This window comes from Benincasa hispida, chromosome 6 (assembly GCF_027475165.1).
Source record: "Benincasa hispida cultivar pf3 chromosome 6, pf3_genome.v1.1, whole genome shotgun sequence".
NCBI classification, from domain to species: Eukaryota; Viridiplantae; Streptophyta; class Magnoliopsida; order Cucurbitales; family Cucurbitaceae; genus Benincasa; species Benincasa hispida.
This window is the reverse complement of record NC_143483.1, coordinates 10588427-10660515: the sequence shown is the minus strand read 5'-3', so window position 1 is coordinate 10660515 and position 72089 is coordinate 10588427. Positions and strand designations below refer to the sequence as shown.

Genomic DNA, 72089 nt, shown 5'->3' with positions numbered 1-72089 from the left:
TTAACTGTCAGGCATTCCACTAAAGACTAACACCTGAACTCTTTTTACCACAACTACTAAATATGTTTTAGCTATGCACTTTAAGGATCAAGAGTATGCATCAATAAGAGATCCTTAAGAGAGCTAAGTCTTAGTAAAAAGGAGAATATTTCCTTAGGAAGAAGGAATAACTCAGTACTGAAGGACTAGAGTTGAAGGTACTAATGCTAGGTTCTAGATATGAGCCTTGACGCAATGTTCCCTTAGAATGTATGGGTAGCTCTGTACTGAAGGACTAGAAGTGAAGGTACAGAAGCTGAGTCTAGATATAGGTCTTGATGATAGGATCCAATCTACATGCACGTAGGACAAGAAAGATTAGGCGAGGTGTTGGATAAAGGTGACACACCTTAACCTAGGTTAGCATGAGGTAAGGTGATGGACAAAGGTGACGCACCTTAACCTGGGTTAGCATGAGGAAGACTAGGTGGAGGGTAATGGACAAAAAGTGACATATCTTAACCTAGAGTAGTATGAAGAGTTGGACAAAAGGGCTCATTCTCTCAGCTAAGTAGTTATGCAGTTAAGTAAGGTAGAGAGCGGACAAAAGGATTCACTCTCAGATAGGAGGCTAAGTATAAGTATTGGGAGTTGAGCAAGAGGGCCACTCTCACTTGTGGAATAGTCCAGCTAAGTACATATATGATTTGTTATGATGTTGCCTAAGTTTATGTTTTCAGTTAAAGCTTTTAGTTCTATTATCAGTTTTATATAATACTTATGTTTTAAAAGTTAGTCACTCACTGGGTTTCGTGAAGCTCATTCTTTTCTTTGATGTTTTCTTCCGAGGTAGCGAAAGAGAGGAGTTCTAGGGTGCTGCTAAAGTCAAGGTTTTCCACGCCATAGCCATACTTTCAGATTTAAGTTGTTTATGTAAACAGTTATAGCTAAAAGTTTTGAATTGTTACATTATGGTTGGAGATTGTATAAGCATTATACTGCTTGTAATAAAATAATTTTAGCCAAACAGTTGTTTTTATTTACTTGGCTTAAAGTTTAGTAAGTGAAAAAGTTTCAGATGGGCAGTAGGTATCACAAAAGGGTGGTATCTATCGTCCTCACGCTTCCTTTCTGGTTATAGAAGTGTACTTGGGAGGGGGTGTGACAAGAATAATGTGGAGTACCTATATATTATCTGTACTGTCTCAAATGAAAAAACGTATATTGAAAAAGTTGTCTACTTTATCTTCTAGATTGTATTATACTCATATACGAGTAATTGAAACATATGCAACAATGAACCTGAAGTTCATGAATCCATATATATTTTTCTATTTGGCATGATAGATTGGGTCACTTAGGGTCTTTAATGATGAGAAGAATTATTGAGAATTCAAATGGACACCCATTGCCAGAAGATTCTTCAATCTAATGAATTATTATGTGATACTTGCTCTCAAGGTGAATTAATTATTAGACCATCACCAACTAAAGTGAGAACTGAATCATCTGTATTTTTAGAATAAATTCATGATGATGTTGTTGGGATTGGTGTCCTAAATCTCCTTGTAATCTCGTAGTTTGTAAACTTTGTATAAACATATTGTTGTTAATAAAATAAGTATTATTTTATAAGCATATACTCAATCCAATAAACTAAGATCCTAGGTTATTTTATGTAATTTAAACAAGTATGTAGAGACATACATATGGATCTTGTTTAAATAATAACCTAAACAATCTGTAGTAGATGGATAAGGCTGTGTATCTTATCCTAGTCTATCCTGATGATAGTACGAATATGACCCGCTTTGTAGGTGTTACAAGTTTGTAAAGTGTTATAAATGACCTGAACCTGATCATTTATGTAAAGACATGTGAGTTGGGGTATCCTAAACGTTTGTATAAGACCTGACCACGAAATAATTAGTCTCTTTATTTAACGCCGTTAATAATAGAGACTTACATTTCACTAGGATGACCATAGTGTTGGGGTTGATGCCCTAAAATCTCGTGTCCTATAGTTTGTAAACAGTTTGTACGAACGCTTGTGTTGTATAATATATGATATTTACTTCAAATCTTTTTTTTGCTCAGTTGTATGTTTGATTTGCTTTACCATAAACCAATAAACATAAAATCCCTGGTTATCTGTATGTAACTCAAGCATGTATATGGTGACATTTAAGTGGATCATGTCTTGAGTGATAACCAAAATGGTCTGTAGTATATGGATATAGGAGGGAACCTTATCCTAGTAACGTTACGGATGCGGGCCGCTTTGTGGAATGGTCACAAGTGTTGCGACTTGTCACAGATAATCTGATCCTGATCATTCGTGTAGGGGACATGCGTGCGGGGGCGTCCTATACAAAGAGTTTGTATAAGACCTGACCATGAAGTGTTAACATCTCGTTATTTAACACCATTCATGACAGAGACTTCACTTCACTAGGATGACCATAGGTAACATGATCTCAATTCTGAGTGAGTTGAGAACTCCTGCCATTAAAGACGGTCCTTTGATTTGTATGGGTTCGAGTGGCCAGCTCGCCGACTCAAACCTACCATTTTGGGGATTCGTCTAATTTTGGAGCTGGGAACTCAGCTACACAACATGGAATTCACTTCTTCCCTGAAGTAGGGGTAAGTAGATAGATAGCTCCCTTAAGGGCTGATTCCGGGGCTTAAACGATGTGGCGCCACACACCTTCTCTTGGCCCGAGAGGTGTTCACACATAGTTGGACTATGTTATATTTTTTATTAGAGGAATCAGTGGTACATAGGGAGTGAGATGTAACTATAGGGGCAAAACGGTAAATTGGCATAGCTGTACTTACGAGCATCTGTGAAGGGTCATTGTACTCATGATTGGTTATATCCGATGGACAAAAAAATATATCTGTGGTAAGAAGAGTTCAGCTGTTGGTCTTTAGTGGAATGCCTGATAGTTAGCGGATGGTGGATCTCGTGGCTAAAGAGTTTAGTCATCTATTCACGTACCATTGGAGCTTCGAGCCACAGGTCCATTAGGTCCCCTGAGTAGCTTGGATAAAATCGAGAATCAGTGTTTGGGCCAGTTTGAAATGTTCAAATTGACAAGAGGGAGTTCTATTATATATGATATAGTTGAACTGGTTAATTATAGTATGATATAATTGGCTAAATGTATAAGATACACCATTTTGGAGGAAATTAGATATAAATATGATTTATATCAAGTGGAGGAGAAATTACAATAGTAGATATATAAGATCAAACTATAGGGTAAGAATATAATATGATTATATTCATTAATTATTAAATTGGTTAATTATGAGATAATTGGTCGTATTATTCTCCTCAATCGTGCGTTAGTGGGAGCAGCTGCATTTGGTTATTGTAACAGAAGAATAAAATGAAAATTGATTTCATTTGGCAAAAAGTTCGAAATTTCGCAATCGGTGTGAAAAGATAATGATCACCTAGCTTGAGAGCCTATACGATAGTAGCTCATTGTCTAAACGATCGAACACCAATGCCTAAACGATCGCACGCCTGTCCTTAAACATCACTTAGCTTTCCTAAACGATCGCATGGCGTGCCGCATTTTGCTAAACGATGACATGACCTGAATTCTAAGTGAGTTATGAACTCGTGCTCATGAAAGCGGTCCTTTGATTTGTGTGGATGAGAGTGGCCAGATTGCCAACTCAATAAGTCTCCCATTTAGGGGATTCGTCTGACTGAGGAGTTGGGAACTGTCACACCCCACCGCAGACCACTCTCTTAGCCTAGGAAAGGGCATGATTGCAGCAGTTATCAATCCGGTGGCTGACACTTACTGCCTACTAACTATTGCAGAATAACTCTGATACCAATATAAAACTCATATACAACGGAATATCTTTAGGCCAAAATTTATTAATTTAGAAACATAACATATTTAGAGTCATTACAACACTAGATTCACAGGTCCCAAAACCCAAAAAATCTAGTCCCTATATGAACAACAGTAACATGTGTACAATATTAACAGTAACCACCTAAACAGACGGGTTATAAATCTCTTTATCCTTTAGTGGCAGAGCTATCTTCAGAGGATTTGACCGCTACCTGTTGGGGTGGGGGGGAGAAAACATTTGAAAACAGGGTGAGCTTGCGCCCAGTGAGTGACTTAATAAAGGTAATTGATTCTCATGCAAAATCTCAATAAAGAGTTTAACTGAAATATAAGCTTCTACAGTACTTGTATTCCAGTATAAACATTTTTCAAGCATAAAACATATAAAGTTGTTTTAATCATAAAACAGTAAAACTATTTTCAGTTGAGAATAACTCTTACTATGGATAAAACAATCCCAACACCAACTGCTAGTCAATAGAGAACCCTTTTGCTCAATCTCTGACTCTAACTACCTACGTGCACGTGGCCATACTAAGTACCGTCATACCTTAGGTACTTCTACTCAGATACCTTCTCAAACATCCTTCAGTATCTGGTTGGTTTGGTACCTTCTCAAACGTCCTTCAGTACCAATAGATACCTTCTCAAAGTCCTTCGGTATCTAGTTGGGCAGATACCTTCTCAAACGTCCTTCGGTATCACGTTTTAAATAAAACTAGTCATAAACAAATTTCTCTCTTTAAAGCATATAAAGTATAACACATATAAAAACACGGCTTTAAAGGTACTAACGCATGCTAAGTATATTTAACACATATAAGTCTCTTTTCAAAAATTTCTCACACATGCATGCGTTTAAAACATAACTCATGGTTTGCTTGGAAATTACTTCATAAAACTAGCTGGCATGAGAATAATCTTCTTTAAAACATGCTTTCTATAACACGTTGTAATCAAACATTTTAAGCAAATGTTTTAGTCAAAATGTTTTAGCCACTCACCTTGATTGCTTAGGAGCTTTTCACTCTAGTAGCTCCCTTTTCTACCTCGGGCTCCTTTTTCACCCCTAGAATCCAGATTCAATTTACAGCTTAGATTCCTCATAGTTCTGAATCTTATTTTGAGATACTTTCTTCTACAAAAATATTCTAAAATGTCTCAGAAAGCTTACCCTAAAATTTGAACTCAGAAATCCTCGTGGTTTGACTGGAATCACAGAATCTTCAAGACTGGCCCAAGCCTATCCGACAGTCTGACCCTTCTGTCTTCTTCTCAGTTTCCAGCCCGATCCCTTCAAGCTTTTCCTCTGGCAGCCATACCCTGAAAACTAGACTCTTAGAGCTTTCAGGTGGCTTTAGAATCACTCCAAACAAACGAGTAAATTGGGAGAACTTCTCGTCCCAAGTTGATGCGTCCTTTTTAGACCTCACTGTCCAATGCGTCCTCTATGACTAACGCATGGATTTGGCTCCAACGCAAGGTTTGTTCAACTCTCCCACTCTTTTTACGATATTTCTGAATTGTAATCTAAAAATGAAGTCTTTTGGCTTTATTTATAGGCGTCCAAACCTTCTCCAAAATTGACACCACCTACTTGGCTGCATGGCCAAGTGTCTCCTTCTCACCCCATTAACACAATGCTGTGATCATCGCAAGGTAAGTGTCTTCCTCCCATGTTGCCAATGCACGAGCCTCCAATCTAATGCCACCACCTCAAATTCTTAAGGCTTAAGGCTTTCTTCCCAAGAAGACACATGGTTTTGATGATGTTCTCCTGCTGATCTCATCCTTTGTATGCGTCCAACTCTTGGATGTTCAACACATAATCCATACTCAATGCATAGCCTATCATCAACGCATAGCAAGCCAATTCACTCTCATTACAATTCAACTTAGCCATCGCAAGAAGCTAACCATCACCAACGCATAGGGTGACCGTCCATCCTTGAAGCATGGCTCACTAGGTAGCATCGCACGGCTTGCTTGGCATGGGCGCATGGTGTTGACCACCAACGCATAGACGCGCTGCATAGGCTGGTTGCTGGGCGCGCTGGCCGCTCGATGCATTGGGCATGCTTGGCCGCATGGGCTGCGCGCGACGCCTTGATGCTTGGTCAAGTGCTTCAGCGCATAGGCATGCTGCTTCGACACATGGGCGTGCGGCGTATGCTGGCCATCGCTCGCTCGCCCGGCCGCATGGGCATGCTTGGCAGCATGGGCTGCGCCTTGGCTACATGGCAGGGCACCTCGATACTCGAAGTGGATTAAGTAATCCTGCTGGCCTCTGTCTTTCTAGTTTAACTTGTTGACATATTTGACACCTGTCAACATACTCCGCTATCTCTCTTTTCATACTAGGCCACCAGTATGATCTCTTTAATGTTCTGTACATCTTCGTACTGCCCGGATGCATAGCATAGGTCGAACTATGTGTTTCTTCTAGAATAGCTTGTTTAAGTGATAAGTCCTTAGGTACGCATATCCTACCTTCTTTCAATAGCACTTTGTCAGCTCTTAATTGGTAGTCCATCCTCAATCCTTTATCCACTTCTTCAACTAACTTCTGAAGATCAGAATCCTTTAATTGTTCACGTAGAATATCTTCTAAGAGCGTAGGACACACTTGAAATGAAGCTAGTAACCCTCCTTTTTGACCGATTGATAATGCTGCCCTAGCATTATACAACTCATGAATCAGTGTACCCTTCACTGAATTGATACTAGCTCTAGCTGATCTAGTTTTTCGACTTAAAGCATCAACTACTATATTTACTTTACCTGGGTGATATTCAATGGTACAGTCATAGTCTTTGATCAACTTGAGCCATCTTCTCTGCCTCAAGTTTAGTTCCTTCTGATCAAAGATATTCTTTAGACTTTTATGATCCGTAAATATATGACACCGCTCACCAAACAGGTAATGTCTCCATAACTTTAGAGCTAACACAACTGCTGCTAACTCCAAATCATGTGTAGGGTAGTTACATTCATGCTTCTTTAACTATCGAGATGCATAAGCTGCTACCTTTCCCTCCTGCATCAGCACACATCCTAATCCTTGTCGGGATGCATCACAATAAACCTCAAACTTTTCACCTGGTGTAGGTAGAGTTACTGGTGCTGATACTAACATCTGTTTCAATACTTGAAAACTGTGCTCGCATTCTGGCGATCACTCAAACTTCACATCTTTTCTGGTTAGGTTTGTCAATGGTAGAGTTATCTTAGAAAAACCCTCCACGAATCTCCTATAATAACCTGCTAAGCCCAGAAAACTGCGTACTTCAGTTACATTCAGGGGTCGTTCCCAATTAACTATTGCTTCTATCTTTTGGGAATCAACGCTAACTCCGTCAGCTGGAACGCCAAGATTTAGAGATCTCAGGTGATGTTTCCATAAGGAGGAGCGAATATATTATATTCTTTTATAATTATTAAATTATATGAAATATGTGCTCTTTTTTCTTCATTAGGATTTTTTTTTCTCATTGAATTTTTTCCTAGTAAGGTTTTAACAAGACATATTATATATATATATATATATATATATATATATATATATATATATAAATGGGCATCTAAGCGGGAGTAAAATAAATATTATAAATAGGTGTTAGATGCCCATGCTTAGTATCCAATGCCAAATGTCATTTTTTCATTACCACACATGTTACCCATGTATCAATCAACCACCTATGCATAGTGTCCAAGTATACCACATCCTATTTGCCACTTTGCCTATAAATAGTGACATTTGGTGGATCTTAAAAATACACACATTGGTGAGAAAATCCACTTAAAAAATTTAGTCAATTTTTCATAATTTTAGTTATTTTATTTTGTTTTATATTTTACTTATTTATTTATTAATATATTTATGTATTATTATATTATATATTTTTTCCATAACCGTGTTCCCGTTGTGCTCCTCAATTTTACAATAAAGATGGGTTTCTTTAAAATAAAACTCAATCCCAATACCATTTTGCAAAAAATAAAATAATAAATAATAAATCATAAAAACATAAAAAAATTAAATTAAATTCTACCTGGGTTGGGTCCTTTAGGATCTTGTTTAAAAGGTGATTGGAGAAAAAGAAAATAAATTATTCCCAGAAATTTCGTCATCTAAAGTTGAACTGTTGAAAGATAATTTTCCGATATAGTTTCTATTTTTTATATATATATATATAAAACAAAGTGGTGAATTATAATTTTAACTCAAAAGGGATGAAAATCTGAGAATACTCACCATACAGATCACAAATGTCTAATGCGATGTACTAGCACTTATTGTAACAATAAAATAATAATTAGCAGTAAGATTAGAATGAACACACGAAGATTGGTAGTCTAGTTCGGTGATGAACCACCTATGTAGAGGGGCAAAGTGACAGGAAAGATAATCCACTAATATTAAAAAACAAGTGTTTATAACGTAGTACTTATCTGTAAGTAATGGTTTTTACAATGACACACATAGAGTTTAGCTTATCAATCACCCAGACTCCCCTAGATGTGAGACACTTTTTCAAATAGACTTAGGCTCCTCTTAAGTGCATGAATATTAGTGTATATACACCACATTCTCTTTAGTGTAAAAGACTCCCACTCTTATAGCTTTATCTTTCCTTCTATGAATAAATTATTGGGAATGCGACCAAAATCCTACATTGTTTAAATAAGGGAATGATCAGGGGTATATAAGTGAGGATAACTATCTCAATTGGTATGAGACATTTTGGATGGTTCCAAAAGTAAAGCCATGAGGGTTTATACTCAAAGTACAATATCGTACCATTGTGGAGCTATTTGGAGGTTGTTGTCTTATCAATTAGTATCAGAGTCTTAGTCTAAACCTAGCCGTGTGGGTGAAATTCCCACATTGGTTAAATAAAGGGATGATCATGGGTAGAAAAGTGAAGATAACTATCTCCATTGGTATGAGGCCTTTTGGGTGGTTCCAAAAGCAAAACCATGAGGGTTTATACCTTCTCTCGATTTAGAGAAATCGACAAATTTAACCTCCTGTCTCTCACATTGTAAAAAAAAAAAAGAGGGAATATATTATGTATCATAAAAAGAATATAATTATAATAAAAATGTAGTCAATACGAACTTAGTTTAATGGATGAGACATCAATTATCATTTAAAAGATCAATAATTCATTTCACTTCTACCATTTTTTACTTGAATTAAAAAAAAAATGAAATATACAAATTATGAGAAACCAATTAACCTGAACTAGACCCAAAACCCTAAGGATTAAAATTAAAAAGCTATTTTCCCTAAAATTTTATTTTTAGGAAGTAATCTTCTCATAACTAAACATCACACTTCTAAATTATTTTTCCGAAAATTTTCTTGACACTAGACCCAAAACCCTAAGGATCAAAATTAAACTATTTTTATTTTCATCTTTTCTAACTAAACACTTGAATTCTTAATCAAATTTCATTAGTATTTAAAACTTGACTTGGCTTATTAAAACACTCATAAAAAGTAGATAACAAAATAATAATAATAATAATAATAAATGGAGTAGAGTTTATAAAGTTTAATTTCCAAAATCTAAAAACCAAAAAGTTATTAATCGATAGTTAAGGTCTCCTTTTGTAACCATTTCATTTTTTGTTTTTGGTTTTTGAAAATTAAATCTATTTTTTCTCTATTTATTACAATGATTTGCATATTTATCAAGTACAATGGTTGAATTCTTAACCAAATTCTAAAATATAAATAAGTTTTTAAAATCTACTTTTTTTAATTTTTAAATTTTGATTTGATTTTTAAACCCCTAGTAAAAAGTAGATAGTTAATAAAAAAAATTAGAGATGAAAGTAATGTCTGTAGGTTTAATTTTTTAAAAATAAAAACAAAAAATCAAATAGTTATCAAATGAGACTTAAACAATCTCAATTTGAAAAGTTGTTTTTGTTTTTATTTTTTTTAACTTAAAAATCCAACTTTGCAATTAGCTCAATTAAATATAAAGCAAAATCAGAAGTTTCCTTCAATTCTAAATAATATTGATATAGGTAGATTGAATCCTTTTTCTTCTTGTTTATAAAGATTTATTATAAAAATAAGTGAAAAAAATGAACTTGTAAAGAAGAGAAATGAACTTGTAAAGAAGAGAAAAGTCGATGAAAACTAGATATAACTAAAGAAAGAGAATAATATATGAAATTAGGTATATATAATGAACATGAAAGAAAAGAATGACAACATTGAGAATAAAAATTTCAATATTAACCAGAAATAAGAAACAAGATGAAGAAAATCAATAGAAGAGATCACTTAAAAAAATCGAATAGGTAGTGAGAGGATAGAATCACCCAACAATATCTATTGTTGAATGTTATTGAACTTAGAAAGAAAACAAATTGTATAATAGGAACAAAGTATAACAAGTATGGAGATTTGAGAAAATTGTTATAATTATAGTTTTTAAAAATTTTTGTTATACACTTAATTATTAGTTTAAAAGTGTTACTGTAAATATCTTTAATTATTTATTAAAACATTAATCTCGAGAACATAGTAAAAATTGATTAAATCACAATGGTTGGAACTTTTGATAATGACCTATTTAGTTTATAAATCTTTAATCGTTTCATTTATATCTTTTACTTTGAATTATGATTATTCCATATTCTTATTTTTTGTACTAATTATAATTCTTATTGTATTTGACGTTTTTAGACCAAAATTATCATGGAATGCCACACACAACAAACCTTTGTGTTTCTTTTTTCTCTTCAAGTTCAATTAAACATTTGATACAGTGGATTCCAATAATCATTTAATGTCTTAAGTGCATTTGATTTAACTTTTCAAGTATTTAATTTTTAAAATAAGTCATTTTGAAAAAAAAATGAAAGTATTTAACAACCACTCAAAATAGGTTTTGAAACGTTTTCAAAGTGCATTTTAAATAGTTTTTAGAGAAAATTACAAAAACTACTCTCGAACTATGAGGTTGGTTACACTCATACCCATGAACTTTCAATTTGATTAATGTCCTTCTGGTTTCTTAATAGTTTCAATTAGCTCATTTTATTAAATTAATTTTTATTTATGGATATTTGTGGTTTCCCTCTCTTTATTATTCCCTCTCTTCCCTCTTCATTCTCTATCATTCATCTTTTTCTATCCAATTGAATCCCTCTTTCCTCCGATTCCTTGTAATCATCAACTTCCTCTGTTTCCAATAACTAGCCTCTTGTCTTTACAAAGGCCTCCACAAAATGAAAAATAGTAATTTCCCAACCACTTCAAAATTTGAAGGAAGTTAAGTGGGGAGAGGTTGGTGAGTACAAGGTAGATTAAATCGATATGGGGAAGTTAGGGATTGATTGTGGCGAAGAGTCAGTTCATCTGGATGGGTCAATAGTAGAGGTGTCAGAGCTATTTGATGGGAGGGTTACGAGTGCGGTGGAGGTGAAGGATGAAGGGATTGAACCCAATATGGAAACAAATTATCGTTTTGTCTTTGAATTGGAATTGGGCAAAATTGATTTTGCAGAAACCTAATTTAGGCTAAACATAGAAGAAACCATGCTGCAAAAAAGAGATTAAGAGATAAATACCTTTGATGACCAAATAAATTCCAAGCTTTTCCCTCCAAAGTCATGTACAAATTCATTGAAGAAATCCAAGAAATCAATGTAGACACCACCAATATGGAGCCCTTGTTATTCTCCAGACACAAGGATGAAGGTGTGACCTTCTTGAATTTTTGGCAGAAGGAAGATTTTTTAGGGAGAGTGAGAGCAAAAGTCCAGAGCAATAAAAAAGTGTCTCATCTCTCCGTCTTTCATGCAGAGATCGGGGGGGGGGGGGGGGGGGGGGAGAGGGGGAGTTTCGTTAACTCCTTTCCCACATTATGAGAAAAAAACCCTCTTAGGGGTTGTTTGGGGGTTCAACATGAATTGAGTTGAGATGAAATCCAATATCATCTTAGTGTTTGGGGGCTCATTTTTGTATGTCACCCATTTCATATGTCTAGTCCACTGATTTGTAAACAATGATTTCAATTTGGAGGGGGTGTTTCATATCTCACCCTTTCTCGCATATCTCTCTTTTCTCCCTTTTTCCTCATGCGGTTTTCATCCTTAGATCTCATCCCTCAGATATGAAACCCTAACATCAAATCATTCTCAGATTTCTCATCTGAAACACTCATATTCGAAACTCTATCATCAAATCTTCAGATCTCTTATCTTAAACCCTTAGATCTAAAACTCTATCGTTACCCCTCAGATCTCTCATTTCAAACCCTATTGTCTAGTTCTTAGATCTTTCGTTTCCTCGATTCCTTCCCTGCATGTAGATCTCAACTTTTTTTCATAGTTTCTCAACTGATCTGTTGATTTTTGGATTAGTCCCGTTCCCTCTCGCCACTTCAATGAAAAGCTCAACAAGCCCCTTGCTGCTTCGTAGGTCCTCCTTTCATCTATAACCTATTCTACATTTGGATTTCGGTCGTCGGTTCTCTTTTGGGTTGTTGATTGTCGAGTGCATGGTAAGGGATGTTTGAAGCATTAAAGCTCGGTGGGGGAGAATACATCCACATTAGGTTTGTTCTCTAAATCCTAAGAGGCCAATGATGAGTTATTCTATATGAATATTTCTTCATAAAATCTCAATTTCATGGTGTTATTCTCTAATATATTTCATTTTTCATGTTCTAAATTGTATTTTTTTTTTAAATTTTCAATTTCATTCATATGAATTCCAATTAGTATCAGTTGGTAGTTTATTTTTTCTATGTTATATTTGAACTCTCTGTTGTGTTTAATTATGTGTTCCAACTCAGTGTTATGTTTGAACCCTCTGTTGAATACGATCAAGCCATCTATTGTGTTTCATTGTTTTTTTTTTAATTGTTTGTATTGTTTTTTTTTTTTTTGTTGTTCTAAAAGTGCAAATCAGATCTATCGAGTTAAGAGTTTGGAGGAAGATGATCGATTGGCCCTTATGGATATCTTGGTGACAGATATTCAGAAAACATATTGTTTTCTAGTCGTTCTCCCTGAGTCGAGATGTAGATATTGTACATGTTTGTTGCTCAAGGCTAACCGATTTGAAGCTGTGTTATGGATGTCTTGAATTATATTTTCTTTTTGTGTATGTAACTTGGCCATAAGTTATTCCATAGTATATATATATATATATTATGCACCTTGTAAACGGGCCAAAAAATATGGCCCCTGTATAAACTAGTATCAACTTTTTGTACAACAAGTATAATGGCCATCAGTAGAGGCATCATAGTAGAAACCAAACTTGTAAAATAATTGCTTTTGTTTAAAAGGAATTTTGGAAGGAAAGATCCAAAACTAAAAGCTAGACCATAATTCACAATTATAAGAAATATGTCTACTTAATAAAAATTTGATCAAAATTTTATTCAAACAAACCATGGTAGAGTTATGGTATAAAAAAGTTAAAAAAAAAAAAACAAGTACATCAGTTGAACAAATTTTTTTAGAGTTAGAAAAACTGCACCAGATACCCCTGACATCCTATATCAACTCTGCACCCCCATACATAGACAAATGAGCTCAGACAAAACAACTCTGCACCCCAATCACAAGCATAAGAACTCTACAAGCATATGAACTCTAGACATCCTATATCAACTTTCACCCCAATTTGTTACAAATAATATTAAATAATATTAATAATATGGTTAATCTAACTATTTGTAGTCATTTTATATGCATTTATAATCACATTATAATGCAACCTCCTCTTTTAACATATAGTTTTAATATGAATCAGATTCATATTAAATATTAAACTATAGTATAAAATCCATTTCAAATATTTGAATCACATTCAAAGTATTTCTCTCTCACATATTATATAGTTTTAATAATAAATTATATTTATAATTAACTATATATATAATAATGCATCGATATACATCATCCATTAGGTTAATCATATTAATATAATTAATTACTCAGATTTTCATAAATAATGTGAGTAATTCAAATTATTCCAAAAAACAAAAAACATATATATTAATTATATGATAATTAATTTCTTTTTCTCTAATAACCGATTGAGTAGGAGGTTATTGGAAGTTTATGGTAACCATGAGATAAAAAAGAAAATTATTTTCCTAAATTTAGTAGTTGCTTCATTGAAAAGTACTCACGGAAAAGGGCTATCAAGTAAAAGAGTTTTACTAAGTGATAGCGTTGATAGAGACTAAATGATTGTGTAGAGTTGACTATACGATAGTCATCCAGCTGATTGATGCTACATGATCAAGTAGCAAAGTCTATGCGATAGGCTGCTGTTTACTAAATGATCGAGTACATCGTTTATGCGATAGACAGTGTTTCATCTCCCACTTACTCGACCGTTTACTCGATCGTAGACCTCCTGTCTTCCTCAAGCCAAGATCATACAGAGCCCACAACTCTTGGATTCTCACACCGAGAATACCAATGTAACCATTGTGGTGGTGTCTTTACTCTATTCGTGAATAGAGTTGGACTCGATTGGGTTCGAGGAGCATCCAGACGATTGTTGTGTTCGTGTTCGTTACATTCGAGACTTTTGTGGACGCATTGTAGATTGTTCGAGAGATACTTGAAGAATGATTCTTCAGAGGTACGTATACTCTATCCCTTGATTCTCTTATAGCATGCTGTAATTTCTGATTATGCATGACCTGTTAGTTTCCGTTTTAGACTGTAATTGTTTGTGTTCAATTTGAATGGAATTTGGAACGATCTCTTTTGCTGCTCATGGAAATCCTCGTATTGATTTCCATCAATTGGTATCAGATCTAAGTTTTTCTGATATTCCAAATACCATTTATGTTTTCAACTTTGTTTACAGTCGTGGTGGGTTTTAAGTTGTTCTACAATGTGTTTAAGAGTTAAATGGTTGTGGATGTGTTGATTAATATTTACGGGATGGTTGTCTCTGTTTAAAGCTTTCTTTAAGTTTATAAAGTGTTAATTTGTAAGGTCCCCTGTATTTTTGGGCATAATTAACAAGCAATCGAGTCTGTATTCAAAATGTTTGAAGTTGTTTGAGTCGTTTGTGATGAAGTTTCGAAGCATGGAGATGTAGTTCTCATCGAGGAAGAAGACCAAAGGTTGGTTGTATCGTGTAGCCCTAGCTAAACGATCATTGAGATTTGGCTAAACGATCGTGTAGAAAAGTTTTGCCCGATTGTGTAGTATTTACTAAACAATCGTTTAGTTAATGTTAAACGATGGGGTAAAGCGTTTACTCTATCGCATAGCGTTGGTTGCTCTATCGTGTAGAAGTTAGAGGTAAACGATCACATAAATTATTTGATGCTCATTGTTTAATAAAAGGTGCGTGCACTAAATGATTGTGTAGTTCAGCATGCTTTATCGCATAGTCACTGACTACACGATCACCCGATATATGATACCTTATGCTTGCTTAGCGATCGTTTAGATGATTATGCTTCACTGCATCATTGTTGTTTACTTGATCACTTAAGGCTTGCGTTGCACGATGCGCACTGCACGATCGCTTGGCCTTCATGCTTCATCGCATAGTCAAAGGTACACGATCGTTGCTACACGATCGTTTATGCTCATACAGCATTGCAAAACGATTGAGTAAAGAGTTTACTCTCTTGTATAGGTGATCACAAGGATTTGTTACACGATCAAGGAGACACGTTTCTTTGCCCGGATGGTTCAAGACCCGGTTCACCTGTTTGAACCAGAGACTCATTGTTCTTTGTAATAGTTAGCTTTGTTTTTTTTAAGGACTTGTGGCTAATTATCCCGGTTCATCAACTTTTATTTAATGTACATGAGATGTATGTTGGTTTATATGCCATAGTGTATGACATATAGATTTAAAACCCACCTTAGGTTATGTATTTTATTCATGCATCATATATTATAAATGTTATAATATAGTTATTGGCATGATGAAATTATAAGAAAGCATGCGCATGCATCATGAAATATAAGAGTTATATTTATGCATGCATTAAGCATATCCATGCATCATCTTTATATTATAAGAGTTATAGTATAAGAGTGTATGGAAGCATGTATACTTGGATCATTGCTTTACTAAGTAAGTGTTGTATACCAGTAGTAATGAATGAACAATGCATGGAGCATGACACTTAGGCTTGTTTGTAAGAGTTATGGATGCCTTGTATGTGTTGCTTCGTGTTGTGGATGGTTTTGGTTGTTTCCGATATAAGCTTTATAATGGAAATTAGAACTGAAATCAATAAGAAAGAATTGCATGCGAACTTAGATGAACTCATGTTTTAAAAGGGTTTTAAAATTGGATTTAGATAGACCTAAGTTCAAGTTTCTAATGAGATTAGATACCTAAGTTTAATCTTTTGAATCGGTTTAATAGGATTAAATTGATTTTTATAAAAGATTAAATTTGCATTAAATCTATCTATAAGGGACCTTTTGTCTAAGGCTGGTTCTGGCTAGGCTGGGGTATTTAAGCTGACGGAAACAGAACACCTCTACCTAGGAACCTACTTGGAAAGGTGAATTAGATAGATTTTCTGCAAGCATGCAACACTTGAACAAAGACTTCGTTAAAGAGTTTAATGAATGATGATCAAAAGTTGTTCAACTTTCCAAAGTAAGAGTTACTTTTGGAAAAACCTAAAAAGTCACTTAGTTAAAATCGTCAGCCGTGTTTTTTCTAAGTAAACTAAACCCTAGGTTATAAAATACTCAGTGGGAGGAAAAGATATATATGATATGTCGATTCCATTCACGTTTCTCCCTGAATGTTCACGCCGTGAGATTCATGCTTGGCCTCGTAGTGCTTGGGAGCATCCCCCTTCGAATGGTGTTTGCATGAGTCAATATCAAGGTGGACAGAGAGAGTGTTTATAGTAAGTGGGTGAAGGATGCGTGTCAACATATCTTGTGGTCTCTTTCATTGGTTTGCATTGTGAGATTTACTTGCACTGCCTCGTGGCGCCCTGGGAGCGTCCCCCTTCGGATGGTTTTTGTGTGGTTGGTCAATATTAAAGTGAACTCCAGAAATGGATAGGGTCACTTTAGTTTTTGCCCCAATCAGATTTTTCCCTTTGGATTAACTGCTTGGGGCGGAACTCTGGGATCTAAAATAAAGGGTCGCACTTACGGAAAATTGTTAAGCAAGTTAATGATTTCTTGACCAAATCAATGATGGCTAGTCGTTATAGGAATAAGAGTTATTTTGGTATTAATGACTGGTTGAGAGTGTCTCAATTCAGAGGAGGGATAAATTGACTACCCTTCAGTGGCTTTTGTCCTAAACCACTGAAGCATCATTGTGAAACTTGATGTCACATGGGGTTCATTTATGTTTTGCTAAACCATATTGGATTTTATTTTTAAAGCATATTTGCTAAAATCTAATGTAGATCAATGTGTTTCTTTTTCAGCAACATGTATGATTTTTCGTTAGTTGCCTCTTTTACTTTGACCGATTACACACATTGAAAAGAGTCTTTTAAAACATATTTCCTGGTAAACGACCTCGAGTTTGTCATGGTTGAGGAGTGTCCTCAAGTCCCGACCCTTGATGCACTGTGAAATGTTCGTAATGCATATGAGGTGTGGATGATGGCTAATTCGATGGCCTGACTTCACATTTTGGCTAGCATACCCGATGCATTGGCTAAAAGGGTTAAAAACATGGTCATTGCACGTAAGATCATGGACTCACCGCAAGAATTGTTTGAATGTCAGTTCTCACTTTTTGAGCATAAAAGGGATGGATGGCAGAGAAATCGATAGTGTCAGTTCCAAAGATAATCTCTAGTCTTTCTTGAATGTCAAGGAACTACAAGAGAAAACACTTGTTCCTGACTCTGGAAAATTTCGAGAATTGTTCTCTGAAATGGAACTTGGAGCTTATATAAGTTATGATACTGATCCCACTACTCTTAAGAAGAGGAAGAAGTCTAAAAATAGTAAATATGATTTATTAGTCTTGGAGACGTGTTTGGTAGAAAATGACGATTCTACCTGGATACTTGATTCAGGTGCTACTAATCATGTTAGTTCCTCCTACCAAGGATTTAGTTCTTGGAAAACATTGGAAGATGGAGAGTTGACTCTTCGAGTCGATATTGGTGAGGTTGTTCAGCTGTTGCTGTAGGAAGGCTGAAGTTATTTTTGGATAAGAAACGTTATCTGTTACTGGATAATGTTTTTGTAGTTTCTCATATCAAGAGGAACTTAATCTCAGTTTCTTGTCTCATTGAACAAGGTCATACCGTCTCCTTTTTTAGAGTAAAATGTTTATTTTCAAGAATGTTATGGAGATTGGTTTTGGTTCAATGGAAAATAACTTGTACGTACTAAGGCCATTAGTCATAAAAGTCTTGCTTAATACTGAAATATTCAGAATGGTGACAACTGCAAAAAGACCAAAGGTTTCTCCTAAGAAAAATGCCCATCTTTGACATCTAAGGTTAGGTCACATTAACCTCAATAGGATTGAAAAGTTGGTGAAATGCGGACTTCTAAAGAGTTTAGAAGAAAACTCCTTGCCGGTATTAGAATCATGCCTTGAAGGCAAGATGACCAAATGACCTTTTACTGGAAAAGGTTATAGAGCCAAGGAAACCTTGGAGCTTATACATTCAGACCTCTGTGGTTCAATGCGTGATAGAGCTTGAGGTAAGTATGAATATTTCATCTCTTTCATAGATGATTATTCAAGATATGGGTATCTATACCTAATGCAACGTAAGGCTGATGTCCTTGACAAATTCAAGGAGTATAAGGCTGAAGTTGAAAACTTGTTAGGTAAGAAGATAAAAACACTACGATCTGATCGTGGTGGAGAGTATATGGACCTCAAATTATAGAACTGTATGATAGAACATGCAATCACATCCCAACTCTCGGCCTCAGGTACAGTCAGCAGAATGATGTATCAGAAAGGAGAAACAGAACCCTGTTGGATATGGTCTGGTCTATGATGAGTTATGTTCATCTTCTAGACTCGTTTTGGGGATTTGTAGTGGAGACTGCATGTTACATTTTGAAGGTTCCCTTGAAAAGTGTTTCTAAAACAACTTTTGAGTAGTGGAGAGGCCGTAAAGGTAGTTTACGCTACTTCAGAATTTGGGGATGTCTGACCCACGTGCTTGTGGTTGACCCTAAGAAGTTGGAACCGTGTTCGAAAGTTTGCCTCTTTGTAGGCTACCCCAAGGAAACTAAGGGTGGATACTTCTATTATCTGAGTGAGAATAAGGTGTTTGTGTCGATAAATTCCATCTTCTTGGAAGATGACCACATCAAGGATCATAAACCACGAAGTAAGCTTATTTTACATGAGATTTCTAGTGAGACTATTGAGAGTTCAATAAGAGTTGTTGAACAGACTGCTAGATCAACAAGAGTTGTTGATGTCGGTTCATCTAGTCAACCATCTACAGAGTTGAGACTGCCTCGATGTAGTGGGAGAGTTGCGTACCCACTGGAACGCTACATGGGTTTGGCTGAAGCCCAAAACATCATGTTTGATGATGAGGTCGAGGATCCATTGTCTTATAAGCAAGCAATGGAGAATGTTGACAAAGATGATGGGATTAAAGCTATAAACTAGAAAATGGAGTCTATGTACTTCAATTCTATCTGGAAACTTGTGGATCAGTCTGATGGGGTAAAACCTATAGGGTGTAAGTGGATTTACAAGAGAAAACGAGGTATAGATGGAAATGTGCAGACTGTTAAGGCTAGACTCGTGGCAAAGGTTATACCCAGGTTGAGGAAGTGGACTATGAGGAAACTTTCTCACATATTGTCATGTTGAAGTCTATCAGGATTCTCCTGTCCATAGCCACATTTTATGATTATGAGATATGGCAAATGGACGTTAAAACTGCCTTTCTGAATGGTAATCTTGAGAAGACCATCTGTCGGCTCAATCAGAGGGGTTCATTGTTCCAGATCAAGAGTAAAGAGTTTGCGAGCTTAATAGGTCCATTTATGGGCTAAAACAGGCATCTAGATCATGGAACATTAGATTTGATAGGGCGATCAAATCATTTGGATTTGATCAAAACGTTGATGAACCTTGTGTTTACAAGAAAATCATCAACACCTCAGTAGCTTTCTTGGTACTATATGTGGATGATATCCTACTCATTGGGAATGATGTAGGCTTTTTGACTGACATTAAAAAGTGGCTAGCCACCTATATCCAAATGAAAGATTTGGGAGAGCCGCAATATATTTTAGGGATCCAGATCATTCGACATCGTAAGAACAAGAGGTTAGCCTTGTCTCAGGCATCGTACATTGACCAAATGTTGATCAGGTATAGAATGCAAGATTTCAAGAAGGGTTTATTACCCTTCAGGCATGGAATTGTATTGTCTAAGGAACAGTGTCCTAAGATACCTCAAGAGGTTAAAGAAAGGAGACAGATTCTCTATGCTTCGGCTGTTGGAAGCCTCATGTATGCAATGTTCTGTACTAGACCTGACATTTGCTATGCAGTAGGGATTATCAGTCGTTATCAGTCCAATCCAAGATTAGATCACTGGATGATGGTCAAAATGATTCTCAAGTATCTTCAAAGAACAAGAGACTATATGCTCGTGTATGGAGATAAGGATTTGATCCTTATAGAATGCACATACTTTGACTTTCAGACTGATAAAGATTTTCAGAAATCAAAATCAGGGTCAGTATTCACTTTGAATGGAGGGGTTGTAGTTTGGCGAAGCATAAAGTAAGGATGCATCAGGGACTCTACTATAGAAGCCGAATACGTAGCCGCTTGTGAAGCTACTAAAGAGATTGTTTGGCTTAGGAAGTTCCTTACAAATTTGGAAGTTGTTCCAAATATATCTTTGCCGATCACTCTCTATTGTGATAACAGTGGGGCTGTGACAAATTCAAAGGAACCTTGGAGTCATCGTAGAGACAAGCATATCGAATGAAAATATCATTTGATCAGGGAGATTGTGCATCACGGTGATGTGATAGTCACGAAGATCGCGTCAGAGCACAACGTTGCTAATCCGTTTACAAAGGCCCTCATGGCTAAAGTGTTCGAGGGACATTTTCGAGGGACATTTGGAGAGTCTGGGTCTATGGGACATGCGATACCTTGTCTAGGGCAAGTGGGAGATGATACTAGGGTGTAGAGTATGCCCTAGTTTATTATATATTGTACTGTTTTTCATGTAATGTACATTAGTCTCCCGAGGCATTACGATAATTAGGAGATTGTTGGGATTGGTGTCCTAATTCTTCTAGAGTCTCATAGTTTGCAAACAATTTGTAAACACTTTGTTATTAATAAAATAAGAGTTATTTTCTTTGCATTTACTCATATCCAATAAACTAAGATATGTGGTTATTTCATATAAACTTAAGCATGTATGTGAGACATACAAGTGGATCATGCCTTAAGTAATAACCTAAATGGTTTGTAGATAAGGATATAGGAGGGATACCTTATCTTGGTGACACTACGGATACGAACCGCTTTATAGATAGTTATAAGTGTTGTAACGTGTTACAAATGGTCTGATCCTTACAATTCATGTGGAGACATGCGAGCGGGGGTGTCCTATAAAAAGAGTTTGTATAAGACCGTACCACGAGATGATTAGTCTCTTTATATAACGCCATTGATAATTGAGACTTAAATTTAACTAAAATGACCATAGGTGACATGACCTTAATCTTGAGTATTTTGGGAACTTCTGCCTATGAGGGTGGTCCTTTAATTAGTATGGGTGAGAGTGGCAAGATTGCTAACTCAACAAGCCTACTTTTTTTAGGATTTATCTGATTAGGGAGTTAGAAACTCAGTTACACAAGACGGAATTCACTCCTTCGTTGAAGCAGGGGTAAGTAGATAAATTTCTCCCTTAAGGGCTCATTCCGGGTCTTGAATATAGTGGCCATACCCTCTCTTTGGAAGAGAGGACTCAATCGTAGTAGGACTATGACTTATTGTTCATTAAAGGAATCAGTGGTACTTAAAGAGTTAAATGTAACTACAACGCAAAACGGTAAATTGGCCTAGCTGTACTTACGAGCGATCTGTGAAGGGTTATCACACTGTTGATTTGTTATATGGACACAAAAATATATCTGTAGTGAGAAGAGTGCAGTTGTCAGTCTTTAATGGAGTGTCCGACAGTTAATGGATGGTAGATCTCGTGATTAAAGAGTTCAGAAAATTATTCAATTACTGTTGGAGCTTCAAGCTACAGGTCTATAAGATCCCTTTGGTAACTCAATGGGTTCAAGTTGAGAATCAGATTTTGAGATTGACTTGAAGTGTTCAAATTAACAAGAGAAAATTCAATTATATGTGATATAATTGGTGTGATGTATGAGATACATTAGATGGAAGAATTAATATAAATATTATTTATATTAAGTACCAAAAAATAAAAAAAAGACTATGGTTTATATGTTTCATATGATGAAATATTAAAACTATAGGTTATAAATATAATATAATAAGTTTGTTAACATATTTATTTATAATATATTAATTATATGATAATTAATTCTTTTTCTCTAATAACCGATTGAGTGGGTGGTTATTAGAAGTTTATGGTAACCGTGAGATAAAAAAGAAAATTGTTTTTCTAAATTTAGTAGTTGTAACGCTAAAATTTACTTCCTTATTGATGATGCATGCGTTAATGGACTCAATTCATGCAATACTACTTCTAGATATGCGTTATTAATGGATGCTCTTGTAATATGCTGTTCGTTGTCACAAGTTTTCTTGCATTAGAACCAATTATAATTCCACCGCAAGTTTCTCGTTGTGATCTGAGGTCAAACACAGGAATTGTTTGAGGTTATTGTGTTACGTTTATGATACATGCGACCAGTTTTTTTCAATTTAATAAAAGTATTTGTGTTCAAGAATATAAAGTTGCGATAAAGTAAAGGAAAGCAGTAAAAATGCGATATTAAAATAAAATTCAGTAAACCTAAGCTAAGATGATACAAGATATAGGCTGCATGATACAAAATACTGAGGGTAAGGCTGGCTGTGAAGATTATACACAGATCATGTGATGCGATGACAAGTCTTATGTATGAAGTAGGAAGAGGAAGATAACTAATATAAACATTGCAAGTTCCTTAATTGCGTTAAAGTTATAAGTACGGTTCCATTTTTCCCTTAGCGTACTCCTTTTAGTGATCAGCCGCGTTCCCACGTGTCTGTGGTGAAATAGAGACGAATGTAATGAAGCAAAGTTGCTTCCATCTCTAGAAGTACTACTCGCTCTAGTTAACGCATTCTTCTGACCTTCTCTTGATAAATCAGAATGACATCTTCTCTTCTGCTCTCACAGGTGAAGATGCCATTTAGCATGCCTTAGCTAAACATAATTATCTCTCTAACACAGATTAAGTACTCGTTTAATTCTTGTAGCTACTCTTTTTTTTTTTAATCTCGCGAAATTTCACAACATCTCGCAAACATATTGTATCTTCTAAATTTCAAATATCCAATCCTGAATCAATTATATATTTATTTTAGGTGATTTAAGGTGGTTTTATACATGTCTTATGGAGTTCTTGTAGCTGCTTTTTTTTATCTTGCAATATCTCGCAAACATATTGTATCTTTTAAACCTTAAATATCCAATCCCAAATCAATTATATACTTGTTTTAGGTGACTTAAGATGGTTTTATACATGTTTTAGAGAGTTCTTGTAGCTACTTTTTTTTTTTTTTTTTTTTTTTAAATCTTGCAACATCTCTCAAACATATCGTATCTTTTAAACTTCAAATGTTTAATTCCAAATAAATTATATACTTGTTTTAGGTGATTTAAGGTGGTTTCACACTACAAGGATTGAATCCCAAGAAGAGGCATGTGAATGCTTTGCATTTCACCTTTTCAGTTTAAATTAAAATAAAACAGCTACTAAACAAAATGAAATAGAGGATAAACTTGTACATCAACATACTTAGAAGAGAGAAGAGAAAAGGGGAAGACGAATATCACATACCTACGTCGAATCCCAACCTCTTCACAATTTTTTCATCGTCTTCTCTGGAACGATTCTTCAACGAACAATAGGCACCACTGTAAGTGAGACCTTGTTATTCTCTAGGAACCAAGGGGAGAAGAGTGGTCTCTCACACCTTGATTGAGGAAGAAGAATGAAGAATATGGAGAAGAGAAATTTTGAAAGGAGATTAATTTGGAGGCTAGGGTTTTATCAAATGAAAATCACCCTCTTTTTATAATTTAGGAAAAATGATGAATTTATATGGAGACTTTCTCTATAGCTTTCCAAAATTACCCTTAGGGCTAATTTAACTAAATAACTTTTATTTAATTAATTAGCCCATCAATCATATTAAATCTAATTTAATTAATTAATAAACATCATGATGATTTCTATAAACGTGCAGCAGAAGAAAACAGAATCATTAAGCACTCTAATTAATCAATTTTTGCTCTAAAGGCAACATGCTCATCAAATGATAAAAGGGTTTTAAACATACCTTTGAAGATCTTCTTCAAACTCGATAATCAGCTGCAATCCTCTCGAAATCTGGTTGTGGAAACACCACTAAAGCTTCCCTATTAGGAGCCTTAGATTAAGTTGTGGGACTCAAAACAAATTAGAATTTAGGGAATAAGAAGAGAAAGATCACTGGTTCAACAGTCTTGAAGAACCTTTCTTCAACCTTGAGATTTTAGCAAAAATCCAGTATTTTACATACCTTTTTCCACTCAAATCTGAGTGTTTTATACTAAGACTTCATGCAATAACTGATTGCCTAAAGTAATTCCAGCTCCTCCTTAAAAAATGAGTTGGAATTGAGAGTGGAAAAGTGATTAACTTGGTAGCTTGAAAGTGGAAAAATCCCACTTTTGGGACTTTCCAGATTTTCTTTTTAATTTTGAAATTGATTTTTAAAATAAAAAATTATTTTAATTAAAACTGAAATTTTATTAATTTTACAAAAATTAATTTAATAATGATTTTTTCTAATAAAATTAGTAATAATTAATTAATTAATTAATTAAATTAATTTTATTAATTTAATATCAAATATTTAATTAATTTGTCACTAATTCTATCTCCCTGAATCTCCATTTATGAAATTAATATTTAAATCATATTTAAATATTAATCAATTCTCCGATTTCGTTTAATTCCGTAATTAAACATGTAATTATATAAGATATAATTATTAATTCTCTTAATTCAAATTTGAACAATTCAAATTAACTTATCATGTTATTCTAAGGTTTGTTCCGTTTGTGAGTTAGTAGGGGGACCTAATGGACCTACAAATCATGGACTTCAACAATCCGAGATTAATTGGCTAAACTCTTTACACCGAATTAACCCCCATTCATTAACTACCAAGTCACTCTACTAAAGCCCAATAGTTGTATTACTGTAGATATATTGTGTCCACTCGATATAGTCATGATTAGTAAGTTAACCTTTCATAAGTTGTTTGTAATAATGGCTGGGTCAATAGTTATTTTATCCCCGAGATTACCTCTTGTTCCTTAAGTTCCACTGATCCTCTAATGAATCATTTGTTTGTGATCTAATCAACAAACCATATCCCTCTCAGGCCAATGAGAGGGTGGGGTCCTTCGTTCAAGACCTAGAGTCAGCACTTAAGGGGACAACCTCTCTACTATCCCTGAATGCAGGTAGGAGTGAATTCCATCTTGCATCCTATGTGGAGCTATCTACCCAGTCTTACCCTTAAAATAGGAGGCTTATTGAGCCGGCACTGTTGAGCTAGCCTTCACCTATGAAAATCTAAGGATAATCCCGAATAAACAGGAGTTCATAGTTAGCTCAGGATTAAGGTCAAGTTACCTAGATCATCACTATGAAATAGTCAGTCTTAAATAGTAAACAACGTTATAAAGTAAGAGTGACTAATTTCTTAGTCCGATCTTATGTGAACTCATTGCACAAGACGCTCTCACTCCTCATGTCACCATATAAATGAATCAAGATCACTTTCTTTGTAGCACTTTACAACTCATTGTAACAACTATAGAGTGGGTTGCATCCATAGTGTTACCAGAATAAGGCACCCAACCTTATTCGTATACTATAGATCATTTTCACTATTTACCTGATCCACTTTTATGTCCTCACATAAAGTTCAAGTACTCATGTAATAGTTATGGATCTTTTAGTTTATTAAATTTATCTATAAAATGAAATAAGCAATTCATATATCCAATAACAACATTATTTAATCAAAACTTCAATAACAATTTTATCGATTTACATAATAAGTTTATTGTTTACAAACCGCGAGTTTTAGGATATAAAACTCAATACATCATATGTTTATTTTCCTCCACCTCTCAAAGTTAATTAATTAATTTTTTATGAATCTAATTCATAAGAATTCAATATTTGAATCCTATTAAAATATTTTTCTCTTAATTAAAGATCAGATCTGTAATTAACCATATCATATTATTCTCATCAATATGTTATTCCATCAGTTGATTTGAACAATTCAAATCATTCCTCTTTTTCTTTAGTGAGCTAACAAGGAGACCTTATGGACCTACAGATTAAAAGTTCCAATGATATGAGATTAATTAATTAAACTCTTTAATTAAATTAATCGATATTCATTAACTATCGAGCACTCCACTAAAGATCGATAGTTGCACTCTTCACACCGTAGATATATTTCTGTGTCCATAGATATAACCAATCAGTAGTGAGTCAACCCTTCACAAATCGCTCATAACTACAACTGGGTCAAATTACTTTTTATCCTTGTAGTTATATCTAATTCCTTAAGTACGACTGATCCCTCTAATGAACAAACTGTTTATAGTCCAACTATAAACTAACACCTCTCGAGCTAGTGAGAGGTTGATGCCTCAATGCTTAAGACCTAAAATCAGCTATTAAAGGAGCAATTTATCTACTTCCTCTAAAGACGAGAATGAGTGAATTTCATATTGTGTAGCTATGTTTCCAGCTCCCTACTTGGACATATCTCTAAAATGGTAGACTTTTGAGTCAGCTAATTTGACCACTCTCACCTATACAAATCAAAAGATCGCCCTCATAGACAGGAGTTCACAACTCACTCAGGATTAAGGTCAAGTCACCTATGGTCATCCTAGTGAAATGTAAGTCTCTTCTATCAATGGTGTTATATAGAGAGTCTATTCATTTCGTGGTCCGATCTTATACAAACTCTTTGTGAAGAATACATTCGCTCGCATATCTTCGTATGAATGACCAGAATTAGATTATTTGTAGCACTTTACAACAATTGTAACATCTACAAAGTGGGTCGTATTTGTAGTGTCTCCAGGATAAGGTACCAGTCTTATCCATATATTACAGACCATTTAGTTTATCACTTAAACATGATCCACTTGTATGTCTCCACATACATGTTTAAGTTTCTTAAAATAACTTTGGATCTTAGTTTATTGGATTGAATTAATGCAGTCTAAACTTTAATAAAATACTTCTTATTTTATTGGATATGTAATTTGTCTTTACAAACCACAAGATACATAAGATCTAGGACATAAACTCCAACACACATGTTTTAGGGAGCTCTTATAGCTATTTTTTTTTTTTATCTTGCAACATCTTGTAACATCTCGCAAACATATCACATTTTCTAAACTTCAAATGTCCACTCTCAAATCAATTATATACTTTTTTAGGTGATGTAAGATGATTTTACACATGTTTTAGGAAGTTTCATAGGTATTAGATTTTATATTGCAACTTGAAATGCCTAACTTCAAATCAAATTTTTTTCCCCAAAACTAAAGAATTTTGGGCATTTTAAGGATGGCACATGTTCGGATTTTAGTTCAATATGGTGGTGTATGAGATGACAGACAGAGAAAATTGAAGGAGGCATGTTAAAAGGTATTTTCGTACATAAAGAAATAACACATAAAGATTTATTGATCGAACGATATACCCTTATAGAAGTTAACCCTATGGAGTCTGATATAAAGATAAGGTGCATATATGAGATAAAAGTTGAAAATGAAGCTCCTCCACTTGAGTTAAGCAATGACCATGATTTAAAGTTTTATATTCTTAGTGAAAATCCATTTGAGGTCTCGCTGTATATCTCATTTGAACCTAGGAGTAATCAAAATAAGAAAGGTTTCAATATGTGTTACAATTCAATATCTGGAAGCAACCAAGTGTAGAACTTAAATGTTCCTAGTGCAATGGATATATTAGGTAAGAATAAAGTTCAAGTTAGTTTGTGTGATAAAATGATAGAGGCCACTGCAATCATATGGGAATCGTATGATTCAAAAAATGATACTTTTGCATGGGAGGCAGTTGAGATGAATAGTGAATTGTATGACATCATACGACAAACAAATATTTCAATAGAATATTAGAAAGGAAAAGGTAGATTTAAATATGGCTCAGCTAGTTGATGTTGAATGCAAAAAAAAAAAAAAAAACAAAAAAAAAAACATTTGGTCGGAAGAAAGCTGTACAAGTGAAGAGTTGGAGGTAGGACAAATATTTTTCTACAAAAGAGAATTATCCATGAGATTGTCTTTTGGCAATGAAAAAAATCATTTTTTAGTAAAGAAATATACAAAAGGGGTACTTTGTGTTAAATGCATTGATGATAAGTGTAAATGGAGACTACCAACAGTCAAATTGAAGGATTCAAATATATTCAAGATTTCAACGTATGTAAATGTTCGTTCATGTTTTCTTGATATTTTGAATTGTGACCACATACAAGCAAAATCTTGGGTAGTTGAAGAATTAATAATGTCCAAATTCAAAGGAGTTGGTTGCTGTTGGAAACGAAAGGACCCTCAGAACGACGAACAGTAAATGGTCAAGGTACGACGGCAAGCAAAGAGCAAAACCTGCAAAACAGAAACTCGTTATAGGCTCAGTCGCGGAGCTCGCTCTCTTTAAGAAGTTTTGCGGCTCTGCCCAAGTGTGCAAGCAGGTCTGAAAATTGCCACATTGTCCTCAAGATAAAATAGCCAAAAGAAACCCGATTGGAAATGCACTGTTACCGACCGAAAGACACACCCTTTCTAAACCCACTGCTTGAAAAACTAAAATGGAAGAAGAGAGGAAAATGAAACGAAGTGAAGAATGTTTTGTGTTTTTGAACTGTTGAAGGCCACGTCTTTTATAGGCCTTCAGAGTGAACGGTAGGGAGCGAAAAAGGCGGTGAGCCTTAGAATGTGCGCGGACGAAACGCTTGGCGGACGAAGTGGACGATACACGAACGAAACGGACGAAGTGCGAACGAGAGGACCTTTTCCTTTTTTTTCCCGGTTAAATAATAAAATTAATAATATTTTTATTAAAATTTAATAATCACACACATGTGCGCCTTGCCACGCCACGCCCGGTTAAAAATTCTATTTTTTCTTTCGGCTTTTCCGTTCATTTTAGGAGAATAAGGTGTGGTCTTTCGTGTATTATTCCATGTGAGTTAAAGAACTCACTAAAACTATACGAGTCGTACTCGGTTCCCCTATCACTACGAAGTCTTTTAACCTTTCTATTAAAATGATTCTCTACTTCAGAAACAAAACGTTTGAAGGCATCAAAAGCATCACTTTTGTTTTTCAGCAAGTATACAAAAGTAAAATCAGAGCAGTTGTCAATAAAGGTAATGAAATATCTTTTAATATTCCTAGTCAAGATGCCATCAAATTCACAATCATCAGAATGAATCAAATCTAGAGGCTCGGAATTCCTAAGTATAGATTTATGTGAAGTTTTAATAATTTTAACCTAACTACAATACTTGCATTTATCAAAATCATTTGTGGATAACTTAGGTATCATTTTTAGCCTAATCATGTTACTAATTAAATTCTTATTCACATGACAAAGTCTGTGGAGTGATGATCTCCCAATAGAATATTATTATCCTTAGTTTCAGTATAAGTTTTAAATAGACTAAGGTCGTAATAGGCATGGCGTCAGGCGAACCTGACAGAAGAACCGTTAAGTCGCCATGATCACAAAAGTAAATGTGATCGGTGGTCGTGAAGGTCGTGATAGGCATGGCGTGTAGCGCCAGTGTCTATCCACCATCCTTCACAACCACCGATCACATTTACTTTTGTGATCATGGCGACTTAACGGTTCTTCTGTCAGGTTCGCCTGACCATCAGGATAATGCCTGTTCCTACAATTCCTAGCTATGTGCCCAGGTTTATTACAATTAAAGCAGAGGAACTGTACCGTTTCTCCTAAAGGGGGCTTCTATTTTTTCTGTTGGTTCTAGTTGCTGGAGCCACAATTCTAACCTTTCCTCTTTGTTTTCTTAGATTTTTTGTCAGGTTTTACGACGACAGAGGCGGGTTTCCCAGGTACTGCGTTTACCTCCTCCCTCTAGTTCTGCTTTCGAGCTTCCTCCTCGATCCTTAGCTAGGTTATAAGACTCTCCAAGGAGAACTCCTTGGTCTTATGCCTCAAAGTGTTCTTAAAGTCCTTCCACAAAAGGGGCAGTTTATCAATAATAACAGCAACTTGAAATTGTTTGTCTAGAGGCATACCTTCAGTAATTATCTCGTGGGCTATCTTCTGGAGTTCATGGGATTAGGCCTCCATGGATTTGTCATTCGTCATCTAGAACTTGAGATAATGGCTAACAACATATTTCTTCGACCCGGCCTCCTCGGTGTCATACTTCGTTTGCAGGGCATCCCTGACCTCCTTCGTTGTCTTCATTGTACTATAGTAGTCATACAGATCATCAGTCAAACTATTTAAAATAAAATTCTTACAAAGAAAGTCTTTCTCTTCCTAGTCAGCAGCTTTTTTTTATCTGTTATTCAGTTGGTTCTTCTAAAGGGACGATCGACTTAGCTCTGGTACAAGTTTCGACAACTTTCTTGACGGTGAGAAAGAACAACATCTTTTGCTTCCACTGTTTGAAGTTTGCTCCTTTGAACCGGAATGGACGGTTGAGGTCAGATATCATAACGTCATTGTTTCTACCGAGGGCCATTGATGATGTGGCGAATCGTCTTAGAATTTTTGAAAACAGTAGGACCCTCAGAACGATGAACAATAAACGGTCAAGGCACGACGGTCAAGCAAAAATCAAAACCTGCAAAACAGAAACTCGTTATAGGCTAAGTCACGGAGCTCGCTCTCTTTAAGACGTTTCACGGCTCTACCCAAGTGTGCAAGTAGGTCTGAAAATTGTCACGTCGTCCCCAGGATAAAACAGCCAAAAGAAACCCGATTGAAAAGGCACTGGTACCAACTGGAACACACATCCTTTCTAAACCCATTGCTCGAAAAACTAAAATGGAAAAGGAGAGGAAAATGAAATGAAGTGAAGAATGAATTGTGTTTTTGAACTGCTGAAGACCATGCCTGGCCTTCACCATGAATGGTAGGGAGCGAAAAAGGTGGTGAATCTCAGGACGTGCGCGAACGAAGCGGACGATGCGCGAACGGAAGGACCTTTTCCTTTTTAATAAATAATCACATACGCGTGGGCCTCGCCACGCCACGCCTGACTAACCGACCAAACGGACGGCGGCGACGACGTGCATTGGGACGTCCACTGAAACCACATTGGTCTATCTCCTTACTCCTTCCAAAACATGGGTACCCCTTGGGGCCCAAACCCAAAACTCAAGATTGGAGTATATAAGGGAGGTTTCCAACACCAAATTTTCTAATGTGGGATTTTCCAACCAAAAGGTTGGTTCCCTCTTATTTTGAAAGTTAAATTTTCACCCAACAATTGCCAATACAAAATACTTGATATCATAGAATACATGAGGCAAGACTATGACATAAATATGAGTAATGAAAAAGCATGACGTGCCAAAGAAAATGCATATGAACGAGTGCCCCTGAAGAGTCATATAATCTATTGTTTCGGTATAGTGGAGCACTGAAACATACAAATCCAGGAACAATATATCACATTGAACTTGAACATGAAAGTTTCTTCAAATATATTTTTATGGCTCATGGTCCATGTGTTCGAGGATTTTTAAATTGCATTCGTACATGAGTTCGAGATAAAAAAACAGTAGCTAAAAGACAAACTAAAACATGACCAAACACACTATAACTCACCAAAGACACCTATATAAAAGAGTTTGATTCCATTGTTTTAAGTTTAAAAGATGTGAGATAAAAAAACAGTAGCTAAAAAACTACCTAAAATATGACCAAGCTCACCATAACTCACCAAAAACACCTATATGAAAGAGTTTGAATCCATTGTTTCAAGTTTAAAAATTGTTGTGATATGGTGCGAGATAAAAAAAATAGTAGTTAAGAGAATATCTAAAGCATGACCAAGTCCACCATAACTCACGAAAAACACCTATATAAAAGAGTTTGAATCCATTGTTTAAAGTTTAAAAGTTGTTGCGAGATGTTGTGAGATGAAAAATAGTAGCTAAAAGACTACCTAAAACATGACCAGGCCTACCACAACTCACCAAAAACACTTATATATAAGAGTTTGAATCCATTGTTTAAAGTTTAAAAGTTGTTGCGAGATATTGTGAGATGAAAAATAGTAGCCAAAAGACTACCTAAAACATGACCAGGCCTACCACAACTCACCAAAAATACCTATATAAAAGAGTTTGTATTCATTGTTTCAAGTTTAAAAGTTGTTGCGAGATGTTGTGAGATAAAAAACAGTAGCTAAAAGACTACCTAAAACATGACCAAGCCTACCCTAACTCACCAAAAACACCTGTATAAAAGAGTTTGAATCCATTATTTCAATTTAAAAGTTGTTTCGAGATGTTGCGAGATAAAAAAAAAAGTAGTTAAAAAACTCCCTTAAACATGTCTATAACCACCCTAAATCCTTAAGTAGTAGTGCTCCTTCAATGAACAACCTCTTTATAGTCCAACCATTAAATAGAAATTCCTTTTGGGCCAGTGAGAGGGTACGACCATTTGCTCAAGTTCCACAAACACCACTTAAGGGAACACTTATCTATTTACCCTATAGTCAAGAAGGAGTGAAATCCATCTTGTATTATTATGTTTCCAGCTTCCTACATGATCTTGTCCCTAAAATGGTAGGCATATTGAGTCGGAAAACTGGTCACTCTCACCCATACAAATCAAAGGACAATCCCTCGTGAACAGGAGTTCACAATACACTTAGGATTAAGATTAAGTTGCTTAGGTCTTCCTGTTGAAATAGAAACCTAACTAGTCAACGGAGTTACATATAGTGGTTATTATTTTGCGGCCCGATCTTATGCAAACTCATTCCATAGGATACCCCCACTCGCATGTCACCTACACGAATGCATTGGATCATTGCGTTTGTATCAAATACAAAGTGGATCGTATCCATAGTGTGTTGGGATTGGTGTCTTAATTCTCCCGGAGTCTCGTTGTTTTGTAAAGATGCAAATTGTTCAATGAATAAAATAAGTATTATTTAGTTCTGGTATTTACTCATATCCAATAAAAAAGCTACTTGGTTATCTTATGTGAACTTAAGCATGTATATGTGATATACAAGTGAATCATGCCTTAAGTGATAACCTAAATCAGTTTGTAGTATAAGGATTAAGGTGGGATACCTGATCCTGGTGACATTACGGATACAACCTGCTTTGTAGAGGTTTGCAAGTGTTGTAAACTACAACAGATGGTAGATCCTGATCATTCGTGTGGAGACGTGCAGCGGGGGTGTCCTATACAAAGAGTTTGTATAAGACCTGGACCATGAGATGACTAGACTCTGTATAAAAAGAGTTTAGTCAGTTAATGGGTGGAGCTTCGGATCTACAGGTCCATGAGGTCCCCTTGGTAGCTTGGATTTATGTTGAAGGATCAGTTCTTGGTGTTGATTTGAAATGTTCAAATTGACAAGAGGTATTTTGATTATATGTGATATAATCGATATGATGTACGAGATACATCTAGTGGAGAATTGATGTAAATGAGATTTACATTGAGTACCATAGAATAGAAAAAGAACTATGGTTTATATGTTTCATGAGATGAAATATTAAAATTATAGGTTATAAATATAGTATGATAAGTTGGTTATCATTTATATTTATAATAATATTGATTATTAGATAATTGATACTTTTTCTTTTAAATAACCAAATGTAATAGATGGTTATTGATCATGGTAACCGTGAGGTTTTAAAAGGAAATCGGTTTCCTATTTTGAAAAAGAGAGGTTTTTACAAAAGTTTGAAAAGATTTGAGTTTTCACTTCGGCGAAAAGAAACTCACGGAAGTTGTCAAGTAAATACACTAAACAACGGCTGGGCTAGGTAAACGATTGTGCAGGTGCTAGCTAAACGATCGTGTAGTGTTTACTAAACGATCGTATAGCTTTGCTAGACGATCGCTGGCCCAAGGTAAATGATCGTGTAGAGTCTATCGAGTTAAATGATAGAGCTAAACGATCGCATAGCTTTTACTAGACGATCGCATAGTTTTATCTAAATGATTGGGCATCGACCTATACGATAGGTCTCTGACTTCTCCCACTTGCCCAGTCGTATGCGCGATCGTTCTTTCCTCCATTCGTCTACCTCACACCAAATCCGAACAGAGCCCACCCTTTGGATTCTCACACTGAGAATACCAAGATCGCCTTGTTGGTGGTGTCAGACTCAACTCGACACCATCGAGGTTTTTCGGAGGCCGTTCGTGGTGCTGCAGAGGTCGTTCGCTATTGCGAAGGAGTTCGTGACCAAGGAGATTGTTGAAGACGAGCGCGAAGTGTTCGTGCTATGCTCATGCGATGTTGCGGTTGTGTAGTCGAGCGTTCGTGGTTCCTGTGATCGGTCAAAGTGCGCATCGGAGCGTGGAGACGCTTTTGCCTTTGTTAGTACAGTTTTTCCTTTTGTACTTTTGATGTTCATGCTGTAATTTCTCTGTATATTTGCATAATCATGTATATTGAAGTCGACTGTAAATGGTTTGTTGATAATTTGGAATAGTCTTGCTTCCGCTGCTCACAGAAATCGCGTTTCCGATTTCCTTCATAGTGTCACTAGGATAAGGTACCCATTCTTATCCCTATACTATAGACCTTTTAGTCTGTATCTTGAAGATCGATCCCCGTATGCCTCCACATACAGTTCAAGATTCATAAGACAACTTAGGGTTTGTGCACTCTATCTCTGCTCTCCCAAACATTATAAAAAAGAAATGTTTCCTTTTGATACACAAATTGTCTGTGCACTCTACCTCTACTCTCCCAAACATTATAAAAAAGAAATGTTTTCTCCTCTCAAAATCTCTCTCCCTCTCCCAAAATTAACACAGAGTCCATAACTCTTGTGAATTCTCATCCCATATAGAGAATATCAAAGTTACAATTGGAGTAGTGTTCAAGGTTGGCTTGGCGAGTTCATGATCCTAGAAGAGACCAAAGAGTTTGTTGGAATAGGAATTGCGTGAAGAAATTTGTTGTCTTTAAAGGTATGTTTTTCTAAACCTTAATTCCTCTTTTCTTGAGTTAAAACATGCTGTAATTATTAATGTATAATGGTTTCTATTCTCTGTAAATTTTATCTTTTCGTGAAAATCAATTTGGGACGCGATCACGATTCCGCTGCGGTTTTCATAAACCTTCAGAAGATAGTTAATTATTTACATTTTTTACCTACGATTTTTAGGGCATAAAACTCAACAAGAATCTAGTTGCAAGATGTTGCAAGATAATAACGAGATGTTGCAAGATAAAAAAAAGGTACCTACAAACTCCATAAAACATGTTCCTATGCAACCCCAAATCACCTAAAATAGGCACATAGATCACTTAAAACATATAATATATGAGTCATAATGAGTTAGAAGTGGTCATTGGCAAGTTTTTGGTGATGGTTACAAGTTTTTATGTTGGAAGATAGGTGCGAGAGTCTTAGAAGATACAAAACAACACCTAAATGTGAACATGGATCATATAAACGCAGAGCAACTTTTATTTTTGCAAAATAAAACCAACCAACAATAATATTATCAACAGCAAAGCAAAAGTAACTCAACTCTTCTATTTTAGAAGCCAAGATAAATTTAGAAAATGAAAAAAAAATACCTAAGCAAATCAAAAGCAAAAATCAGTAAAATCAGTAAAATCATTAAACAATCCAAATGTTAGAAATTTTCTCCTAAATCCGATTTAAGGTTTAAGCTCCTTCCAATGGTTTAAGGGTCGCCGGTCTTAGTCGCCGTTCGAAGGTTCGTCGGTTGTCCACAACGGTGGTTAGCACCGTTCAAAGGATAGCCGATCGTCCACAACAGTGGTTAGTCGCCGTTCGAAGGGTTGCAAATTGTCTACAACAGTGGTTAGTCGTTGTTCAAAATGTCGCCGGTCTTCCACAACGGTGGTTAGTCATGTTCAAAGGGCCGTCGGTCGTCCACAATGGTGGTTAGTCGCCGTTCAAAGCCATTGGCCACCAAGGAGTAGACGCACGAGGAAGAAGTCTTTAACCCCTAACAAGAATGTCCTATTTTTAGCAATTCCCCTATTATTTTTGGACGGGTCTGATTCAAAGATATATAAGAGATTCAGACTTGCGAGAGGATGATTCACAAGTTTGACCATAACAAAGATGGAAGAATTGATTTTCAAGAATTTCTTAAATTGAACCCTTTTTGCTCCATTGTCGTGTTCCTTGTTTTTGGATAGATGGAATTGAAATTTGAGAGAGTTGAATGACGAATAATGAATATATATATAAAGGGAGAGAGAGCAGGAGAAAAGGAAAAAACTACAGATACCCATAAATAAAAGTTAATTTAATAAAAGAGATTAATCGAAACCATTTAAAAATCAAAAGCGATAATTCATCAAATTGAAAATTCATGAGTGTGATTGTAACTAATCTCATGGTTCAAGACGATTTTTGAAAGTTTTCCCAGATTTTATTAAAAGATATTAAATAAAAATGAAATTTTAAAAAATATTTTTTTATTAGTCAATCCAAATGGATCTAATCCATTGAAGGTGGTCCAAATTGACAAAAATGTTAATTGACATGAACAAAATGATAAAAAGATGTAGACCTTTAATCGAGGAGGGATGAAGGTTTTTTTTTTTTTTTTTTGAATTTAATGTAAAGATTCAAACTTTTAACTTCTCAATCAAAATTATATGTCTTAAATTTTAACTAATTGAACAAATATTAAGTGGAGATTCAAATATATATATATATATATATATATTAGAATAAACTTATAATGGCTTTAACCAATTTAAAATCCACAAATGCTTGGATACATTAAAGAATAATTGTAATTGTACTCAAACTTAAGTAAATAAGAGACTATATATGAGAAAAGTTCTAGTACTACGATGGTATGAAAATCTCTATCCATTATTGATCACAATAATAATATTTAAGAATTATGTGGAGTCTACTAATAAATTAATCAATTAATTAATAACGTGTCAAATAATGGATGAAAGAAATTGATATTACATACTAAATTTTTTTCCGACTATATATATATATATCGAAATTAAAATGGGTGTAAGGACTAATTAGAATGCAATCAACCCCCAAAAATGGTGGCAAAATTGCAATAATTTTTTACGGAAAAAAAAAAAAGAAAAGTAAAAAGAAAAAAAGAAAATTGATTAATTTTACTGTAGAGATGAAGATGAAATTGTCTAGTTGAACTAATAGTGACAGAATCCTTCGAGTGCCCAGAACCTTTCTTGGGGGCTGCCCTTTTTCTTTCTTTTTTTTTTTTTTTTTTGTTTTGGTTTTTCCTCTTTACCTTTTTCTTTTTCTTTTTCTTTTCTTTTTTGAAAACCTTTATTAATTTATTTACTTAAATAATAATTGTTATTATTTGCATGCATCGGATAGGCACGATCATTATTCACGAATCTGTCTGAATTTTACACTCTCCCAAGCTTTTGAGTACAATTATCAAAAGTACAATCTTTTCCTCATGCTTCTCCACGTGTATTCAAATTTTATTAAATTTTTCTAAAGTTCGTATAAACTTACCTAATAACTTGTATTTTTAGACCAATAGATATGACATTGAAAAAGCCAAACAAGATAGATCGACGTATATAAAATTTGTACTATTAACCTTGAGAAGTCAAAGGTTTAGTACTCACCACCATACATATTATCAAAGAACAAAAAAAGACACTATTTAATATACCAACGGTTGATTGTATGATAGGAAAAAAAAATCATATTTTTAAAGTTATGGTGGTAACTTTTTTTTCTTTAGCGATTTAATTTTTGTACCTAAAGGTCTGATTAAAAATTTGGTTTTGTGTGGAGTTAGGGGAACAAATGTATAATAAACAGATGTTTCAGTATAGATTAAGATGATTATTTGTTACTCTAAACTTGCTCATCTGCCCTAAAGGCTCCACCTCTATGTTGAGCTTTTAAAAAAGAGAACTTTCTTCATTTCAACTCTTTATTGTGTTTGTTTTCCTAAATTTAGTTTTCAAATTTTTTATCCCTTGTTTAAAATAGGACTACTTGACAAAGTTGTTCAAATGGTTCTTATTTTGTTTTCACCATATTTTCTAGAATAACTTTTTTAAAGTACTAAACAATGTAAGATTTGAAAGTAGATTTAAAGAATCAGTAGTTTTTTTTTTTTTTTTTTTTTTTTTTTTTTTTTTTTTTTTAAAAAAAAAAAAGTGATAAATAGGTAACACACCATTCTTTGGAAAGAAAACTATGTTATCAAAAGCAGCCCCTCAATCCTTTGTTTTTTTTAAATTTTATTTCTCGAATTAGTTACTAAAATTTACTTAGAATTTCGAGCTAATGGATTATCGATTAAAAGTTGTTGCAGCTATTTTTACTAGACTGTTGCAAATATGACAATCAGATTTAAAATATTAGTAGATATAAAAAAATTTAGATCCAACTCTTAGAATCTATCAATGATAAATTTAGTGATAGAATCTATTATTGGTAGGAATCTATCCGTCTGGTAGATTTTATTATATTTACAATTCTTTAAAAATGTGGTTGTACACTTAATTATTAATTTAAAAGTATTACCGGTTGCAATTACCATTTTTACTATTTAAAATTACCAATAAACAGAATCAATCATTTTCTACTTTTTAAGAATGTGTTGCCTAAAAAATGGAGAGAAAAACAAAGAAAGATATTAATGAATTTTTTTTGAAGTTATGCATATACACATGAACGACAAGAAACAATATATAACCTTCAAATTCCGAGAAAACAAACACTTTGCATCTGAGATCAAATAAATGATGACTAGCAACAACTGGAAATTGTCTGGGAAAGTTATCCAAAATCTCTTTTTACCCCCAAAAACCCACTAAGAACAGTTGCAATGTCGGTGCTTTAGGGGACAAAAGTCTCAATGCAGGATCTACCCTTGATGGAGAGCATAAATTAACATTTACAGGTAAAAAGGGAGGTAAAAAAAAGAAAAAAACTGTTCATTCTGATCTTCTTCTGCAGCTGAATATATCTCCTTGGTTTGCTTAAGCTCTAATTGGTGGTTGTTTAGAATTCTCTACTCTCCTGAATTCACATTATTAGAAAGAAAATTCATTAGCCAATGTCATAGAGAGAGAATTTATCATGGTTTTGTAGCAAAGAGAGACAAATATTATGCAAGTACCTATATCTACAATCTCAAGCTTATGAAACTAAAGTGGTCAAGATCTTGCCCCAATGCCTTTAATAGCTCATAAAAATAAGAGAAAGAGTGATGAAAAAGAACTTTTGTTCCTTTTTTTTTTTGTTCTTTTTTTTAAAAAAAAGTGAGACTGTCATCAACTTCAACAAATCTCAATTGAAACAGTTTTCTGCATCTCTTTTACTAACTCCGATTGCTACAACCAAATAAAAGAAAAAGTAAGCAAACTATGTAGAGGCAGAGCAATACACTATTTTGAAATGTTCAAATGGTTTTGTCTGAGAAGCTGAATTCTGTTCCGTGCTTTACAATTTGTAGTACATAGGGAAACTAATAACGATTATTAGAAGAGATAAAAGCAATGGAGTTACAGTTCATAAATTTACTAATAGAAATAGAACTCTCACTCCATTTATCAACTTCAAACGTGTTAATTTTCCTTTTGTTTAGGGACAAGATTCTATGTTCAAAGTTTTGTTCTCAAGATTATACAAATTTGTAGAATTGTACAGAAAATCGTAAAACCCACCAACCAACTTGAGTAGATTAAAGATTAAAAGACAGGAAAAGAGACATTTAAAAAATGGTTCAAGATATACTCGCAACAAGCAGAAGAAAAGGAAAATAAGCAAAACATATCTGTAACTATAGTAAATTAGATCAAGTAGAATTATGTACCTGTTATGGATTGGATCAGGTCCATTTGGTACTCTTCTCTTGCTGACAGAATAAAAATCAGAATGCCAATGAAAGACATGCTTCTCTCTTCCAATCAGCTTCCACTGCATGTCTGTCGCTCTTCTGGAAGCTGGGCTTGCATTATCAATCACTCCAGTAAAAGAAAACCAGATGATACCAAGAAAGAGAAAAGCTCCAAACAGAGACTTCAAAAAACTACAGTTACTCTCCATTACACCCAAATACCAAAACCCTTTCTTTATCTCACAGCTTCCAACTGACCAACAAGGTCATCATCCATTCAGAACAGAAACACAGAAATGACTAAAATCAGACATTTCAGGGTATGGAAGAGAAGAGGGATAGCTATGGACTAAGAAAGAAGAAAGAAGAGAGATGGAAAGCTAATTTGGGTTGGCTAAGATCTTGGCGGGTTGTAAGTAAGGCTGTTTTGTTTGTATTTAAAGACTATCAGTAAAACTGTACTTTGTGTTCGCGTGGGAAGAGAGAGAAGGAATCTGATTTAAAATGCAGAAAAGTAGTTATTTATGTCACTTTATTGTGGAATAATGTGTCCAACAGCTCCTCTTTCTTTGCCTTAGTTTCTGCATTTTTTCCTATGCCTACAAAAGGGGAATTGGGGGACCTCAATATCTCATAAACTCTGACGAGGACTTGGCAGTTAACACTAAGTTTGTAAAAGCCGAGGCATAGCCAAATTTTCACATATTAGAAGAAATTTTGTGAAGAAGCTTTAGTGTTAATCCCAATTAGGTCAAATGCTGTATAATTATCAGAGAAAGGATTACTGACCTGAAGGAAATCGAGGCAGTCCATTTTGAATGTCTGGTATATCAACAGCGCCCACAAAAATGATGAAGCTATTAAATTATTTCAAGGAAACCATCGCTATCAGAGAACAATAAAAAAAAATAAAAAAAAAGGGGAAAAATACAATTTGTTTAGATGTGACGCTGTCCCAAGCCCACTGTACACAATGTGAACTAAACTTGATAGACACAGTCTCTGGCTCAAAGCAATACTGAAGGCCATATCAAAGCCATTCACCTGAGAAACTATTATCTGGTCGGTACAAAAGTAAATTCATGCCCATAAGAACCATTTCCTCTGTAATTTCATGAGGCAAGCAGCTTCCCATGTCTGGTTAATCTGAAATGGTTATAGATCATATGAGAAAACTAGGTCCTTGCATGGTTAGTACTCTTCGTCGTGTTCAAGGATGTGAAGATTATGGCTTCGCAATCCATTGAATCCATGAAGGGATCCTGAAAAATTTTACTAAGTGTCCTAGCATGTGGCAAACAGAAAATGAAGAAACTACAGTCATACTGTAATTGGATCCCGAAAAAGAAAAAGGAACAAAACTAGTAGGAAACGAAAATTAGAAGCCTATAAATGAATAGAGTTCTGGCATGTTCTCAAATACCTTCTTTCTCTAGGTGGCATATTCAGTATTATATATGCATTCGTGTACACATATTTAAAACCCATTTAGTTACAGTACAGAACTTTCACATTTAGAATTCCGTCTGAAATAAGCAAATTAGCGAAGGACTAGTCAATCCCAACAGCATTCTTAATCAAACCCCAATGTCTTTCCTCTGTCATATGAATATATGTGAGATATCAGCATGGCTTATCCACCAACCCTTCAAATTCTTCGCCTTTATAAAGACTTTAATTTCCATGATGTCCGTATCACTCAGCTTAGCTACTCTGTTAAACTGCAACCTGCAGGAGCCAAAGAGATATGTCCTGCGCCTATTGACCTATAGTTGAGACTTTAAGTCCACCCCACGTGTAGGATTCTAATTTTTCTTGCTAAGCAAAGGCAAAGAAAACCTAAGAACTTTTGCAAAAACAAATAAGATATGATAAGATTCCTACTGGTTGAGTAAAACAGAAGTATGGTATAGATAAAGTAGCACAACAATGACTAGGGTAAACTTGGAGATCAACGAGTCCGTAAAATGCATGATTCTGAATAGGGATACTGGCACTTTAATGCTGGAATCAACCAACGTAGAATTAAAAGATATTTGAGTTCCAATACAATCTTCTACATGTTATACTATCGCACACTAAGGGAAAACCTACTTGGCAACTGTTCAAGTTCAAGTACATAGTACCCATCAATTTAGACCCCAGGAAAGGAAAACAAAGAAAAAGGTGGTACATTCTCTGCCTTTTCGTCTTTAAGTCTTGCCATCATGAAGCTTGAATATAAATTCTAGAGCTAGGCAATGCGCAGGGTGGCAGGTTGCTGTAGATTACATACATAGCCTTCACCTGCAATAGTTGGGAACCCTGTACTTGCAAAATGCCAATAGAATCAAGAAAAGTAGTACCAACATCTGGATACTTCAATTCCTAGTTACCAACAAAATGGAACGATGATAATACTTTAAAGCCTGCAACTCTTTTACGTTTTTTGATGAAAAAGCATGCAGCTCTTTAAAGTTGCCTCCCGACCACTTGAGTTTAGGCTGTTAGCAATTGTTGACGAGCAATGTCACCAGCTAATACCACTTGGCAGTCATAGAAACTTCATCAAGTAATTTTAATTTTTCTTTTCCTTTTTTTTCTTCTCAGCCCACTTGGGTCCATAAATTGCCAAGTGTGTCCGACCAAACCGTCGGTCGGTAATCTGCAATTAGATAAAATTATACTTGTTACTCAATAAGGAAAGACATTATGAGTAAAAACCTAAACAATTCTCTTTAAATGATGATCCCATGTCCAGACATAGAAAAAAATACAAAGAAAGAAACTGCAGAAATATGTAAGATATCAGACCCTTAATCCCTTCTTGTATATATATTTTTCGAGTGCCTTGTAGAGAAATTAGTCAGGGTGTTGGTTACATTACAGACTACAGTTAACTTGACCCCCAATTACATAAGATATAGTTGCCCAAGATCCATACCCATACCTTCTCACTAAATTCCATTAAGCTAAACAAATTTCAGACATACAATTTTGTCCAATTAACCATTATTAATTAATAACATTCGGAATGTAAAATACCTGCATGATTAAATTACCTTAATAAGGCATCCACAGGAATCCAGCATGTCTGTCCTTAATGGGTATTCAACCACCTAGATCACAAATATCAAAGTGAGAGAAAGGAAGGTAAACCATGTGTAAATGAATATAGGATTGACTACGGATTCGAGCCATAACATACGGTTTCATAAAATGGTACGATTTTCCCGATCTAAATAAAGCAGGTTTTACATGAAGAAGATTTAGCTTTCTAAATAGGAACAAGAAAAATACAACTTACAATGAAGGTATCTTCTCCAACTAAGGCTGACTTTGATAGTTGCCCCATAAGTACCCCATAATCCACTTGTGTGTACGGTGGGGTAACACTAATGTAATCAAATGGTCTGTCGTTACCTAGACAAGACAATATACTTGACAAATCATAAATTATAGAAGCTTATACATTCAATTGAACTCTACCATAAGAAATTGGTTCCACTACCATTTATTATTCTTAAACAAAAATGATAATTTTTATTATTTTACCGATTTTTTATTCCTACTAAGGTGAGATAAGGGTAGACCATTCACATTTACCATTTTCATTTACAGTTAATGCAATTTTAACTGTCTAAGTTGTTTGGTAAAACTGATTATTTAATCATTTATCCAAAATCACTTCTCAATTTACAATATCTGCAAAATTACATAGATATCAGTTTTGGAATCAGCTTTCCTAAAAGTTTTCTATCTTCTCTGACAAATTTAAAAAATTCAATTGTACGATTCCATATATTCTTTTTCTTTTCAAATCTATTCCTTCCAAAATCAACAAATTTTTATTGCTTCAATTTTTATAAAAATTGTTTTTCTTAAATTTTATCAAATAATTTAAATTAAACAACATTACTCCTAATTCAAATCATATAAACTTTTACATATTTACAATTTAACAGTTATTTACCAAACAAAATAAAATGTTTTTTTTAAGGTTTTTAATTGATATTATTCAAAAACTAAATTAATCATGTCATAGTTGATTTGTCTCACAAATCACAATTGCCAGCAAATATTTTCATAGCTACAACAATACCAAACTAATCCTTTGTTAGAAATAATGTACCCCGTGTCCATGTTTATGCCATAAGTCTTCGAATGAAACAAGAAAAAAGGAGAAAACTAAAGTTTAGGTGGGATACCAATAAGTTGCTCAGCTCGATCTATAAAATTCTCAACCCGGATGGTGTGGATGACTGAGTCATCAAAAAACCCAGTAGATTCCAGATTTGGCCTTAGAACATCAGAAACAACCCATGGATCCATCTCGACAAAATGCACCTGCAAGTTGAAGGAGCAGATATTACATGAAGGAGAAAAAGAAGAAGCGATATATAGAATAAATTTCATGAAATTGATAACTGCGTAAATCAAGCCAATCCATATCTAAACATAGTTAGTTTGAAAGCTGCTTAATCAGTTAGTTGTTTTTAAAAATAATGGAAAATGTTATCCCAAACTAAATTCACAATTGAACTGGTACCTCAGAACATCCACGGCTCATAGCTTCAATACCAACTGATCCGGTACCACTATACAAGTCTAACCAACGACCAGGCCTTAAAGATGCTGGACATCCACCAGCAGCCTGCATTTTCAAATTACATTAGACCTTTTTTCTGTGACAGGCTGGCTACCAGCAACCTACCCAGGAAAAGTACGACTATATAATAAAATGTTTTTCTACCAAATGAGCAGTTGAACAAGAAATCTACAAGCCTTGAATCATTTGATAAGTTAGCCGAATGATCTGGTAACATGAAAGGAACTAATATTTAAACTACAAACCCAACCTGCAAAATATCAAAAGCTGCACCTTTCACAACTTCCATCATTGGTCGTACATCCAAGCCCTTTGGAGAGAGTAGCTTCATTCTCCGAGCACTTCCTCCAAGCACCTAAGGTTGTGAACATATTCGTTGAGTTGTTTTTGAAAGAAAAATAAGGAATCTTTTGAATATGCTTTCCATATAACCGTGGTACACGTGATGTGTTGGCATTGGAGGATCCATGGGTATCATCAACGTGATAATTTCTAGCAAAAGACGCAATGTTCTCTCAAGACCAAAATTAGTATGTTAGTTTTCAATGTGGCAAATTGGCCAATTGACAATGATTAACTTGGTGTAGATGTAACTGGAATAAATCCAAAATGAGATTATTCAATCAACTTACAGAACTAAAATAATACTATAGCTTTCAATTTGTGTAAATTGATATTTAAGAGGGAATGTCTTCAACCCAAATAAAGCATTTGTTCAACAGTCTTTTAAGAAAAGTTCTATTACCAAAGACCTTAACTATCAAATTACACAAGCATATCTCACCCCTTTCACTTTATTTCAAAATTTTGAAGGAGTAATTTCTATGGCAGTCGCTCTGAAGCATGCCTTCTCTACTTTGAAAAATAGTGGATAGTAGCGCCCAGTTAGGCCAGCAAATGATTGTTATTCTCACTTCTAAGGGTAGACTGTATTAAATTATCACAACGCAAAGCACCAAACAATATGGAAAAAGGAACACAACTCGTACCTGAAGTAACTTATGTGTCTGCCGTTGAGGTTTAGGATCCTCGGCCGAAATTTGCTTGCCTTCTCCGGTTTTTCGCATTTCTCTTCTTCGCTATAAGGCAAATTAAAGGTTACAATGAAGGAAATTAAGCATCGCCAAGTATCCAAACACTCAATTCCATAGCCAATACAGTGTAATTGCACAAATTCAAAAAGCAAAGAATAATACAACGTCAGTCGATCATCTCCAAACTATTCGGGCTTGAAAAGAAATTATAGTTAAGAACCAACATTAGTGGAAGGTTCAGACAAAAACTCGTTAGGATCAAGTCCATATTGCTCCAACAACCTTTTCCTCCGCTCCGTCACCGCATTATTCCCAGATTCTGAAACCAAAACGCAATTGAAGGTTCAATAACATCAAAATAAAGGATGCAACAGCATACAGAAACTCACTGTAGGAGCAAACGATAATAGAAGACGACGGATGAGTGGTCTGTTTGGAACAGATATTGACGAGTGGAATATTCAGCGAAAACGAGCTAACATCCGGAGAGATACTAACGCTGGCGCTCAATGAAGAAAGAACCGGGAACGAAGAAACCGCCATCAACGGAGCTGTGTTCGGATAGCTCTATAACAATTAGAGCGGAAGTATCTGTTGAAGCTTACTAAAACAAATGGGCCAGGCCCAAGAACTTGGGCTCAAAGTTTCGGATAGTTCAAGAGAAATGGTAGGAAATGTCTCAAATGGAGAGTAGTTTTGAAAAATGTCTGTTTTTAGAGCGGGTAACCATTTTATTTTATTTTTATTTTTGTTTTTAAAAATTAAACCCATTACACTACTTCCATCTCTAAAAGTTGTTTTTGATTTTAGAGTTTAGCTAAAAATTCAACCATTGTACTTAAAAAACATGCAAATCATTATAAGAAATGTGAATGAAATAGACTTAATTTTAAAAGACAAAAACAAAAAAACAAATGGTTACCAAACGAGATCTTAATATTTCTTTGAAAAATATCTAATTTTTCTGATGTTACCGATTTTCAGCATTCTTGGGCGAAGGCAGTGGAGATGTAGGCATAGAATTGGGATTGGGATATTTGATTGATGTGTAGTGGGAGAAATTGGATTGGGATTCAAGAGAGATATTTTAAATTAATATTTTTTTAAAAAATGAGAATCTCCAAAGCTCTGTAGACAATCAGATCTGAGCAGTGAGGCTGTCGAATATAAGTGGCGGTGACAACTTTAGAAAGAAGACAGCTCACAAAATCTTTGGTTGACAATATCTCAAATGCGGTCTACACATTGTAACAATGCACAAGTAACGTACACCAATCAGGTATTAAAAAAAAAAAGAAAAGAAAAAAGAAAACATTTGTATTTGTAGGGAGGATGTAGATTTATGTTTATGTTTTTGGGCAATAGAGATGAATGTGTACCTTATTTCCTAGAAGGTAAGGATTAGTAATGTGCATACCTTGTATTTAGTCAGTTGTTGGTATTTCTATATTTTCTTAAAATAAATCTTGTTTTTTTCTGTCATGTCTCTATTTAAAAATGCTATTCATTTTTTGTTACTTTCATGGAGACAGAAGGTATAGTAGCATTGTTTTACTTCCTTTAATAGACATATTTTTGTTTCATATATTGTATATTTGTTGGATATAAAGGTCGTGTTTTATTTTGTTATTAACAATTATAATTTTGATTTTACAACTATTTATTTTACTTTAATAGAGGTAGAAGGTATATAGGCAGATTTTGTATATGTTGTATTTGTTACTTCCAAAGTTTTAGTAGGAATTCCTATTGTTGAATCAGATTGTAACTAACTTTTTGGGAATTTGTAGGAAAATCTTTATTAAATTTTATTTAAAAAATGATAAGACAAGATAATAACTAAAATAATGCAAAAATCTATTACGATACGTATATTTCATGTCGAAAGATGAGTAAGTCTATTTATTTAATTTGACATTCCTCATTCCTTTTCTATATATAATCACATAGATATTACTTAGGGAGTGTTTGACTCACCAACATGAGTTGAGTTGATATAATATACCAACTCGTTGTTTGACCCACCAACTTTAAATGTTGGTGGAGTTGAGTTGGTATATTTTATCAACTTATCCCAACTGTCCCTTCTTCCCATGTTTTCAATGGCTCTACCTATCGGCCACTGTCACACTCTAAGAACTAACTCCGACTCCGACAACCACCTCCGATGACAACTCTGGCGACCAACTCCGGGCTTCGACAACCACCTTCGATGAGAATTCCGGTGACGAAATCCGGACTCTGACAACCACTAGACAGCTCCGACGACCAACTTCGAGCTCCGACAACCTTTGTACGATCAACTCCGACAACCAATTCTGACCTCCAACAACCACCTCTAGTAACCCAACTCTGACGACCACCTTCGCCTACCAACTCTAACAACTAATTCGCTTCGACAACAAACTCTGATGACCAACTTCGATTACAAATTCCGATGAAAATCACCTACAATGATCACCTTTGAGCGAACAACTTCGACGACCAACTCGGGCTTTGACAACCCCTTCGACGACAAACTCTGACTAACTTTGGGCTCTAGCAGTCACCTCCGACTACAATCTCCAAAGAAAATCATCTTCAATGATCAACTTTGACGACCATTTTTTGCCCAAACCAACTTTGGGATTCGAAAATCACCTCCGATGACAAACTACGACAACCAACTCTAATACACTTTCATGCAACTAACTTCAGGCTCTGACAACCACCTCCAACTACAAACTTCAGCAAAAAAACATCTTCGATAATCAACTTCGTCAACCACTTCCGACTACGATAAGGCTGATGAGTGCTAAAGTATGTTAAAGGGTTGTTGATTATATAAAAAATATTATTTTATCTATATTAAGTGCAATATTTATACGTAAAATTTTGTAAAAAAAAATATTTTTATTTAATTGAATTTACATATAAAATGAGTGTTATGAATATTTAGACGAAAAGTATGTAACATATAACAAAAAGAAAAAAATCCCCATAAAATAAAATAAAAATTCTTGGAACATTTTCTAGCAAAAATTAGTGAAAAATAAAGATTTTTTTTTTTTTTTATGATCCTCCAAATTTAGAGGAAATGAAAATAAAATTGTTGAAGAAATGTGGTGACATTTTATTGGCTGTTACGATATTGGGGAAGATTTAATTAAAAAAAATCATGATATAGTAAAAATATAGAACAACAATAGGAAGAAGAAGAAAAAGAAGAAGATGATAATGAAATTCATGGAGAAAATTTAGCTAGAACCAAAAGTTTTGATTTCGCTTTGGTTTCTCATTTTATTTAAACATATTTCTACTAGAAATGTAATGAGTTAATTGTTGTTCATTGCCCAAAAAAGAAAGAAAGAAAGAAAGAAAGAAAAAAAATTTAAAAATTAAAAGAAAAAATTACAATCCATATTTTACTCAAACAAAGATAGGTAGAATTATTGAATAAAAAGGTTTTAAAAAAATAGTAATCATAAAAGCATATTATTGAATAAAAAAGTTTCAAAAAACTGAATCAGATACCTAGATATATGAACTCTACACCTCAAACACAAACATACGAACTCCACAGATATATGAACTCCACAGACATATGAACTCCAGATATATGAACTCCAGACATCTTATCTCAACTCTGCACCTCAAACAGTCCCTTAGTACAATTATATATGAATTAGTATAATTATAAGATACCTTTTATAACAACCAATAAATAATAGGTAAAAATTCTATGACAACTCTTACCACTTTACCCTATATATTTTTTTAATCTTTAGTGGGCCTAGTATTTCCAGCAATTGCAATGACTTCTTTATTTCTTCATGTTAATTTTTTTTTTTAAATATGCTAGTTGAAGGAAATCTAAACAGAGATCCAATAAGTTGGAAGCGGATCATTCCAAATCCCATTGAGAAAGAACACAACAATTACAGTCTATAAAGAAACGATTATGCATAATAAAAAAATTACAACATGCTTTTTTAAAAGACTGAACAAGGGATAGAGTATGCAAACCTTTGAAGAACTCTTCTTCAAGTATCCCTCGATCATTCAACAACTCGTTCAACATCACGAACTTGAACGCAACGATCAGAGCACAATCTCAACGAACGACTGGATGCACCTCGATCACAATCAAGTTCAACCCGATCCTCGAATGGAATTAGAACACCACTACAATGGTTACCTTGGTATTCTTGGTGTGAGAATCCAGAAGTTGTCGACTTTGTATGACTTTGGATTGAGGAAAGTAAGAGGTAGACGATCGAGTAAGTGGGAGATGAATGTTGTCTATTGTATAGACGAAATACTTGATCGTTTAGAAAGATGAAGCCTATCGTATAGTAAACTCGTAACTCAATTGTGTATGTTCTCTATGTTATCGTTTAGTAAAACCCTTTTACACGATAGTCTTTTGTGAGATTAATTCGAGTGAATCATCAACTCTTGAATTTAGAAAACAATTTACATTTTATCTCACAGTTACCATAAACTTCTAATAATCTCCCACTCAATTCGGTTATTAGAGAAAAAGAATAATTAATTATCATATAATTAATATATTATAAATAAATATAAAAATCAATTTATCATATTATATTTATAACCTATAGTTTTAATATTTCATCATGTTAATAGTCCCACATTATTGGTTGATAGAGAATCAAAGTTGATATGAAACATATAAACCATAGTTCTTTTTCTATTTTATGGTATTTAATATAAATCATATTAAATTAATTCATTTAATTAATGTATCTAGTACATCATATCAATTATATCACATATAATTGAATTTCCTCTTGTTAATTTAAACACTTTAAATTAACCCAAAATCTGATTCTCAACTTGAATCCATTAAGCTACCAAGGGGGCCTCATGGACCTGTAACTTGAAGCTCCAACGGTACGTGAATAAGATTAAACTCTTTAATCACGAGATCCACCATCCGATAATTGTTGGTCACTCTACCAAAGACCGACAGCTGCATTCTTCGCACTATAGATATATTTTTGTGTCCATATGACCAATCAACAGTGTGATGACCCTTCACAAATCGCTCGTAAGTACAACTAGGCCAATTCATTGTTTTGTCCTATGTAGTTATATCTAACTCCTTAAGCACCACTAATTCCTCGAATGAACAATAGTCATAGTCCTACTATGACTAAATCCTCTCGGGTCAGGAGAGGGTATGGCCACTATATTCAAGATCCGGAATCAACCCTTAAGGGAGTAATTTATCTACTTACTCTTGCTTCAGTGAATGAGTGACTTCCGTCTTGTATAGCTGAGTTCGTAGCTCCCTAATCAGACAATCCTCAAAATGGTAGGCTGTTGAGTTGACAATTTGGCCACTCTCACCCATACAAGGACTGTTCTCATGAGTAGGAGTTCCCAACTCACTTCGTGAAAGAATGAAATATCATGCAACGGAAGACTACAGAATCAATAAGCACTTAAACTACATTTAATTTGAGTTTTAAGCATGCTGTTGATATGATGTTCAAAAGAGGGTTTGAAACACATATTACCTTTGGAGATTCCTCCAAGAAATTAGCTGAAAAACACCAATATAAAGCTTGAATCACCGAGAGGACTACCACCGAGATCTTCTCTATTATGCTCAAGCTGGAATGTGTGGTGGAAACACTTGAACAAGTTGAATTGATGAAGAACGAGAGTAGGGTTTTCAGGTTATCAATTCAGAAAATATATTTCAACATCCTCTCTGATCTTCATGCATGGAGCTTCAATATATAGGTAAATAACATGCAAATGTATAGGGTTGCATGGTGGACAGCTCCAGCTTGAAGATCATCACCAAAATCAATTGAAATTTGATGATATTCCATCAAACATGTTAGTGGGTTTTTCCTAAAATTGGAAAAACCCATTACCTAAAATGATTTCAAAAAATGATTTTATTTAAATTAATTAATTTATATAAAACCAATTTTTAAATGATTTTTAATTAAACTTTTTAATTAAAATAATATTAATTTAATATCTAAATATTAAATTAATAAAATATCAATATCACCAATAAATAAATTTTATATTTAAATCATAATTTAAATATTAATTGATTTTCAAATTTCGTTTAATTTTAATTAAATTAAACGTTCATAATTGTATCATATACAATCAATCAAAAACCCTAAAATTAAATTTTAACATTTCAAATTCGTAACCCGAATTTCATATATCAATACTCAATTTGTTATTCCAATTTAATGAGCTAGTAGAATGACCTAATGGACCTACAGATCATGAGCTCCAACGATCTGTAATTAATTCGTTAAAACTCTTTAAGCGAATTAATTATTATTCGTTAACTATCAAGACACACCACTATAGCTTGATAGTTGCACTCTCCTCACTGTAGATATATTTCTGTCCATATAAACTATAATCAGTAAGTTGATCCTTCACAGGTCGTTCATAATTACAGTTGAGTCAAAATTATCGTTTTACCATTGTAAATACATCTCGTTCCTTAAGTTCCCACTGATCCTCTAAAGAACAATTCGATTCATAATACTACTTATGAATCATGTCCTTTCTCTATCATGAGAAGGTGGGACCCCGATTGTTCAAGACCTGGAATCAATACTTAAGAGAACAACTTATCTGCTAACCCTAAAATGGGTAGAAGTGAATTCCATCTTGCAGGGCTATGTCCCCAGCTATTCATCTGGTCTTATCCCCAAAATGGAAGGTTTATTGAGCAGTGTTGCTGGACTACTCTCACCCATGCAGATCAAAGAATAATCTCAAATAAACAGGAGTTCATAGCTGGCTCAGGATTAAGATCGAGTTATCCTAGGTTACTTAAAAATGAAATAGTCAGTTTTAACAGTAAACGGTCGTTATAAAGAAAAGTGACTATTTCGTGGTCCAGTCTATATGCAAACTCATTGCATAGGATGCCCCCACTCACATATCTCTACATGAATGATTTGTGGATCACATCATTTGTATTACCTATACAAAATGGGCTGCATCCAATAGTGTTATCAGGATGAGATACCCAATTTCATTCATATACTTATACACCATTTAGGCTATATACTATTAACTTGATCCTGTTTATATCACCACATAAAGTTAAAGTATTCATTTTATAGCCATGGATATATTTATAGGATTTTCTTAATAGAATGCAAAGTCAACAAGTTTATTGAATAAAATACTCAATAATATTTTATTGATAAATAGAATGTTTAACACAAAATTTATGAACTGCGAGTTCTAGGACATTTCTAACACTTCGGATTAAGGTCATGTCACCTATGGTCATTCTAGTGAAATGTAAATCTTAATTATCAACGGCGTTATATAAAGAGACTAATCATCTCGTGGTCCGATTTTATACAAACTCTTTGTATAGGATACCCTCGCTCGCATGTCTCCACATGAATGGTCAGGATCAGACCATTTGCAACACTTTACAACACTTGTAACATCTACAAAGTGGGTCCTATCCATAGTGTCATTAGGATAAGGTATCCCTCCTTTATCCATCTACTACAGACCATTTAGGTTATTACTTAAGACATGATCCACTTGTATGTCTCCACATACATGCTTAAGTTACATGAAATAACCATGGATCTTAATTTATTGGATTTGAGTAAATGCTTATAAAATAACATTTATTTTATTAATAACAATATGTTTACAAAATGTTTACAAACTACGAGACCACCGGGAGAATTAGGACACCAATCCCAACAATCTTCTGCTTGTCCTAATACCTCGAGAGACTAATGTACAATACAAAAATATACAATATACAATAAACTAAGGCATACTCTATACCCTAATATCATCTCCCACTTTCCCTAGACAAGGTGTCGCATGTCTCGTAGACCCAGACTCTCCAGATGACCCTCAAACACTTTAGCCATGAGAGCCTTTGTAAACGGATCAGCAACGTTGTGCTCCGACGCGATCTTTGTGGCTATCACATCATCGCGATGCACAATCTCCCTGATCAAATGATACTTCCGTTCGATGCGTTTGCCTCTTCGGTGACTCTAAGGTTCCTTAGAATTTGCCACAGCCCCGCTGGTATCACAATAGAGTGTGATCGGCAAAGACATATTTGGAACAACTTCAAAATCAGTAAGGAACTTCCTAAGCCAAACAACCTCTTTATCAACTTCACAAATGGCTATGTATTCGGCTTCCATAGTGGAGTCTGCGATGCATCCCTGCTTGATGCTTCGCCAAACTACAGCCCCTCTATTCAGAGTGAACACTAACCCTGATATTGATTTCCGAGAAACTTTATTAGTTTGAAAGTTAGAGTTTGTGTATCCTATAAGGATTAAATCCTTATCTCTATACACGAGCATATAGTTCCTCGTTCTCCGAAGATACTTGAGGATCGTTTTGACCGCTGTCCAGTGATCTAATCTTGGATTGGACTGATAACGATTGACAATCCCTATTGCATAGAAAATATCAGGTCTAGTACATAGCGTTGCATATATGAGGCTACCAACAACCAATGCATAGGGAATTCTCTCATTTCCTCAACCTCTTGAGGTGTCTTAGGACACTTTTCCTTAGACAAAATAATTCCATACCTGAAAGGTAATAAACCCCTCTTGGAATTCTGCATCGAGTACCTGATGAACATCTTGTCAATGTGCGATACATGAGACAAGGCCAACTTTTTTTTCTTACGATCCCTTATGATCTGGATCCCTAGAACAAACTACGCCTCTCCCAAATCTTTCATTTGGAATTGGGAAACTAGCCATTTCTTAATGTCAGTGAGAAAACCTACATCATTCCCATTCAGTAGGATATCATCCACATACAGCACAAGGAAAACTACTGAGCTGTTGATGATTTTCTTATAAACACAAGGCTTATCAACATCCTGAGCAAAGCCAAATGATTTGATTGCACTATCAAATCTAATGTTCCAAGATCTATATGCTTATTTCAGTCCATAAATGGACCTATTAAGCTTGCAAATCTTTTGCTCTTGATCTGGATCAATGAATCCTTCTTGTTGAGCCATGTAGATGGTCTCCTCAAGATTACCATTCAGAAAGGCAGTCTTGACGTCCATTTGCCATATTTCATAATCATAAAATATGGCTATGGATAGGAGAATCCTGATAGACTTTAACATGACAACAGGTGAGAAAGTTTCCTTATAGTTGGTGCACAGAAATTGGAAGTCAATTTTTACTCGACAACCAAAATCCCGTGGACGCATTATGTGATGCATGTTTTTAAGATATGCGTTGATAGTCATGTGTCGATGGTCATGCGTTGGAATGAAAATTGTGTTAACGAATGTATGTGATGACCATGCATCCTGCCACAAGTTTTGTTGCGTTCACTTCAAGTACAACATGAACGAAAGTTTCTCAGGTAATCCGAGGTCGAACACAAGGACTTGTAACTATATGTTTGCGGTGATGTGCATGCGACAATTGAATAAAAGAATAAAGGAGATGTTGCTAAGTTAATCCTACTCCTACTCCTATCTATCAGACAACGCAATGAGAATATGCATGAAAGGTAGAGATGCGACAAACATTGACATGAAATAAATGTATGGGAAATAGATAAAATGCGGAGATGTTTTCATTGCAAAACTTAAGAGTTATCACAAGGGCAACCCTAGTCAACGCAAACTAATGCGATTATGCAACACTCATACAATAGTAAACCACCTCTCAGTGCGAATGCTACGGCTTCTAATGCTAGAACGCATGCGATGTATGTGCAGAGGTGTCTATAAGGCCTACAGATAAGCCTCTAATTCTTATCTATGCGATGATACACAAATAAGGCGACCACATATCATCATTCCTATTCCTAGGATGTATGCGATGCAGTGTTGATAAACAGAGCTTATCTCTAAGTTCCTATCTCTTGCTTATGCCGATCTAATCTCGCTTTCTCGAGTCTAGATTCTAACCTAGCTCTCTCGAGTCATTAGGTTCTTTCTTTAGACTCTTTCTCGAGTAGATCTAAAGGGGTGTTGGGCACAACATAAGACAAGACAAACGCATGAACTTGGTTGATGCAAGATTGTTACTATCCCTAGTGAACAACGCATACCTTGCTTAATGCATCCAACCACTTATCCTCCCGAGCAGTTGATTGTTGTTGACTTCACTCATAAACAAACAATGCGTTAGCCTATAGACAGGCATTGCAACAGCTTCACACTAAGCAAGTAAGGTTACTCACATACTCACGCAACGCACACCTCTCGGTGGGTTGCTATATGTTTCATATTCCTATTCCAATACCTAAGTAATCCCATTAAGTTTTGCAATGAAAGTAAGGATGCTAAGCAAAGAAGATGGAGATGAAGTTGAAGGAAACAGAGAAGTGCATTGAAAACAGATTGTATTAATTTCTTAATTCCAAAATGTCATACAATACAATGTAGGGAAAAGAAAGGAAAAAGAAATGACAGTTGGAAGTAAAGCTTTGCTTCCAGCGGATGTGCGTCAAGACTGCTGGTGGTGCCATGGATGGGCAGAGGAGCTGACTCTCTCGAGATCTAGCTCCGGTCGAAGGCTTCAATCGTCACTCGGAATGGATGAAGGAGGTGAAGAACTCTCAGCGTCTTCTCACACATTTTGTCTGGATCATAAGGATCCGCCCCAGGCGACCCTCAGGCAAAAACCTTGGATTCAACCTTGGGCGAAAACCCTAGATAAAATGAATTTGAGCTTATCGGCTTCTATTTATAGAGCTTGGCCACCGACATCATTAATTGGACTGCTCTGAGTCTGACTTTCGGTGCATTCGTCCTTTCTAAACCTCTGGCACCAACGGCGTGGTAGGTGAAATGTCAACATCAGCTTTGGGTTTTCTCGAGGTAGATGCGTTGATGCATTCATTCCACCTACCTTGCATTGATCCCATTAGAATGCATTTTCGCGTAGCCACAATCATTCAATGGCTGTATTCGCTTAACACTGCAACTCTACATGATGACCGCAATCGCTTGACGAGCATAACTCCCATGCGATGGATGCATATGGCTGATTACCGCAACATCCATGCGTTGATCGATGCATTTGCCTTGCGGTGGAGTGTTTCTCCGCATGTGATCGTCTATGCGATGGTCCGGTTTCCACGTTTGGGTTCATTTCTTGCATTGGCTACAAAAATAGAACATTGAACGCACAATTAACGCAAAGTAATGGGTTAGCTGAGATTTGCCATGCTGATCGACGCAAACTCCTTTTCTCATGAATTCCTATCATGATCGACGCAATTTTTGCCTAACAACCTTCATAATTTTAAGTAAAAGACTAAGATGGCATGCATTTTTGCATGTCATCACACCCCCAAACTTATAATCATGCTTGTCCTCAAGCATGCGTTATACTCAAGAAATTCTAACTCACATTCATGCTTTCTTTTGTGATGGCTAGCTTCTCAGAATATAATTTACACACACCTTTGACCATCACCGCAATGCTCTCCTCCACTTTGGTTGCTTCTTCAAAAAGATCTTGTTTAAGTTAAATCTGGCAAGCCTTTGTTAAAAAAATTTTTATTCATTCACCGCAACTTTGTGTTTAGCTTTTGAGATTGCGTTCATTCAAAATACTTCAAAAATTTGGGATGGCTTATTCACATGCGGCGTTGAACCTGGTTATGCCCTTCGTTTTGGCTTACCCCTACGTGTGTCATGCGGGCATCCAACTTCGGTTGCGTTCCATATTCAACTCAACTCTTGTCTCGTTTGTTTTGGCTTGCGCCGGACAGAGGAGTTGCACTAATGCGCTGATCCTGGCGACTTGCCTTCGTTTTGGCTTGCCTCCACGTGTGTCATGCGAACATCCAACTTCAAGCAAGTGCCTTTCACAGCTTAACTCTTATCAACATGGATTTCCCCATTGCGTTGACAGTGGAGTTATTATTCCCAAAATCTCACTTCAACTTTTTTTTTTCTTTTTCTTTTTTTGTTTGTTTTTTTTTTCAAATGATCGCAATATAATGAACGTAATTCTCCGAGACCGCTGCCACCCCCAAACTTAGAGGTTGGCAGCGTTCTCACCGCAAAGCTAAAAACAAAATTACAAGAATGCGATAATAAATGTTTGAACACAGGTTTGCGCAAAATAAAACTTAAGACTTTCAAAATTTGAAGAAGCTAATAAAAGTAAAGAACTCCTTGCGTTGATTAGTTAGAAAATGCGGTGAACTATACGTACCATCATAGAAACATCGCAAAACAATGCAATCGGGAAAAAGAGAATTTTAAAAAGATAAGGTATACAAGATAACAAGAAAAGACCTTAGGCGGAACAACGCATGCGCTCATGTGTTGGAATCCACATGATTGAAGCCTTGCGTTGAAGGGTGAAAGGAATTCTTCCATTGAACTACGAACCGAGGAGACTTATTGTTGCACCTATAAGAGCAAACGTACCCAAAACCAAGGAAGCAGCCATATATCCAAAATAACAATAAAAAAAAAATAATCTACATTAAGAAAGCAAAGTAAAGATAGAGTAGAAGACGTCCCTGAAAAAAAATAAGAGTGTTGCCACCGCAAGGAGTCTTCCATGCAGGAGATGACTCTCAATTGCTTGGGTCAAGTTGCCTTGACCATTGGAACTTCCGGCAATTGTTGGGCGCATGTTGGCCACCATGAGCTTAGAATTGCCTTCGGCTCTTTTGCAACTAATTGCCCTTCTACCTTGGGGTCAATACTGTCTTTGAGTGCATCGCCTACACTTCAATATTGTTTGCAACCTGGTCGCACAAGCTGCAATACACCTAAAATAAAAAGTTTGCTCGTAGAGACACAAAACTTAACATGCAATACACCCAAGATAAAAAGTTTGCTCGCAGAGACACAAAACTTAACAAACATTTAGTTGCCAAGTCCCCAGCAACGGTGCCAAAAACTTGGTGTGCGGAAATTGGAAGTCAATTTTTACTCGACAACCAAAATCCCGTGGATGCATTATGCGATACATGTTCCTAAGATATGTGTTGATAATCATGCGTCGATGGTTATGCGTTGGAATGAAAATTGTGTTAACGAATGTATACAATGACCATGCGTCCTGCCACAAGTTTTCTTGCATTCACGCCAAGTATAACATGAACACAAATTTCTCGAGTAATCCGAGGTCGAACACAGGGACTTGTAACTATATGTTTGCAGTGATGTGCATGCAGCGGTTGAATAAAAGAATAAAGGGGATGTTGCTAAGTTAATCCTACTCTTACTCCTATCTATCAGACAACATAATGAGATTATGCATGAAAGGTAGAGATGAGACAAACCTTGACATCAAATAAATGTATGAGAAATAGATAAAATACGGAGATGTTTTCATTGTAAAACTTAAGAGTGATCGCAAAGGAAACCCTAGTCAACCAAAATCCCACTAAGTGTTGCAATGAAAGTAAAGATGCTAAGCAAAGAAAATGGAGATGGAGTTGAAGGAAATAGAGAAGTGCATTGAAAACAGATTGTATTAATTTCTTAATTCCAAAATGTCATACAATACAATGTAGGGAAAAGAAAGGAAAAAGAAATGACAGCTGGAAGCAAAGCTTTGCTTCCAGCGGATGTGCGTCAAGGCTGTCGGTGGTGCCCTGGATGGGCGAAAGAGCTGACTCTCTCGAGATCTAGCTTCGATCGAAGGCTCCGATCGTCACTCGGAATGGATGAAGGAGGTGAAGAACTCTTAGTGTCTTCTCACGCATTTTGTCTGGATCACAAGGATTCGCCCCAGGAGACCCTCAAGTGAAAACCTTGGATTCAACCTTGGGCGAAAACCCTGTATTAAATGAATTTGAGCTCATCGGCTTCTATTTATAGAGCTTGGCCGCCGACAACATTAATTGGACTGCTCTGAGTCTAACGTTCGGTGCATTCGTCCTTTATGATCCTCTGCCACCAACGGCGTGGTAGGTGAAATGTCAACATCAACTTTGGATTTTCTCGAGGTAGATGCATTGATGCATTCATTCCACCTACCTTGCATTGGTCCCATTAGAATGCATTGTCGCGTAGCCGCAATCATTCAATGGCCGCATTTGCATAACACTGCAACTCTACATGATGACCACAATCGCTTGACGAGTGCAACTCCCATTCAATGGACGCATATGGCTGATTACCGCAACATCCATGCATTGATCGATGCATTGATGGAGTGTTTCTCCACATGTAGTCATCTATGTGATGGTTCGGTTTCTGTGTTTGCATTTATTTCCTGCATTGGCTACAAAAATAGAACATTGAACGCACAATTAACACAAAGTAATGGGTTAGCTGAGATTCACCATGCTGATCGACGCAAACTCCTTTTCTCATTAATTTTTGTCATGATCAACGAAATTTCTGCCTAACAACCTTCATAATTCTAAGTAAAAGAACTAAGATGGCATGCATTTCTGCATGTCATCAATAGTCCACTTCCTCGACCTAGGTATAACTCTTTGCCACAAGTCTAGCCTTAAAGATCTGCACCTTTCCATCTACATCTTTTTTCCTCTTTTAGATCCACTTACAACCTACAGGTTTTACCCCATTAGGCTGATCCACATGTTCCCAAACGGAATTGAAGTACATAGACTCTATTTCCTGATTCATGGCTTTAATCCACTCATCTTTGTCAACATCCTCCATTGCTTGCTTATAAGACAATGGATCCTCTACCCCATCATTAGATATGATGTTTTGGGCTTAAGTTAAACCCATGTAGTGTTCTGGTGGGTTCACAACCCTTCCACTACGTCGATGCAGTCTTAACTCTTGAGATGGTTGACTAGATGAACCGAAATCAATAACTTTTGTTGATCGATCAATCTGTTCAACAACTCTTGTTGAACTCTTAGTAGTCTCATTAGAAATTTCATTTAAAACAAGCTTACTTCATGGCTTATGATCCCGTATGTGGTCTTCTTCCAAGAAGATAACATTTGTCTATACAAACACCTTGTTCTCACTTGGATCATAGAAGTATCCACCCATTGTTTCTTTGGGATAGGCTATAAATAGGTAAACATTCGAATGAGGTTCCAACATTTTAGGGATAGCCACAAGCACGTGGGCCGAAAATCCCCAAATTCTTAAGTGGCATAAACTACCTTTACGGCCTCTCCATAACTCGAAAGGTGTTTCAGAAACACTATTTGAGGGAACGTTGTTCAAAATATAAACTGCAGTCTCCACTACAAATCCCCAAAACGAGTTAGGAAGATGAGCATAACTCATCATAGACAAAACCATGTTCAACAAGGTTCTGTTTATCCTTTCTGATACACTATTCTACTGAGGTGTACCTGGGGCTGAGAGTTGGGACGTGATTCCATGTTCTATCATATAGTTTTAGAACTCTAAGTCCATATACTATCCACCACAATCAGATTGTAGTTTTTTTATCTTCTTACCTAACAAGTTTTCAACTTCAGCTTTATATTCCTTGAACTTTTCAAGAGCGTCAGACTTATATTGCATTAGGTATAGATACCCGTATCTTAAATAATCATCTATGAAAGAGATGAAGTATTCATACCCACCTCGAGCTCTAACATTCATCGAACCACAGAGGTCTGAATGTATAAACTCCAAGGTCTCCTTGGCTCTATAACCTTTTCCAGTAAAAAGTCGTTTGGTCATTTTTCCTTCAAGGCACGATTCACATACCGACAAAGAGTTTTCTCCTAAACCATTTAGAAGTCCACATTTCACCAATTTCTCAATCCTATTGAGATTGATATGACCTAGCCTTAGATGCCAAAGATGGGCGTTTTCCTTAGGAGAAACCCTTGGTCTTTTTTTAATTGTCGTTGTTTTGAACATTTTAGTATTAAGCAAGGCTTTTATGACTAATGGCCTTAGTACATATAAGTTATTTTCCATTGAACCAAAACCAATCTCCATACCATTCTTAAAAATAAACACTTTATTCTCAGAAAAAGAGATGGAATAACCTTGTTCAATCAAAAAAGAAACTGAAATTAAGTTTCTCTTAATATGAGGAACTACACAAACATTATCTAGTAACATATAACGTTTCTTGTCCAAAAATAACTTTAGCTTGCCTACAGCAATAGCTGAAACAACCTCACTAGTACCGACTCAAAGAGTCTGTTGGGTTTTTATGTCTTAAAACTCATGGTTTGTAAACAATAAAACTTATTATGAAAATTCAATAAGTTGTTATTAAATATATGAATTTCTTATTTCGTTTTAGAAAGAAATACAATAAACTAAAAAGATCCACGACTATTACATGAGTACTTGAACTTTATGTGGAGGCATAAAAGTGGATCAGGTTCGAGTAAATAGTCAAAGTGATCTATAGTATATGAATGAGGTTAGATGTCTTATTTTGATAACACTATTGAATTTGGCCTACTTTGTAGTTGTTACAAGGAGTTGTAAAGTGCACTACAGATGATGTGATCCTAATTTGTACATGTTATGACATGAGGAGTGGGGGCATCTTGTGTAATGGGTTTGTACAAGATCGGATCACGAATCAATCACTCTTACTTTACAATGTTGTTTACTGTTTAAGACTGACTATTTCAAAGCAATGACCTAGGTAACTTGACCTTAATCTTGAGATAACTATGAACTTCTGTTTATTCGAGATTATCTTTAGATTTGCATAGGTGAGGGTTGGCTCAACAATGCCAGCTATATAAACCTCCATTTCAGGGGTAAGGTCAGGTAGATAGTTGGGGACATAGGGTGCAAGATGGAATTCACTCGTACCCGCTTTTAGGGATAGTAGAGAGGTTGTTCCCTTAAGTGCTGACTCTGAGTCTTGAACAAGGGACCCCACTCTCTCATCGGCCCGAGAGGGACTCGATTTGTTGACTGGATCACAAATTAATTGTTCATTAGAGGATCAGTGAGACTTAAGAATCAAGAGGTAATCTCAGGGGTAAAACAAACATTTGACCCAGCCATTATTACGAATAACCTATGAAGGGTTAACTTACTAATCATGGCTATATCGAGTGGACATTATATATCTACAGTGAGAGTAGTGCAACTATCGGCTTTAGTGGAGTGACCCACTGGTTAACGAATGAGGGTTAATTTTGGTGTAAAATGTTTAGCTAATTAATCTCGGATCGTTGGAGCCCATAATCTGTAGGTCCACAAGGTCTCCCTACTAGCTCGTAAATGGATTAGCTTTAGAATAGCGTGATAAGTTAATTTAAAACGTTCAAATTAGAATTAAGGAAATTAGTAATTATATGTGTTATAATTACGCGTTTAATTTTAGAATTAAAACAGAATTGGAGAATCAATTAATATTTAAATATGATTTAAATATTAAATTCATAAAGGTGGAATTTGGTAAAATTAATTTAATACTTGATATTAAATTAATTAAAAATTAATTTAATACTTGATATTAAATTAATTAAAAATTAATTTAATACTTGATATTAAATTAATTAAAAATTAATTTAATTGTTTAATTAATTATTAATTATCAATTTTATTAGAAAATTAATTTTGTAAACTTAATAAATGTTTTAATTTTAAAAAATAAATTGATTTTAGAAATCAATTTATAAAACAAAATTGAAATTGGAAAAACACAAAATGAGAAATATGGGATTTCTCCATTCACCTTCATCAAGCAGCTCACCCATTTTCCCATTTGAATTTGCTTTAAATTTCTAAGCATGAGCTGCATCTCATCCAACCTTCTTCTTTGCATGAATGTCCTGCAATAAATAGAGAAGATGGAAGTGGAATTGAGGCATGCATCTGTTGGAGTATTAGAGTTAAAATTAGGTTGTAATTACTCGATTTCGGGAGAGAGGACAACATCAAAATTGATGGAATATTGGCTCACATACCATGATGAAGGCTCCCAGACCCGACTCGAGCAGCACTTCGACCCAGATTTCTCGCATGCGCACCTGGCTTCGCACGCCTGCCCCGCCCGGATCCGACTAGTGCGACCGCTCGCTCCATCCAACCCGGTTCAAAGCTGCCTCACGCGTTCGCCCGCTGCCGCGACCTGCGTGCCCGTGCATTTCCATTGACTCGCCCCGTGCTTCTGTTGACTGCGCCAGCGTGCGTTGACCAGTCGGTTCAGACGGTCTGGACTGATCTATTTGACTTGGTTGAGCCAGTTTGACCGGTTCAACTTGGTTTTTGGTATTTTTGGGCCGGTTCGAGTAGTTTCTGAGTGGTTCCAAATGGTTCAAAGTGTTTGAACCCGGTTCCGGGAAGCTGGTTGCTGTTTTTTTGTAATAAATTAGTTATTTATTTGTTTTTAATGCCAAAATCGGTCCACTTTAGTGTTGTGTTACCTATTATGCATGTGGTGTATAATGTTATTTGATTATGTGTGCATATAATATGTCATATAGTTTTAAAACCCCACCATAGGAAAAATATGTGACATGCATTTGTTATATGTTATAAGTGTTATAAAATATATACTATGCATGCTTAGTTTTAATATAAGTGTTATATTAAAGCATCTTTGTTTGAAGGAAGCATGTTATCGATGAATGCTCTAGGGTTATAATTGTTATAAAATAACCTAGACTTCTAAAATCTATAATACAGATAAGATGCATGCTCACTTAGGGTTAACCATCGAGCAATCCCAATTTTCATAGAAAATAGGTCAATATCTTGTAAAACCGCAGTTACAAGAAAACTCACCCGGCAAGATCTTGGCAAAAAGTCAGATAAGATGACTAAGGTTGAAGGTTTTTAAGTTGACGGTTCACGGAACGCCTACTACCTGAAGATCGAGCCAGAGTCTGAGTTAGATTAAACTGATTTTATGAGCATGCGTGAGCGGTGTGAGGTAATAAAATTTGTTTATCACATAGACATTGTAGGTTAAAAATCCATTATAAAAGTTATACTCGGATGAATCACCTAGACTTAGGATATGTTTAGTTAGCCGAAATGTATCGCTAAGTATTTTATACCCTAACCGTCTAGAACACTTCAGTTGGAGAGAAGTAATGTACTTTTAGCTCTAGCGTCCCTAAGAGTTTACACCGTGAGATTCATGCTTGGCTTTGGGCCACCTTGGGAGCGGACTTCATTCGGAGAGTGTTTGTATGAGTCAATACCAAGGTGAATAGGGGAATTTGTTCATAGTAAGTGGGAGAAGGAAGTGTGTCAACACATCCTACGGTCTCTTCCATTAGGTTGCACCGTGAGATTCCTATAATGCGCCTGCATGTCTGCCCTGGAGCGACCTTACCAATTGGAGGGTTGTATTATAGGATTCGGAACTCTGCAAACTCTAGAAATTGATAGGGTCTCTCAAGTCTGTTTTCATTCTTGTCTTTTCAACTTTGGGAGCATAATGATTTCGATCTTTGAGGTATAAAAATGGAGGGTCACACTTACGAGAATTACTAAGTGTTAGTAAATTCTTGACCAAAATAGCGATAACTGAGTTACTATAGGAATAAAAGTTATTCTGGTGATAGTATCTAGTCAAGATAGTCTTGGTTCAAAAGAGGAATAATCGACTGCCCTTCGGTGGAGGTTACTCTAAACTTTTGAAATATCGTTGCAAAATATAATAATGAAAGGTACATTATTAGTTTTTTTTGCTAACCTTGATTGGATTTAAAAGATTAATGTTTTTTTACTAAAAAAGGATACGTTATTCTTTTCAACATGACTAGCTCTTTAGTTCAACTATTAGCTTCTGAAAAACTTAACGGTGACAACTACTCAACATGGAAAACAAATATGAATTCAAAACTAGTAATAGATGATCTGAGATTTGTCTTAACTGAGGAATGTCCTCAGGCCCCTGCCTCGAAAGAAGCACAAGGTAAATATGATTTACTAGTTGCTGAAACATGTTTCATGGAGTATGATACCTCAATCTGGGTATTGGATTCAGGAGCCACTAATCATATTTGCTTCTCTTTTCAGGAAACTAGTTCCTGGAAAAAGCTTGAAGAAGGCGAGATCACCCTCAAGGTTGGAACAGGAGAGGTTGTCTCGACTGAAGCAGTGGGAGACTTGAAGTTGTTTTTCAACAATTGATATATCATACTTAAAGATGTTTTGTATGCTCTTAAAATGAGACGAAATTTAATATCTATCACATGTATATTGGAACAAATGTATAAAATAACTTTTGAAGTTAATGAAGTGTTCATTTTCAGAAAAGGTATTCAAATTTGTTTTGCTATACTTGAAAACAACTTATATAAGTTAAGACCAACTAAAGCAAAATTTGTCTTAAATACTGAGATGTTTAGAACAGCCAAAACTCAGAATAAAAGAGAAAAAGTTTCTTCTAATGCCTATCTATGGCACTTAAGACTTGGCCACATAAATCTCAAAAGGATTGAGAGATTGGTTAAGAATGGACTCCTAAATCAGTTAGAAGACAATTTTTTACCTCCCTGTGAGGCTTGTCTTGAGGAAAAAATGACTAAGAGATCTTTTACTGGAAAAGGTCTCAAAGCCACGATATCCTTAGAGCTCGTACGTTCGGACCTCTGTGGACCAATGATTGTCAAAGCTCAAGGTGGGTATGAATATTTTATCAGTTTTATTGATGATTATTCAAGGTATGGTCATATTTACCTAATGCATCACAAGTCTGATTTTTTTGAAAAGTTCAAAGAATATAAGGTTGAGATTGAGAACCAGTTAGGTAAAACAATTAACATACTACGATCAGATCGAGGTGAGGAGTACATGGACTTAAGATTCCAAGACTATATGATAAAACATGAAATCAAGTCACAACTCTCTGCACCTAATATGCCACAGCAGAATGGTGTATCTGAAAGAAGAAACAAAACCTTGTTGGACATGGTTCGCTTAATGATGAGCTTTGCTAAGTTACCTGATTCCTTTTGGGGACATGCATTAGAGACTGATGTTTATATTTTGAATTATGTTCCCTCTAAAAGTGTTTTAGAAACACCTTATGAGCTGTGGAAAGGGCGTAAAGGCAATTTACGTCACTTTAGGATTTGGAGATGCCCGACACATGTGTTAGTGCAAAATCCTAAAAAATTGGAACGTCGTTCAAAACTATGCCTATTTGTAGCTTATCCAAAAGAAACAAAAGAAGGTCTATTTTACGATCCTCAAGAGAATAAGGTATTTGTATCGACAAATGTCACATTCTTAGAGGATTGAATGAAATTTCCAAAAACGCTACAGATAAGAAGTCATCAACCTCGTAGTAGACTAGTATTGAATGAAATTTCCAAAAATGCTACAGATAGAGCTAGTTCATCTACTAAAGTAGTAGATAAAACTAGTACATCTGGTCATTCACATCCTTCTCAAGAGTTGAGAATGCCTCGACGTAGTGGGAGGGTTGTTCATCAGCCTGACCATTACTTGGGTTTAATAGAAACACAAGTCGTCATACTTGATGACAGCATAGAGGATCCATCGACTTATAAATAGGCGATGAAAGATGTGGACCGTGATCAGTGGGTCAAAGCCATGGACCTCCAAATGGAGTTTATGTACTTCAATTCTGTCTGAGAATTTGTAGATCAACCAAATGATGTAAAACCAATTAGGGTTAAGTGGATCTACAAAAGAAAACGAGACCAAGCCGGTAAAGTACAGACTTTTAAGGCTCGACTTGTGGCAAAGGGTTATACCAAGAGAGAGGGAGTGGACTATGAAGAAACTTTCTCTCCTGTTGCCATGCTTAAGTCGATTAGAATACTCTTATGCATTGCCACCTTTTAAGACTATGAAATTTGGCAGATGGATGTCAAGACAACCTTTTTAAACGGAGATCTTGAGGAGAGTATCTATATGGCTCAACCAGAGGGGTTTATTGCACAGGGTCAAGAACAAAAGGTTTGTAAGCTTCAAAAATCCATTTATAGGTTGAAACAAGCTTCTAGATCTTAGAATATAAGATTTGATACTGCGATCAAATCTTATGGCTTTGAATAGAATGTTGATGAGCCTTGTGTCTACAAGAAGATCGTCAATTCTACTACAGCGTTCTTAGTTTTATATGTTGACGATATTATACTCATTGGGAATGAAGTAGGTTACCTAACTGACATCAAGAAATGGCTAGCAATGCAGTTCCAAATGAAAGATTTGGGAAATGTGCAGTATGTTCTCGGGATTCAGATTATTCGGAACCGCAAGAACAAAACACTAGCCATGTCTCAAGAAACTTATATAGACAAAATGTTGTCTAGGTATAAGATGTAGAATTCCAAAAGAGGTCTGTTACCTTAGAGATATGGAATTCATTTGTCAATGGATTAATGTCCTAAGACACCTCAAGAGGTTGAGGATATGAGACGCATTCCCTATGCTTCCACAGTAGGAAGCCTGATGTATGCAATGTTATATACTAGACCTGACATATGCTACACAGTAGGGATAGTCAGTAGGTATTAGTTTAATCTTGGATATGATCATTGGACTACCGTTAAGAATATCCTCAAGTATCTTAGGAAAACGAGGAACTATATGCTCGTGTATAGTACTAAGGATTTGATCCTTACTGGATACACTAACTCTGATTTTCAAACCGATAAAGATGTGAGAAAATCTATATCGGGATCAATGTTCATTCTGAATGGAGGAGCAGTAGTGTGGAGAAGTGTGAAGCAAAACTGTATTGCAGACTCCACAATGGAAGTTGAATACGTAGCTGTATGTGAAGCAGCAAAGAAAGCAGTATGGTTGAGGAAATTCTTGACAGATTTGGAAGTCGTTCCAAATATGCATCTGCCTATCACCCTATATTGTGATAACAGTGGTGTAGTTGCAAATTCAAGAGAACCAAGAAGCCACAAGCGCGACAAGCATATTGAAGGCAAATACCATCTGATCCGGGAGATTGTACATCGTGGAGACCTTGTAGTAACCTAGATATCTTATGAGCAAAATATTGCTGATCCTTTTACAATGGCCCTCACGGCTAAAGTGTTTGAAGGTCACCTACAGAGTCTAGGTCAACGAAGTTTGTAAACTAGGACAAGTGGGAGAACTTTTGGGTATATGTCATAGTTTATTGTATTCATATGTTTATTGTACTCATATTTTTCTCACTTAAATTCAACATTGTGATACTCCACTAGGAGTTTTAGTCCAAGTGGGAGTTTGTTGGATTTTATGTCCTAAAACTCGTAGTTTGTAAATTAATAAACATATTCTGTTTTGTTTTTCGATAAAATTGTTATTGAAATTGTAATCTTGAATCCAATAAACTAAGGTCCTGAGGCTATTTAATATAGTTTGAACTTTATGTAGTGACATAAATGTGGATCAAGTTCAAATATATAGCCAAAATGGTCTATAGTATATGAATAAGGTTGGGCGCCTTATTTTGGGGACATTATGGATGCGGCCATTTTGTAGTTAGTACAAATGATGTGATCCTAAATCGTTTATGTGGAGACATGAAAGTGGAGGCATCCTATGTAAAGAGTTTACATAAGACTGAACCATGCAATAGTCACCTTTAATGTTCTAAACGCCGTTTTATGTATAAAACTGACTATTTCGTTAATTGATGACCTAGGTAACTTAATCTTAATTCCGAGCTAACTATGAACTCCTGTTCACTCATAATTATCCTTAGATCTGTATAGGTGAGGGTAGCTCATTATCGTTGGCCCAATAAGCCTCCCATTTCAGGGGTAAGATCAGATGGATAGTTGGAAACATAGGGTGCAAGATGGAATTCGCTCCTACCTGTTATAGGGATAGTAGATAGATTGTTCCCTTTAGTACTGAATCCAAGTCTTAAACAAGGGGCCCCACCCTCTTCTTGGCTCGAACGAGTTCGGTTTATAGGTTAGATCTTAAACCAATTGTTCATTAGAGGATCAGTGAAACTTAAGGAATAAGATGTAGTCTCGGGGGTAAAACGGTTTTTATGACCCAGTCGAGATTACGAACAACCTGTGAAGGATTAGCTTACTAATCATGGTTATATCATATGGACACAAATATATCTTTAGTGAGGGGAGTGCAACTACGAGACTATAGTGGAATGACCCATGAGTTAACGAATGTTGATTAGCTCCGTCTCTAGAGTTTAGCCAGCTAATCTCGGATCGTTGGAGCCCATGATCTATAGGTCTATTAGGTTCCCCTATTAGCTCATATGGAATAAACTTAGAACAGTATGATAGAATAATTCGAATTGTTCGAATTAAGTGAAGAGAGAGAAATCGACAAGTATATGTGATATAGTGGTCGGTTTTTTAGTTTAGAGATACAACTTTAATATTTAAATGTGATTTAAATATCAAGAATATGAATACGTTCATATTCGGAAGCTCGAAAATAATGGAAATGGTCAAAGATGTAAAAAGTCAAAGAGTTGACTTTTGACTTTGAAAAGTCAAACTTTGACCGACCTTATATTCAAATGTGATTTGAATTTCGAGAAAATGAATGCGGATTCATGCTCGGGAGATTAAAATTAGTCAACACGGAAAAAATCATAAAAAGTCAAAATGTTGACTTTTCGGTCAACGTTTGACTTTGACAAAATGACTATTTTGCCATTTGACTAAAGTAGTGGAAAAATCCAAACTTTTGTTGGATAATTCCACTAACAAATAGTGGGCTAGGTGTTGGCTTATAGTGGAGACAGTAAGCCCACTTAGATAGTGAATTTTAGGTGTTGGGTTTTTATGAATTTGTTTCATCCAATTTTGCATGGCCCTTTTCTATAAATATGGGCTTTCAATTTGGATTAAAAACTTTTGCCATTTTTGCCAAATTTAGTTTTAAAAAATTGGGCTAAAAAAAAGAAAACCCAAACTAAAGAGAAAAATCCATTTCTTTTTCCATCTCTTTCTCTCTCTTGGTTTCTTCATCCATCGGGTCCCATAACCCGGTTATGAGTCCAGAGGATAGTAGGTTAACTCTAGTGGTGGTCCGAAAGAGTTTGGGTCGAGATTCAGTGAGGAAAAGTATTTTTCGGGAGCTACAAAGGTTGTGTTCTATCCCTATTAATTTACTGTTTTTTCCTTCATTTGCATGCTAATTTCCTTTTAATTAAAAGCAATTAGAGTGTAATTAGATCCTTATGCCACTGCGTATGTCTCGTGTTTCATCAGCATTAGTTGAGTTTTTACTGAAAAATTCGAGTTGAAGAAAGGTGTTCTTCAAGTGGGTACAACAGTGAGTTCTTCTCCAAATTCCGTTCATTAAAGCTTATTTTAAGTCCCACAATTCAATCTAAAGCTCCAAGAGAATAGTAGGGAAGATCTTGAGGTGCCTCAAAACGAGATCTGAAGAAGATTGTCGGGGTTGATGCCCTAAATCTCGTGTCCTGTAGTTTGTAAATAGTTTGTACGAATGCTTGTGTTGTATAATATATGATATTTACTTCACATCTTGTTTTTTGCTCAGTTGTATATTTTATTTGCTTTACCACAAACCAATAAACATAAAATCTCTGGTTATCTGTATGTAACTTAAACATGTATGTGGTGACATACAAGTGGATCATGTCTTGAGTGATAACCAAAATGGTTTGTAGTATATGGATATAGGAGGGAAACATTCTCCTGGTAATGCTACGGATGCGGCCCGCTTTGTGAAATGGTCACACGTGATGTGACTTGTCACAGATGGCCCGACCTTGATCATTCGTGTAGGGGACATGCGAGCGAGGGCGTCCTATACAAAGAGTTTGTATAAAACCTGACCACGAAGTGTAAACGTCTCGTTATATAACACCATTCATGACAGAGACTTCACTTCACTAAGATGACCATAGGTAACATGACCTTAATCCTGAGTGAGTTGGGAACTCCTGCCATTGAGAGCAGTCCTTTGATTTATATGGGTGCGAGTGGCTAGGTCGGCGATTCAAACCTACCATTTTGGGGATTCGTCTAATTCGGGAGTTGGGAACCCAGCTACACAAGATGGAATTCACTCTTTTCTCGATGTAGGGGTAAGTAGATAGATAGCTCCCTTAAGGGCTGATTCCAAGGCTTGAATGATGTGGCACTACACACCTTCTCTTGGCCCGAGAGGTGTTCACACCTAGTTAGACTATGTTGTATTTTTCATTAGAGGAATCAGTGGCACTTAAGGAGTGAGATGTAACTATAGGGGCAAAACGGTAAATTGGCCCAGTTGTACTTACAAGCGTCTGTGAAGGGTCATCGTACTCATGATTGGTTATATCCGATGGACACAAAATATATCTATGGTAAGAAGAGTTCAGCTGTTGGTCTTTAGTGGAATGCCTGGCAGTTAACGAATGGTGGATCTCATGGCTAAAGAGTTTAGTCAGCTATTCACGT

The 72089-nt window shown here is 35.5% G+C and overlaps 1 protein-coding gene across 1 annotated transcript; it reads right to left on the bottom strand.

The window, feature by feature from the left end:
- Positions 1-42199: 42199 nt before the first annotated feature.
- Positions 42200-46505, bottom strand: LOC120079997 (methyltransferase). The gene is made up of 9 exons (XM_039034505.2): positions 46214-46505; positions 46049-46143; positions 45780-45869; positions 45041-45145; positions 44731-44835; positions 44390-44528; positions 43489-43604; positions 43244-43300; positions 42200-42846 (listed from the first exon to the last, which is right to left on the bottom strand). The coding sequence occupies exons 1-9, from the start codon at positions 46365-46367 to the stop codon at positions 42760-42762; spliced, it is 948 nt and encodes a 315-aa protein (XP_038890433.1). The 5' UTR covers positions 46368-46505; the 3' UTR covers positions 42200-42759.
- Positions 46506-72089: the final 25584 nt, after the last annotated feature.

Coding starts and splice junctions, on each gene's coding strand:
- LOC120079997 (XM_039034505.2), bottom strand. CDS start 46,367: ATGGCGGTTTCTTCGTTCCCGGTTCTTTCTTCATTGAGCGCCAGCGTT. Junction 43,605..44,389: donor TCGAGCTGAGCAACTTATTG/GTATCCCACCTA, acceptor TGTCTTGTCTAG/GTAACGACAGACCATTTGAT. Junction 43,301..43,488: donor TTGGAGAAGATACCTTCATT/GTAAGTTGTATT, acceptor TTTGTGATCTAG/GTGGTTGAATACCCATTAAG.